The sequence below is a fragment of the Rattus norvegicus genome, chromosome 10 (assembly GCF_036323735.1).
Source record: "Rattus norvegicus strain BN/NHsdMcwi chromosome 10, GRCr8, whole genome shotgun sequence".
NCBI lineage: Eukaryota > Metazoa > Chordata > Mammalia > Rodentia > Muridae > Rattus > Rattus norvegicus.
The window spans coordinates 49432384-49504472 of NC_086028.1; positions in this window are offsets into that span (position 1 = coordinate 49432384).

A 72089-nucleotide genomic window follows, 5' to 3' on the forward strand; every position below is an offset into this window, starting at 1 on the left:
GACACTCTTCACCACCAGGAGATGCTGGCTGGATTTTCACAACTCTTAGATGAGGGGTAAATAGTTGGGGGATAGTACCTTTCGACTCCTTATCTGTTCCACAGATAAACTCTGACCACATTTAGTGATGTCATTTCAATCCTGACTAAACCTGTAGGTGCCCTGAGTCCTCCAGACATCCTTGGTGGAACCTTACTGCTTGAATCCTCTTGAATGAGGATTAGCAGACAGGAGCTCCTATTCCTTTATTCCCAGAAGAATGAATAAGACTTTTAGTGTTCCAGAAAGGGGGACAATGAGAGGCTCAAACTGGCAAGTGGATTATTGGCTTGGGATTACTCATTTGCTCAACAATGGAATGGTGTGAAGAGGAGTTTGAAGAGGTCCCTGGGCTGCCAGGGTCTCCCTGGGCTGCAGGAATTTGTCTCAGTTTTCATGAATTGGGAATGAGAGCAGAGAAGCAATTGAACCCAATGAGCTGAGGAAGCTCTGCAAGACTGAGCGCTTCCCATCCTGTGTGTCCTTTAACTGCCTCAGAAGAGGAGGAAAGATGGGATGCTTTTGTTTGCTTGTGTTGACTCATTAGTACTTCTATCTCCGTTTCCATATAAAGGACTTTGGATAGCTCTTGTCCTAATATGCCAGCCTAATCTTCCTTAATCGCACCTTTATTGCGATCACTTTCCTGCTCAAATCTCCTGAATGGCTCCTGACTTCCCTCTGTAAATTCCTCTCATTTACAGAATTGTCATGATCTCTGTGGTGTTTCCTCTTGTGTCCACTGTATCCCCATTTAAGCTCTGAAGTACCCAGAGTCCCCTGGCTAAGCTGTCCTGAATGAGGTGTTATTTTTAACAATCTGCCATGGGCATGTGGCATTTCATGATCCTGTTGCCATACTTTTAGCAGGGGTAGCCTGATGACCACCCATTTCAGCTCTTTCCTAAGTGACCTGGTCATAGTTACATTTTCATGACCTTGCAGATGCCCTCCTATGTTCTCAGGGATCTTTCCTTATGTAACTCCCTGCCTATTAGCCAGAAGGGTTTATTTGTTTGGTTGACTTGGGTTTGGGTTTGTATTTTTGTCCATGACTGGGGCTTCAATTGTGGGTTTCTAGTAAAGCCTCGCATCTGGGAAGATTGGATTGGCTTTTGCAAAGAACTAAACAGCTTGTGTTTTGTCAACATCAATTCCCAGTTTCCATTAGAATCATTAGTGACAAACAAGTGCTATTTGGCTGAGCAGCATGGTGGTGATTAAGGCAGTAAACAAGGGCGACTGTGACTCTGTCCAAGGTTTCACGGATGATGAGATGGAGACTTGTCATGGGGACTTTTGAAGTAGACAATAATGTGCTCCCAATTGTATAGCCCCCTCTCACTGTTAGCAGTCCAGTGCATTTACCAAAGGACGTAGAAAGATCAGGAAGGTAGGTGAGCACCCGAAACAGGACAGCCTTCTGTGGAGGTGGCCCAACACAAGGAGAAGGCAACAGGAGTGAGTCACAATTGTTCTAGTTTAGGAAATTGGGGTTTCCTGTGAACTGGTGCTGTGCTCTTCAGAAAACATCAGGCTCCCTGCCTTGAGGCATGTGATGTGAATGCCCACCAAGGACAATTCCAGGCCACCACAGTGGGCTTGTGAGAGGATGCACAGGTTGCCTCTTGTGCACTGCCGAATCAGTGCCATCCCGCCACTGTGTATTAGGGGAAGTCGGTGTCAGCAGTGGCTTGGGAGCAGGCCCTAAGCTGGGTGTGTAGGAATGAGTGAGGGCATGGTAGACCCTGAAGAGATGATGCTGTGATTCCTGTTAACTGTCAACATCACAGCTTCTAGAACCATCAACATTGCTAAGGCAGATATGTTTCTTCTCTAACGCCAGTTCTACGCTCCAAGGCTCTTTAAACCAGGCACGTTGGACCCTGTAAGGAAGGAATGTAGAGAGGCCAGGGAGGAGAGGTAAGTAGATTAGGAAAGATGTTCCCAGTACAAAAATAGTGTTGTGGAATGAATGTAGACCTACCCCAGACACCACCTTATTGAGGGCTAAATTATTTTCTAATCTTCAATCTGATGGCCTTTAGAGATGGGGCCTTTGGGACCTCATTAGGTCTAGATGAGGCATCCAGATAAAAGCCCCCAAAGTAGGGATCAAGCTCTTACAAGAGGATGAACCGCTGCAGTGCTCTTTCTCCCACATGAAGACACGGTTGAAGGATGCCTTCTCCATGGACTGGATTTCTGAAGGAGAGATGGAGCATGCAGTTGAACTTCTGCGGTCATCCCCAAAGGTCCGTGCAACAAGAGCTTTTCATCAAAGCCCAGTCCTGCAGGGGACCACTCTGACCTAGGATTTCCAGACTCTGGAATGGTTATAATACAAATGCCTGCTAAATGCAGGGCATACCAGCAGTGCGTTGGGAACCACCTGAACTCAGCTCTTAGCATCTTCTTGCTCAGGTCTCATTTTCAGCGGCTCCCATGATTATAGAAGTGGACAAGTAGAGACCCCAGGATGGTCCCAGCCACAGAATGGTTTCCAGGCTTCAGACGCAGCAGACTCCATGTTTTGATTTTCCTGGAGAGGCTGATGTCCAACTCTACGCTGCCATACTAGGGAACTTGCTCCTATGCATCCCTTGTGTTCAGTGCAGATTTGTTATTGATTAGATGACATTCTCCCTCATCAAGGAGCAAACTCTGCTTTACCTCAGATTCAAATGCTAATCACACTCAGAAATGCCCCCAAAAGAGGCATCCAAAATAATTTCGATCTAAGTCTTGGTAGCCAGTCAAGTTCAAGTCAATCAAGTTCTCATGTTTTCTTTAAAGTCTAGGATTGAACGCTGCTTCTTCCCAGAAATTCTGCTTGCCCTGACCCAGGATTACACTGGGGCTCCTGTTATATGTTCCCTCAGCATCCTGTGAAGTATGGTCCTTGCCCAGTGTAGGAATCATAGCTTAGGGTAAGCAAAGGAGAAACCATTGTCAATCACCCTAGCCTATTTTCTTTAACAAGGAAATGACTGTCACCCAAAAGGCTGGAGTGGATGTTGTCTGATAACCTAGTGATCTTTGTGCTTTCTGTGGAGCCAGTTTTCCTGAATCTCCCCAAATCCTGGACATTGTTTGGGCTCTAATCCTGAGCCTTGTCTCTCAGTGAATAGAGCCCACCCATGTCAAAGAGTTCACCGTGACTTTGCATCCTTCACCAATAGAATCTGTCTTTCTGCTTATTATAAATCCTTCCTCTCTAGGCCTTAGCCCTGTGCTTGTGCATCAGTCAATAGTGTATCATTCTTATTGTAAAGGTCTCAGGTGCCTTATTACTTTGCTAGGGAGTTTCTGTGAAGCTATGCCTAAAGCTTTATTATGGTTTTTGTCACATTGAAACCTTTCCCCCAAAATTGTACTGTGTTTAAAAGTGTAAGAAGAGTAAACCATGACATAAGACTCTAGAAGTCTTGATCCAGTCTGATTGGCTGCACCCCATTTTCTTTCTCACCTCTTTGCTGCAGGGACCCCACAACATCCCAGGCTCTTCTGTACACTATGTCCATTTGTTTATTTAGTTGACTGAACTATGCCCTTAGTCCCTTAAAGCCTGAGCTCAATTGTTACCCGATCACAGAGGCCTTTCTTGACCTCCATTTCTAAAGTGTCACCGTGCCCTGTCACTCTGTGCCTTGGCTCATTGCACTTCATCTGACGTATGAAAGTGTCTTTGTTATTATCTGTGTCTTCTCATGTGTGAGCTCCAAGACAGCAGGGACCCTTGTCTACTTTGCAGATCACAGCATACCCTTCTCCTAGTTCTAGAAGGGCACCTGGGTTATTGTGAGCATCTAACTAACATGCGGTTAATAAGGTCAAGGAATGATTGAAAAACAGTGCTTTACCAGTAGGTAGGTAAAATCTGTTATGAATGCTAGGAACAGTTTAAAACCAAACAGCATATTCAATTCTCTAGATTATTTACCATAAAGTTACAATGTACTCATGTGATTAATATGTAAGATTTTAAAGTGGATGATCCTGATTGGTGGAAATTAGGGACTCAGCAGTAGCAGCTTATGTCATCATTTGGCCATGTCAGGTGTGACTGCATAAAAGACCCTGTTCCCCTCATTCCTTCTGTCTTGTTCACTCTGTCTGTCTGTCTGTCTGTCTGTCTGTCTGTCTGTCTCTTATGTTCCCACTCTAAGACAGCCTTTCACTCTCTCCCTCCCCTAATAAACCTCTTGCCCCAGATCTGTTGTGTGGCATAACCTCTTAGTGGCACAGCTTGGCACTAGCTTGCCAAAGCTACCCACTCCCTCACCACCACTCTATCTTGACAGGGATAAGCTAAAAGAAATTGCTGAAGGCAAATAAGACAAAATAAAATAACAAGTTCACCCCCAAAACCCTATTGAAATTCAGGGATTTTTGTCTTTAAAATAACAAAGAAAGCAATCTCAAAAAAAAATCTTAGTAAATGTGAACATTAAAAGTCATTCCAAGTAACATTACAAAACAGGAAACAGAAATTGATATTAATTAGTAAAAGGAAATGGAGAAAATGACCACTATTTTATTACCATTCATTTTAAAATAAAATTTAAAATCAATACCTCTTCCTCTCTATCTCCCTCTCTCTTCTTCCCTCCCCCCTTTCTCTCTCTGTCTGTGTGTATGATGTGTGTGTGTATACCCACAGTGTGCATGTGGAGGTCAGAGGACAACCTGTAAAACTCTGTTTTTCCCTTCCAGCACGTGGATTCCAGGGATTGAAGTCAACCGGCTTGGACCTTTGGCACCTTTCCCTACTGAGGCATCTCACTGACCATAGTACTATTAGTTTTTGACATATGAAACTTTAAATTTCCATTCAAAGGCTCTATTGAAAGCTGTTCTAACTGCTGGTGGGGACCCACCAGGTGATCAGCTGTACGATAACTAAGAAGTCTTGTTCTGTGGCTGTGGAAACCTGCCTTCCAAGTGCTTGGAAAGACTGTTGATATTCTCTGCAGAAGGGTCGGCTAGGGTGGTCATGCAATGTATCCAGTAAGTGTGAGTTCTCTAGCACTCACAAATGGACCCTTCTTCTGGGGAATGCTAAGAGTGGGAGACACTATTCTTGTGGAACATGGGCATAATAAGGTAGATCTCCTGACCCTCCATGCAGTTTTGCTTGTGAGTCAAATAAACAGCAAAACAAACAAACAAAACCCCCAAATGTAACACTCGTGAATATATCTGTAACTTGTGAAAGGCCCATCATATCTTCCCTAGGTTTACTAAGAAAATCTAAGTCTGTTCTTTATTGCTTTGTGGGAGAATGGTCTTTACCCCCCCTTAAGAATCTGAGATTATTTCTTATAAAGTATTAATAGATCATCATTTTTCTTAGCATAATAACCAGTGTGAATCCAACAATTATTAGATTCACTGAAGCTAGAATAAATCAGATTTACAATGCTGTAACAGGTTTAGAATCTCAAAGAGAAGTATAATAAAAATGCTATGTAAGAAACTCCATGATGACAATGCCTTTCCCCTCATGTGATGTGCATGTTATTGCTGAAAGATTCATCCCAAAATGATGGAGTCTTATTCGCATAGCTTCAATAGGAAATAAAATTTGGAAGTGAAAGTCTTAGAGACAGAGGGACGCTGACTTAGATATACCCTTGCCTTACTTGCAGTTTTCGATTCAGTTTCTCAGGAGAAACTTTAGTGAACATCAAAGAAAATCGGATAATGAACAAAGAACAAATTGGAAGTCACCCTAGCAGCAGAGAAGGCTGCTGAAGCCACGTTGGTCAGAGAGATGAAATCCTGAGGGTTTTGCTCAAGTTGCAAAGGATGGCAGAACAGTGAAAACAGGCAGCCATTACAACGGGGCCAATACGTGCAGGACTTCTTTACAATTAAGAGTGTAAGCCATCATCTTGTAGGTTGAAGGGAAAATAAAATGGGAAAGGGGCTGAACATGGCAGCACTGAGACAAGTGGGTAAGAACTAACTTGTCAGGGTAATGGGTAAGAACTAATAAGAAGCCTGCAGACATCAATGTGGTCTGAGTTAAAATGGCCGATGGTATCCTCAGGCCAAACACCAGGACTTCATTAAAGCCAGGGCCATCAATGAATGGCAAAGGATAGACAAGCCAGAAAACTAGCAAATAAATGCTGGCTAATGATGGCATGATCAGAAAAGGCACCAATCCTAGATATCTTGTCTCAGATTTTTTTTTTTAAATTGAAGTTATGTTTGGATTCCTTAAAGGCACATGTGGTTTTAAAAAATCTTCAGTCCTCTGCTTGGCACTGTTGGGAAATGTTAGAACCTTCAAGAGTTGGAGCCTCATGGGATGTCTTCTGGTCACTGGGAATGTGTCCTTGAAGGGTCAATTGGTCCCAGATTCTCCACTTCCTTCAGTCTGCATCCTGTTCATGAAACTGATTGTCTGCTCATCACATGCTTACCCCAGGATGTGAGGCCTCAGTAAAGGCCAGAAGCAAGGGGGACAACCAGTCAGAAGCTGTAGTGTGCAGAACGGAGCCAAGAACACCTGACTCCTCTCAAGTTGCCAGATATAGTGTTGGGAAGCTGACTAACAGAAAAGGAGCAGCAGAACACTTAGGGTCTGGCCATTGATGGAGAAGTCAGTTGACATGAGACAGAGGGACAGGGGAAAAGCACAGGAAACTTCTTGATATAAGTGTCTTGTGGTCTGAGAGGCGTCAAAGAAACAGGGACTATAGGAAGCAGTGGCTAAACACATACTATAGAACTCATATAAAGGATAGCAAATTGGGAATATGTAGCTGGCAAAGCAAGGGGTCTTGGCCAGGTATTTGACTGAGCAGATATGATTGGGAAGAAGAGGGTTCAGTTACTAAGGTTTGTTTCTACTTAATTCTTTGCTGTCAACTTTCTTGCCCTTGATAAGCATGCCACTTTCTCCCCCTAGTTTAATGAGAGCATCTTTCATATGGAAATGTCCTCATCTTTCAGGAAAGAGAATGAAGGCAGAGTGACACCTTTTCATCTGCTGTTTTTCAAGTCTTTAAAATTTATAGAACAAGCGGAGACGTGTTTTTTGGTTTTTTTTTTTAACCCCTTTGGTAGTTAATTTGAGGACATAGTTCATAGTCAATTTCAGAAGTACTCTCAATCTTTTGTATTGGTGAATTGTATCTGATTCAGGAGTAAGTTTAAATATAAAGTACATATGGAAAAGTGTGTTTGCATGCACATAGTTTGAGGATGACCTAATGCACACCCGAGTGACCCCTGGACCATCATCAACACTGTCCAACATACCGCCCTGTTCAGTTGCTCCCTTCTTTTTCCTCTCCATCATGATCGATGGGTCCTGTTTTTTGTTTGTTTGTTTGTTCGTTTGTTTTCTACTTGGGTAGAGCCATCTAGTACAGATTAATCGTCTTCTTTTACTTACCACTGTGAAAGTCATCAGTCAGTTCATGTAGAAGTGAATCATCTGTTCTCACAGTCATGTGTCTTCTCTTCAGATATAGGAAGAACAATATACCTTTCTAGATTATGGCATAGGAAGCTCGGTAGGGTAGAAGTGAGTCTAACTTCTGATGAGAAAGAAGACTTGTTCAGTCATGAATCATACACATGTTCGTTTTAGAAGCAAAAGCTAAAGGATTTTCTCAAACACTTGCCCTAACTTTGGTTTATTCCGTAAACATGATTGTCTATTCACATTACTATTAGAGTTTGGTTGTGTTAATCTTTTATGGCAGGTGTCTTGTGGACTCTTATAATTTTAATTTCCTGAATGAAAAATTCTATTAAGCACCTTTGTTGATGTGAATTGGCTACTGAATTTCCCTTGTTAAATTCTTCCTGAAGTTTTTTTGTTCCTTTGGTTTTCTGTCTGTTCTTACTGTTCTGCAAGAATCCTTTCTGTATTTCGGGCATAACCCCCTCTTTACCACCTACATGATGTTCTCCAGTTCTTTCCTTTTGCTGGTTTTTAAAAAATTTTTATTGCTCATTGTGTAGCTGACTTTTCTATTCTCCCAGAGTGTCACATTTAACTCTGCGAAATCCTAGTTATTATTTCTTTTCTAATTCGTTCCATATCGTCTTTCTGAAGGACATTTCTACTCAGTGATGCTGAAAGCAATATCTGATGTTTCTAGGTGATCCATTCTTGAATGCTTTACATTTAGAGCTTACATTTAACCTGAAGTTGACTGGAATGTGCGATGTGACATGGGAAATCCAGGTTTTACCTTCCAAATTGGCCATTTTATTTTTAATAGGAGGATATATCTCAGACGACTCAGTATGGTAAAGAGAGTGGCTATCTTTGAGTGTGTCTCAGCTTTCTGTTTAACTCACTCAAAATACTAAGAATCATTTTGGTGTCAGTAGAAATTTTGCTCCCTAAACTTAAAAGACCAAAAATAATCAAGACACCATTGAAGAAGAACAATGTAGGAACTGTGTTCTATTAGATATTAAGATTATTATAAAACATAAATAAAATAAGATCAGACAGGAAGGGGACACACACACATACACACACAAACATACACACACACACAGATAGATAGATAGATAGATAGATAGATAGATAGATAGATAGATAGATAGATAGAGAGTTCATGTGATATAGTTACGGTGCAAAACAGTAGAAAAGGGCATTAAAATACTTTTAATTAAGTACAGTAACAAAAGTAGGTTTGTAGTCAGATATATCAGGTGACAGCTTCTGGTGTTCAGCAATAGTTAAAAATAATGGTAAGATACGTTTGCATTAGGTGAAGGCATGCTATGCCGATTTAGACATACTTGGAACATCTGCCTCATGACGGATGCTGCAACCTCATTAGAACATCATTCCGTGTGCTCCCTTGTTTTGCTTTAAGTCTTAACTAGAACTCATGGACTCCAACCTCCCTCGTGTTAGGACACACGCTTGGCTTAGTATTAGTAACTATTTTTTTGATCATTGGTAAATGGCTTACCAACCAACCAAGTACTTTATTCTAGACCTCAAAGCTAACACTGAGTGAACATGGTGGGGATATCAAAGATGTAAAGGCTGTGTATCCTTCTGAGAACCATAGAAGCGATATGAGATGAGCCACCCAAACACAGCAGGTGGGGAAAACGTGGGTGCTAGGATGTGATCACATCAATGCATGCGTGCTGAGTGCCGGAAGCCGTAGGGCACTGGAGGAAAGGTCTCAGGCTGGATCTAGTATCTCCAAAGCAGTTTCTGGGGAAGGTGGATGTGCGCGTGCGCAGACAGCTGAGATCTGGGTAAGATTTAAAGAAGTAGATGGAAGGAGAGAGATTTGTCATAAGGTAGTCACTTGGAAATGAAGGGGTGACTGTGGACAGTGCTGGCTTCTCGTTCAGATGTGCCAGCATGTATCTCTAAAGTGAATAGGCTAGCATGTGTGCACAAGTGGGAAGAGGCAGTTTGAGTTCATGGATTTGGTCCACATTATGGAAGCACATACAAACCATTTAAAAACTCACATCAGCATAAGCTATAACAGAGCACAGGCTGAGGTGTTCCCCTACTCTCCTAGTGCAGAGCAGAGTGCCTGACCCAAGCCATAATTCATGCACAACAGGCATTTGTTGTAAATTAGTGGAAAAATAGGATCCCAAAAGGGACAGGTACTGCTTTGAGACAAAGGAGACCTCCTAATAAAGCAAACATCTTCTTCTACCTGAGTTGTCCCCAGGACGGTAGTGGCTACTGCTATAGTTATGAACAATTTTAAACATCCACCAAAGCATTGTGTACTCCATAGAGAAATGTTTTCATAAGCAAATACTGGCCATTATTTCCCTTTCTGCAAAGAGAAGCCTCATTTCTGGGTCTTCCATTCTTGCTCTGGTTGTGTTTCCATGGGTTCAGGAGATTTCCACCTGTTCCTTTGTTTGTTTTAGAGATGGGAAGAAGTAACAAAAAGTTCCTTGTACCTCAAAGTTTTAGATTTCTGCATCTCTTCACATCCAAGGTTAAGCTGATAACACGTTGGTGGAGACGTAAGACCCCATCTGTTCATTCTTCTGCAGAGAATGACGAAGGAAATATGTCGCCCTGCAGGTGTCACCTGATCAAACCCTGCTAATCACTATTTCCTGGTGGCTGCCACCTGTCCTGGCTCCAACTCAAAGACCCAGAGGAAACCTTCAGGAAAAGGTGAACTCCTTCATTAGAGCCTCCATAGAGGGTGGTCTTGGGATTGTTCCATTTTTATCGATGTGACATAAAACTAGAGTCACTAAGAAAGCAGAAACCACAACTGAGGAGTAGGCTCTACCAAATTGGCCGGTAGGCATGTTTGAGGGGAGAGTGGTTTTGCTTGACTAATGATTGATGTAAGAGGGTCCAGTCTGGCTAATAATGCCACCCCTGGGCTGACAGTCCTGGGTTTTAGAAGAAAACAGACTGGCCAAGCTAACCATGAAGAGCAAGCCAGTAAGCAGGATCCTTCCATGGCTTCTGGTTTAGTTCCTGCGTCCAGGTTCCTGCCCTGCCTTCCCTGTAACTTGTAAGGCAAATAAACCCCTTCCTGCCCAAGTTGTTTTGTGTCATAGTGTTTACCAGAGCAACAGGAAAAAAACCATGTGATGTGGTTCTTCTCCTTTACCCCTTACATGAGGTTTTCCTGGGGGTTGAATGGAATGTATCAAGTCTGGTGAGGGGGCAAATGGTACCTTTTCATCCTTGTTTAGACATCCCATGAGGCCCCAGCTATGCATGGAGTCTCACAGGCTAAATAACCACAAAGACATGGCCTAATCCTAACAGTTCTCAGTGGAAGAAGCTAAGTTTGACAATGAACTACACATAGATTTGCAGGTCTCTGAGAGACTATAGCACGAACAGTTCTAAGTCCCTCCCTCTACTGTCCTTGTGTGTCACCAACCTGCCTCATTTTCCTATCTGACTGTGGCCTGTGCCTCGTTTTCAAATCACACTTGTCATAAAAGAAGTCTACACGGCCAATTACTGCCAAGTTACGTATAGAATATAGTCCATGTCTGAATGAATCAAAGGTGGAATGGCCTGAGATTTGAGAGAGCTTCCTTAAAAGGAATCTTCTCCAAAATGTGTGGCTTCTGATGAAGTTTACACTGAAGGTTGAAATTCAGTGTTTCTTGCCTCTACAATACATTGCCAGTTTCTGCGAGTTTACCAAAAGACCTCTCAAGCTTACAGACTATCAGAGCTGTGGGCTGTTTTGCAGGGAGCGAGACCCAGCATCTGGGGAAGCAAAGAGCAGGAAATGTTCATACCTGAATGGTTACCCCTTGATCTGTGGGGAATTCACCTTATGTTGCCCAATATTTGATGGGCCATTGAATCTGGAAAGGACAGATCATCTGCCTCTCCCCTCCCCCACTGCCCTCTCAGGTAAATCACCCAAGGACAGGGTAGGCGACTTTTAGTCCTTTAATGGGGACTGATATCTGACTCCTGATACAATACTCTTCTTTTTCCCCTTGAATTTATGTTTAAAATACAAGCTTATAAAGGTGACGTTGGCTGGCTCACATAAATATGAAAACTTTAATACTCTTTCAAGGAAAATGCTGACGTTTTCCCCTAGGCACAGTGTGGCTGATGGAAATGAATCCCCCGAAGAAAGCCCAAACATACATGAGGCTCTCCAAGAAGCTCCTGGGCAGTTTCCTGCTTGCCTCAAACTTCAAATGAAAGAAACAGCAAAGAGGTAAGCCCTCAGGGGTGGGGAAGGAGGTGGGGGGAGGAACTATAGAAAGTACCAGAGACCCAGGAAGTGAGAGACTCTCAGGACTCAATGGGGGTCCCAATATCCAACAACAGGGAGAGTGAACTCGAAAAGCCCAACTCCAGTAGATAGACAGGGCCTCAAGTGGAGGGACTGGGTTACCACAGTCAAAGTTTCTGACTCAGAATTGTTCCTGTCTAAAAGAACTGCAGGGACCAAAATGGAGAAAAGACTGAAGGAAAGGTAATCCAATGACTGGCCCAACTTGGAATTCATCTCATGGTGGGGCACCAAGGCCTGACACTATTACTGATGCTATGATGCTTATAGATGGGAGCCCTCTAAGATGGCTGCCCTCTAAGAGGCTCTATCGGCAGCTGACTGAGACAGATGCAGATACTTACAACTCACCATTGGACTAAAGTAAGTGATTGTTGGTATCAGGAATTGTCTTTAGCAGTGACACCAGTCAGTCACTGTTGCCATGGCAATGACCATACATTCCCAGAAGACCTTTTGGCTCAATTTGCACCTCCACCTGGGGAACTTTATGTCAGGCATTCCAAATAAAAGACAGATTCCCTGCGCCCTCGTTCTCTTTTCTCTTCTTTCTCTTTTCCCTTCCCCTTGTCTTGTTCCCCCATTAAAATCTCACCATGTGGAACTGTGTTGGTGTTGGTTTGGTGTGCTCTTTCCCCACGGGTGCAGCCAATATCTGATATTATTAACAACTGATATCTGATATTAATAACAACAGCGATCCCTATGGTAGAATTAGGGGAAGGGTTGAAGAAGCTGAAGGGGAGGGTGATCCCAGAGGAAGACCAGCAGTCTCAACTAACCTGAACCACAGGGAGCTCCCAGAGACTGAACCATCAACCAGGCTGCTTACACGGGCTGGTCTGAGGCCTTGGGACCTACATAGCACAGGACTGCCTGATCTGCCTACAGTGGGAGAAAATGTGCCTAATCCTAGAGAGACTTGAGGCCACTGGCAAAGGGAGGTCTGGTGTGGGGGAGCATCCTCTCGGAAGCAAGGGGGGGAGGAATGGGATGAGGAACTGTGGGTGGGAAGGATCAGAATGGGAGGCAACGCTGGGAGGCAAAACCACTGCACAGGGCTCTTCAAGAAGCTCCTGGGATGTTTCCCCTGCTTGCCTCAAACTTCAAATGAAAATAGAAGCAACAAGGTAAGGCCACTGAATGGCATCCTGGGGAATAAGCAGCAAGTGCTTAGGCATTGGTCAGAAAAATGGGAGAAAAAAGAAACAATCCAACATTCCACCCCACAGGACTGTATCCACAGAGGTCTGAAAGGCAGCGGTAAAATCCAACAGTCTCTTTCTCTCTGTAACTTTGTTTACTTACTAGATCAAAGGATTTCCACTTCCCAAATCTGGGATTTCTGCTCCCCTCGCTGTAAAGCCCAAACCAAACCCTTGTCATCCTAGAGTCTCTTCTCTATGTTTTCACCTTGACCTGGGCTGAGGGCAGAGTCTAGACAGAGCCTCCATGGCTGCCTGCGTCTATGCCCTTCTCTGTTGTTCAATCCACTTATCACCCTCTAACATAGCTTGGCTATATCCACTCCTCTCCCTTCTCCTACCCCTGCCCCCTTTAGCCTGCGACCCAACCATCTTTGGAGAATCTACCAATCAGTGTCTCTGCTTTCATTCATAAGCTGCATTGTGTTCTTCACAGAGCATCCATAGGGGTCCCTTAGAGACAGACCTTAGATCTTGTCTCACTTCTGGTTAAACACGCTCAAGGGCACCTCACGGTACCGGAGACAAGGACTGCTCAGCCTTGGCTCCTTTTACTTTGTATTTCTCGGTTCTGCATCTGACCAGCCCCTTCAATCCCTGTGTCTTTCCTCCGAAGAAGCTCTCCTAAGACAGTGAGTGATATTTCCACTCCCATTCTTGTATGTTCTACAATTTCTAACGTTTCCTAGATATCTCGTAGCATAATATGTAACCCTCGCAGTTATTAAATTGCTCTTTCTTCTCCCACTACAGCTCCCCAGTACCTAGCTTAGTCGCACATAGGCATATAAAGAGATTTTAACACATTTACTGGATATTGGCTCCAACCAAGCATTTCCTGTATAGTATTTACAGGAAGACATAATCATAACACTTCCATCCTCACAGTAACCCTACGAGACAGGCACCATGATTTCCCTTATTATAGACATTAAAATAGATACACAGAAGATTAAATAACTTGACCAAGTAACTTAGAAATGACACAGATGTACTATTTGCTGCAGACTCTGGATCATCCCCCTGCAGTCCAGTTGACTCAGCTATGCCGAAAGAATGGCTGACATTCAGGTAGGTTCTTCTGACCCAATTTGTGTTTCTAGAGTGGAGAACAAGAGAGTTACCAGAGACTCTGCGGAAGGAGGGGTGTTGCTGTTGGGATATTATAGGGACTCCCTCCAGGAGGTTTCCTCACCATCTTCTAGTTCTGTAGTTCCCCAGCTAGGGTCTGCTTCCTGGTATGCTCTCTACTTTCCAGGCAATGTTCTCCCTTCAGGCGTGCTCTCTTTATAGGAAGAATAGACGAAGGGAGGGATAAGGAGAGGGCCTGCTGTCAGCCACAAAGAATCCCGGGTCTCATTGTCTTCCTCTGTAAAAGGTTCACTCTGTTTACAGGGTTACTGCTCAGGTGATGTTTTAAGTAGACCCTGACCTTGGCTGAGGGTCTTCCCAGTCATTTCCTGATTATTTTCTCTGTCCACTTCCCCATTACAGAGGAAGCTTAGAAGAACAGCATAAACAGACCAGATGGATTCTTGCAATTCAAGGGCACTTTGGCAGAGCTGGGCTGGACACTGTCATAGTCATTCCCTTTAGGAATTTTTAAAGGTGTTCATGCATCCAGATGTTTAATTTAGAAATAAAGAGGGTGGTCCCTCTAAGTGTCAACCATGTGGTCAAATGTTGGGTGTACATGGCATTGGGAGATAAATCTAAATGGGAAAAGTAGTCGGGGCTTTCACAAAAAAAGTTAACTAAAAGTCAAAGGATAATTAGGAGTTTTCTAGACAGGGACTGTCTACAGTGTGCTAGGCAGCAAGAATGGCAGGGGTTGTGTAGTGTACTCCAAGACCCAGAGATCAATTCAAGTGTTACAGAGTGGGTAAATGTCTATACAGTTTATCATATGTATGTGAGGGCATTGCCTGGGAAGAAAGACCTTTAAAGTCAAGGACAGCCATTCATCTCTTCTGTTCAACTGTACTGGGGAGATCTCTTTGGAATCAACAAGAAAGTCTCTATCAGCTGTCCACTGCACTGGGTCTGGACATGGGAAACCCAGGAAAGAGCTTGCCAGCGTCCACCCCTTGGCTGGCAGTGCTGCCAAAGATGGCAGTGTGTGCCCTGGAGTCTATCCTAATGCCAATTATCCAGATGAAGATGTCCAGAGTGACTAGAAAGCATTTGCTGGAGAAAAAGAGAACCAGTCAGGATCAGAAGCCAGGAGGCACTGGCTGCCAACTGTGCTGAGCGAGAAGTGGAAGCTCCTTTTCTTCCTTAGAAGTAACGCTGTTGACAGAGGCTGCCATTCCAGAATACAGTTTCAAAACGACTGCTGGGAGTGATTCGAAAGAATGGTAAAAGTCTATTCTCCACCTCCATTCTATATGGCTCAAACTGGGTCAGTGATCCAAAGGTTTTCTTCTCTTTAGTCCTAGAGTGGAAACTCTGCCAGGTACAAGGAGGGGAGGCAAGGCTTTAACCGAAATCTTTGTGGATGCTAAATGGTCCTCAACCTCCCAGCAAGCTCCCTGCTGTACAAACTCCCCTGGGGCAGAGGAGTTAAGAGCTGAGGGGACTTCTCAGCAGAAAAGGGCCAGTCTTTACCTCTATTGCTGCAAAAGCTCAGATGTAAGGCGGGCCAGCTCATTCGTAAAATGTGACTGTTAGCGCGTTAAATAAACATTTACAAAAAACGGAACCTGTTGGACAGTTAAGAGTCTGGCATGTGTATTTCCCCCTTCACTCAAAGAGCTCAAAATTGCCTTAAGTGGAGTTTAATTGAAAAAGTTCACCTCAAGAGTGTGATTAAGCCTGGAAAATATTAGCCAACAGGGGAATTCTTCATAAAGTTATGACTGAGTGGAAATACTGTGATAATGGAAGCCTGTGTGTAATGGGCACCATTAAAATTATATATGTGCATCTCTGGACATCAACAGGTAAGTTAGTTACTGGGTTACAGTTCCGTGGCTCGTTCCTAGTGATATTAGAAACCACAGACACATAGCACTAGTAATCCAAATTCCTAGACAGAATTACAGAGATGTGAGACTATCCCTGTCATAATTATCCACCAGGCATGGTCGCTCTGTGAACAGGCTGTGCCTGCATAACTGTGGGTAACCTGATTGACACGTCATAAACCCGTGGATTATCCAAATAAGAAAAGAATTCTAATTTTTTAGTTTGCCCTCTCCACTAAACTCATAAAGACAAACAAACAGAATAAGGAGCAATTCTGAAAATCCTCACTGCCAGACTCCTTAGGTGATTTCAGATTTGAAAGATGTGATGGTGTTCAGATGCTATGACAAAATACCCGAAAAATTCAATTTATAAGGAGGACAGATTTATAGTTTTGTTTATTGTTTAGGATATTTCAGGCCTGTTTCATGGCTGAATTCTTTGAACGGTGCCAAATCAACTTTATGGTGGGAAATATGTCATGGATGCAAAGCTTATTCTCTCAAAATGAGAGAGTAGAGAGGAGGCAGGACCAGGGTCCCACTGTCCCCTCCGAAGACATATCCATGGTGATCTCTCATCCTTCTACAAGAACCTATCTCCTAAGGCGTCGACTACGTCAGCGGAGACCAGACCTCCAAAACAGGGCCTGGGGAACCTCCATGATGCAAAGGGTTCTGGGAAGGTTAAGACGCAGGCATCATATTCAGATGTTGGCTTACTTTGGTCTTCTCCTCACTCGGCTTCTAGACTTGGGTTTCATAGAGGACTTCAGAATTATTTTGAAGTAGAGAAGAGCATGGGGGTGGGTCGGTAGTAAATCGGTTGTATCTTGGGAGATGGGAGAGAGGAAACGCTTTGTAAATTTTACTGTGGATCAGGAGGACTTCATGGTGCAGATCTTATGATGTTAGTTCAGCGGTATTAAAAGCCTGCAGACCATGCTGAGGTGACTGCCCTCAGAGATCCTTTTGAGTAGGGAGGAGCAATGGAGGACTTGTCTTAGAGTGAGATCTGCATGCAGATGCTGAGAGTTACTGTGATTCTAACGCAATGCAACTGATTACATGAAACGTCTTTGTCATGACTGATAGAATTTGGGGATAACAGTGGCAACTCTTTCAACCAACTGTCTTCCGGTTTGGAAGCAGGGTCTTTGGGAGGTAATTAGAATCGGAAGAGGTCACGAAAGTGATGACGTGCAAAACTTGTAAGATAAGGAAGACCAAGACAACTTATAAAACAAAGGGTTTAATTTGGGGATCACAGTTCCATAGGGTTAGAGCCCATGACCGCCATGGTGAGGAACATGGCAGCAGGCAGGTAGGCCTAGCAGTGGAGCAATAGCTGAGACCTTACATCTTCAACTGCCAGCATTAGGCAGAGAGAGCTGACTGGGGATGCTGTAGGCTTCTGAAACCTCAAAGCCCACTCTCTAGTAACACATCCCTTCCAACAAGGCCACACTTCCTAATCCTTCTCAAATAATCCCATCACCAGGGGACCAAGTATCCACACCTATGAGACTACGGAGGGGGGAGGGAGAGGGGGGAAGGGGATTCTCATTCAACCCACCATAGCTGATAAATTTGTTCTGTCTCTCCACAGGATGCATCAAAAGCAAACACTAGCACTGTGCTCTTGGAATACCCAGTTCCCTGGCCACAAGCCATGTAATCGTTTGCTCTTCATAAATTAGCCAGCCTCAAGGGTTTTGTTATAAAACCAGAAATGGACAGCAGAAGCTCTGATCTATTGGAATGCTTATGATAATTAAACCAAATTCTGTCATCAATCCTTGGTCTCCTCTGGGATGTCTCAGAATGTAAGGGTCGCCGGTACATCTTTGTGAAAGCTCTACACAGAGGGTGGGTGTCTTTCTTTAACTCTTAGGTGTCACTTGTCAAATCTGAGTTTTCAGCAACTATCTTCTCAAGCGCTTTTCTCCTTCTCATCCATGTTGGTGACAAGTGGTCACAACATGTCATGGTCCCACAGAACACTGATGCTTTTTTTTCCCCCTGGAATAATCTTTACTGTTTTGTTCACTGTTCTGTCTTCTAGTTCACAGATTCTTTGCTCTGTTTTCTTGTTAAGCTCTCTTGCTGGGCGTTTGTTTTGTTTTGTCTTCTTATGTTTGTATTTGATGCACTTGGCAGTTTTTAACTTCCTTTTGGGATCTGCCTTTGCTCTGTCTCTCACTCTTTGCTCACTGTCTTAGGCAGATTTGTTGTTGTTTGTTCAAGAGTGTTTTCTTACAATTGCTTTAACAATGTATGTTGTCACCTTAAGGTTAGTGTTTCCTTCCCCCACTGGTTTGAAACTTTTGCTTCTTGGTGGGATAAGTGTTTTCCTTGTGGCTGTGGTGGTTGTTGTTGTTACTGAATCCTGGACACATTTGTGTTTTGAAATGAGGCCTTGAGCCTCATCTCAATCTGCAGTACTCAGTTTGCATTGGATTCTGATTCTGCTTCATTGTGAAAAGAGAGCTGTGCGTTCGTTTTACTCAGAGGGAAACACAGGTCTGATTGCCAACTTGGCCTCCAGTGAGGAGTAGGATTTTGGGCTCCTCCTGACTGTTGTCGGGCAGAAGTTCCAGCTCCATGTGTGGTCTCCACAAAGACTGGCTGGCCAGCAGAAATGATGTCCTATTACTTATCTGGACTTTTTGTATAGCCTCACTGAGAGAGAATGTCTAGGTCCCCCCTCAGTCCCCACTGCTGCCCATGGGAACACATTGCTTCCTATGTTTTCTGGTTGACATAGAACAGTTACTGCCCTAAAGGTTTCCCTCCTGTTCTTTGCCCCTCCTTTTAAGTGGCTGTGCTGTGTGAGCTTCTCAGAGAGGCCGTTTTTGTTTCAGGCAGTTGGTGTTTTCTGGCTTTGAGCCTCACTCTATATAAAGCTAAAAAAGCCAGGGCACAACTCATGAGCATGCCACTTTTCAAGCCCCAAGATGCCTGGGCAATTGGTCTTTGCTTCACCTGTCAGTTTTACACCCAGTGCTCAGGGCCTCTTTTTTGCATCTGAATGCAGTGTGTGTGGTGTCTTTGTGGTGCTGGTGCTGATCGATCTATCAACAGGCAACTGCTCTTTTCACTTAGCATGGTGATTCTCAGAGCCATCCCTGTCGGTAGGCTGAAGACTTGGGTTCTAGCTTGCTTTGAAGAGACTTCTCAGTCATCTTGTTAGCACTTGTCCGGTAAATTTTCTACGGACTCTTTCAAAGGAAGGGCCATCTCAAATGGCAGAGACAGACACTTATTTTTTTTAAATACCACAAGACAAGAAACTCAGAGCACCATTCATTCTGTTGCTCAGCAGCGGCACTGAGATGCAAGCCTTGGCATATTTTGCTCCTTTCTTCAAGATAACTGCAGTAGCTCCAGGCTCCACACATAGAAGAGGGAGTCTCACCCCCCACCCCTGTGCGTGTGTGTGTGTGTGTGTGTGTGTGTGTGCGAGCGCGACTGTGTGCGAAGCTCCCCTATGCCATGTACACTAGAACTACACTATACTCTAAAGACAGTGCAGCACGAAATGGTGACATCTTTCAATCCTCAATTCTTAGACATTTTAAGACAATGGCAGACAGTAAATGGGCATGAAGATCATCTAAGCAGCATCCTGTGCACATCATACACACACATGCCCATGAAGCTGGCCTTATGCACGATTCTGGAAGGAGGACAAAGTATCTTTCAAGCCCCAGGTGGAATGCTTTCCCTGAACACTGCAGTCCAGTTCTCTCAGAAGTTGGTACTTTTTGACTAAAGCTACTTTGAGGCAATGGCAGTAGGATGTTTGTACATCTCTAAAAGAAGCTAACTTCATGTGTCTTTGCCTGGAAAGTGAGACTCATCCTCCTGAGTACATAACATCCATGATTCTAATGTGCCCTGACCTGCCTGTGCTTCCTCTCTCCCCCCTCAGAGGGAAACCTTCTCTGAGTTGATTTTCTTAGTGAGAAAATGTGATTCCCTAACAAGGTCCTCTGCTATTGGATAACACTGTAACTTGCAGAAGTGTGGTAAAGATTGTGTGGGAACATAGACAAAGCGCAAACCACAGCTTTTGGATCTTACAGATGCTCATGTAAGCTTAAGCTACGCTTAATAGGTTAAGGGGTGTGAGTACTTACTTGCTTTCTTGTTCTAATTTGTATTAACTCTTAGTCTGCCTTTTAGCTGTAATTCATGGAAAGGGGTGGTAGACACACAGACACACGCAGACACACACACACACACACACACACACACACTCAGAATAATAAAATATTTTTCCCGTCAACTGCAGAATTGAGATGGAATGTTTGTTTAAGCATTTCATAAATTGTCCTAGTTAGGTTTGTTGCTGTCCTTTGTTGTGGTGAAACACTGTAACCAAAGCAACTTGGGGAGGAAAGGGTTTATTCGGCTTTTGCTTCCACATCATCATGCACCCTAGAGGGAAGTCAGGACAAGAGCATAAACAGAGGAGAAACCTGGAGACAGGAGCTCATGCACAGGACAAGGAGGGGTGCTGCTTCCTGGCTTGCTCTGGATGACTGTAGAAGCCAGGACCACCAGCCCGGGATAGCCACACCCATAATGGGCTGCCCCTCCCCCTATCAACTACTCATTAAGAAAAATGCTCTACAGGCTTGTCTACAGCCCCACCTATAGAGGCATTCTCTCAGTTGAGGCCCCCTCCTCTCTTATGTCAAGTTGACATAAAATTAGTCGGCACACAAGTATCATCTGAAATTGTAGATATGTTAATATGCTGCTAAAACGCGAAATAATTTGAGTAAAATGATTGATGTTGGACCAACAGGAAATGATGAGTGAGGTCATGGGGAACAGGTGGCACAGCCATGAGGAAGGAAGAATGCATTTGGCTGAGAAGGATAGTCACGTTGGGGTAGGAAGTATGAGAGGATTTTAAGGTGGAAAAGCGTATATCAGAAGCCCTTCATTTTCCTCTAGGTAGTCAGAGGTCTCCTCATGGCATATTGCAGAAGGGAGCTTGAGAATGCTCTCTACCCAGCAGAATGCCTTGTGTTGGTTTTGTTGGTATAAGATAGCAGCAACAAACCTGTCTCAGCTGGTTCTTCTGCCTTGTGTCCTGAAAGGGTAGAGCTGAGGTACCAGCTGGGATGGATTTTCACTGAAGACCTGAGTGGGGAAGAGGCTACTTTGAAGCCCCCAGGTTGCAATCCCCTTCATTTGTTTGTGGTTAGGGGCTGAAGGCTTCATCTTTTCACTTGATTAGCAGTTATTCAGATCCTGGAAATTACCTGTGTTTTAGAATCCACTGTGGGTTGTAGGTGACACTATAGCCTATGCCATGTGGCTTTTCCAGCCTGAATGCCCTCTCTTAGGTAGTAAGCAGGGCCTCTCTAGTGTCTCTAAACTCTAGTGTGGTGTAATAGTTTCCTCTGTGATTGGAACATTCCATTCTGTAGGGAAGCTCCTTAAGCAGGAAGGTAAACAACTTAAAAACAGGTTCAGGAAGTCCCTGGAACCGATCAGAACCACTAGGCCCCTCCCTGCTGGAGTTCGATGGAAGCTGAGAGTCCCTCAAAGACTAACTGAACTAAGTTTCGAAGACTTCTGAGAGCATTCCAGATTCCTGGAAGAAGCAGAAACCAGCTGAGAGGCATGGAAGACATTTAGACCAGCTGAGTCACTTAAAAAGGGCACTCTCTAATCAGTTGTGATGTCTATAGGCAACACAGTGTTCTTTGTGAGAAGTCACCATGCTGGAGCGGACTTTAGTTATAAAGCTGACTTGTAAGTAACTTCTCAGCTATATTGCCATAAGTAACTCCCATAAAACTCACTGATTCATCAAGTTGGACTTTGGTGGTATCTGTACTGTATGTACTTTGAAGGCTTCCTATTTGAGTAAGATGGGTGCGTAGCATATCCCCAGGGAAAGTTTGTTGCAGAACATTTAGTTACAGAACTAACATCTATTAACTTTGCTTCACTCCCTTGGCTAGCAGTATGTTATAGCTCTTGTCCACACAGGAGGAGAGAATGACACAAAAAGTATGAATATCAGGAAGTACAAATCCAGAGGGAACTCTTCAGACTCTACCTGTCATAATTTTGACATGTGAGCACAAGGTCCACCTTGTGTGTGCTTCTGCTGACTGCGGAGGTGTTCCTTCTCAAAGCCACTCTTTTCCAAGCATCTCTTTCATTGCAGGTCTCTAAGTCAGGAGTTCATTTCCAGATTAGGTCTTTTTTTTTTTTAATTTCAAAATGCAGAGACATCATGGCAATTAAGCAAGAATATTGCTGAGTCCTGTGAGGGTCATTTTAATCAGACTTTCCCACCACTGCCTCACCAACATGAGTCTGTTCTCTTCGGTTTCAGCACATCTGAGGACAATGCATCACCAGTCTCTCAGGAAAGCGGGAGGGGTGTAGGATCAGCGGAGAGCAGCCAACAGCAAGGCAACAGAACGACAGGAGAAGAACACAACGGCTTTCTTGCCTGACAGGTTTTGGCTAATTGAGCAAAATAAAAATCTGTTTGGAAATGAGAAGCTGCTCAAATGCCAGTTAGAAAGTGAATTTTATAAATAAACACCGGAAAGGAACTGAACCAAGTCACTGTTTTGATTACATGTTTTGAAAACAGAAAATTCAATTTAAAATTTTCTTTGCCCGACACCTCACACCATGTGAAATTTTGAAGGGGATCAGAACGCATGCGTTTTCCCTGGTATCCATGTCTTCTATCCTTTCTCAAATTACCTTCACAATGGCGTATCTGTACATCCAAACAAACAGACAAGGGGAGAGATTAATGAGATGACCTTTAACCTTTTGAGTCTTTATTTCAGAGCTCAGGGGAAATGCATTTCTGGGCCAATGAAAATCCTAAAACTGTCTTTGATAATTTGGTATTAAAGATAGCTCCATCAAATGCTTCTTGAGGCATTGTAAGCCTCGGCCTTCTCCTGACCCCAAGCTCCTTAGTACTCACCTCCCTCTCTACCCATTAAAGTTCTCAGACTCTGATCACACATACTCTGAATGTGCTTCTACTCCATACTCAAGGATATTAACTGGCGTTTATTAAGCAACTACTACATCAAAGCCTGGAGTTAGCTGTCAGAAGCCATCACCACCATCGAACGTTCTTGAATGTTCTTACAAGAATGCCCATGCGACTTCACAAACCCCCCACACAATTATTCTATTACCCTTACAAACCACGTGTGTAAAATACTCAGTTGTGGTTGGTCTGAGAGCAGTGGTGTTTACAACTAATTGATCACAGTTACAGATTTCTTTTAAAAAATATTCAGTTGTTCATTTGTGCAAGGAATGATAACTGAAGATGAAATCTGGATATAACTTTGATAGTCAAAACAAATGGATCTTGGACATTTTCTATATTATATTTTTCCTTATTGTAAAGGAACAGTTGTTGAAAGAACAGGAATCATTGGGGTTCAAAGTGAAAAGCTAAGAGGGATAGAGTCATCTTCTCTGACACTGATGCCTATTTGGTGTGTGTGTGTGTGTGTGTGTGTGTGTGTGTGTGTGTGTTTCAAATAGTTACATGGATATGTAATTGCATTGGGCCAGTCTTCTTCCCATCCATTGCTCTAATAATATGACAAGAATTTGAGTAAGAATGGTATAAATATTGATCTTGAGTATAGAAGATACCTAGAACAGTATAGTGTGGTGTTGATGGACAAGTCCTTTATGGTTGCCACTGTCCAAAGATGGCACTATTTCCTGTGTCAAGAAGAGCTTGAATATAGAGTGGCTTTGGAACCAACAGAAAGATGGGGATCTTTGCTGGAAGACATCCCTAGAGGAGAACCAAGGCCCTCCACCTGCAGCTTGTGGAGTTTGCATCTGACAGTGAGCTGTATGGATGCATCCATTCTAGTTCTGCAGTCAGCACAGAAGAAGCAGAATTGCATCCAAACACAGGTGAGGAATGACATGCTGCAGTTGCTTTAATGCACTACATTCTAGGTGGCTTGCTGGGCTGCCGTGCGCAACTCGTGCTAGATTGTCTTCCTGTTCCTTTTTTTCTGAATTCATCCCTGAGAAGCATCAGGGTTAATCCAAGACTGCCTGTGGGGGTCTCAGGTCCAGGTTCCCTTCATCTCTATGGCAGAGGACCATCTCAGGGTGAGAGTGAGGCTCAGAGGAAACCAGCAGCCATCCAGTGGACCAGAACTTCAGTTTTTAGAGAGAGGACTTTCTTTACTTCAGTTTTGATGGTCTGTCTCTTGTCAACAGCAAAGTGATTCAGTTTGGGGACCACAATTAATTATGGACCCCAATAAGACACCCAAGGAGGTTGCTTTTGCAAATGTCCATGGCTGGCAGTCAGTGGTACCAGGAACTGTCCAATAGGGCTGCCACGGTTTCCTAGGTTGTGCTTTCTCCCCACAAACTCCATTTATGGTGTAGCAGGCGTATCTCACTGCTTTTTTGGAGTCCAGGGACTGTGACACACCACAAGGACAGTTACATATCATTTGATTCCATGTCATGATTATGCCACCATGGTGTTAATTTATATAGTCTAGATTATATTTTAACGGTCTGGTTTTCAATCTCTCTCCTCCTTTTCTGCTTGATAAAATTTTGAAAGGACATCTGTTGTGCAAAGGATGCCTTTTCCCCGAGGATACTATCACATCAGAATGTGCGATAGTAATTTTTCTTAGGAAATAACCTCCCTATCTTGTCAAGCCAGGCTTGACTGAGGAAGAGCTCTTTTAATTCAGCTGTTGTTTTCCTTGCCGTTTGTTTGCTGGCTGGATGAATAAGGCCATCTCCCAGCTCATCCTCATTCCTTACACATTTATCTTCCATTCTGAAGGAAGAAGTCTGGAGTCTGGGGCCGGGCCAGAGTCTACTGAGGAATTCTAAAGCGGTTTTTACAAGGTTTTGACGATGAGCATGCTTCCATCATCCCCAGTGACAAAGATTTAAGGACTTTCACTCCTGCCTCCAGAGTCCTGCAGTGTCCAGTTGATGTTTTCCAACTGGTATTCATTTTGCAACTTCCCACTTCCCAATCTCCAGAGGCATCTCAGAGTGGCATGAGGGGGAATACTACTGTCACCTAATGGATAGGGACCAGGGATTCAATCAGACACACATAGGGGAGGGCTCTTTAGTAAAGTGTCCCTTCCCGGTGTCAGCAGTTTTGAAGTCAACAAGCCCTGATCTGTGGGTACACAGTTTCCCATTCTTCATGAATCAGAAGCAGAGGAAAGGGAAGTAGAGTGGGAGCACAGACACATCATGCCATCAGCCACAGAGAATCAGCCAGGTCTGCCAGCCCCACATGGTATGCCACTAAGCTAAGTATACCCATGACAGGGAAAGACACTTACCATGGGACAAAGTGTCCTCTTCTAAAGGTATAGAGAGAAAAGAAAAGGGGGTGTGGCCCTCCTCAGCATTTGTGACTGAGACCTCCTTTCTCTGTGTCTCTCATTTGAACTTTCTTCCTAGAGGTGCCCTCTCCTAAGCCACAGCCTTCAAGGCTGTCTTCCAGATGACGACTCCCATTTTTCTATCCACCCTAGTCCTTTCTTCAGACCCTTGAAGTACATACACAAATGGGTGAGTGTATGTTTCCAAGTGCTTGTCTCAAATTGAATCTGACCAAAACAGAGCATTTTATTTTCTCTCTCAAGCATGCGCCCCTCCCCTCACCAAGTCCTTCTTCTAGTGAATGAGAACGGTTATAACAACTGTTTATGCTACAACCTGATTCTTCTCATTTTCTAAGTACCTACATCCAACCTATTATAGTTTGTGGGCACCTTGGTTTAAATCTCCAAACCTCTTTCTTCACTTGTTTCCCTTCAGTTCTCAGGTTAAGTCATTGTGACGGGTAGGCCCCAAAGACAGCTTCCCGAGTGAGTGGCCATGATCTTTCCCTAGTTGCCTCTTCCCATCCTTCTCTATTTACCACCTACACTTGCTTTTGATGATGTCACTCCATGGTGGTGAATCTTTCAGTATCATCCCTTGCTCTTGCATTGTGGTCTGATGCACATCGACTAGTTCATCTGTTGACTGCTAGTTTTGTTCCAAAAAGTGCAGTGCACAGATCCATGAGGGAAAAAATGGCCCATATGAGGAGAGAGGCAGAGAAGAGGATAAAAGTACACTGGGAATTGGCAGCAAACCTCAGATGGCAGAAAAGGCGATGAAGTGTTGTCTCTGTATTTCTAGCCATGCTGGCCCTTGGACTTTGGACTATGAGGCTCCAGAACTCAACTGGCTGTACCTCAGCATTTCTAATGGACTCAGCCTTGTCACGTGGTCTGTGGTACTTTGCTAGGACCATTCTAGTAAACTCTCATGTCCTTACTCTCAGGTACTCAGCCTCCTTCCTCCTTCTTATTCAGTCAGCTGACTATTAGGGCCTGGTATTAGCCACACCCTTTCTTTAGAATAGTGTGCTGTCCTTTGTGTCAGTCAAATGGTTGTTTAAATGTAGCCTCTTCAGAGAGGAATTCTCTAGTGGGAGTCCAATTTAGCCATCCTTTCCTGTCTTTCCCACATCTCCCTGAATCCTGACTCTCCACTTAGGATCTGATGCTACATGAAATTGATGCCACATGGAAATTTCCTCACTCATTTCTTACTGCCATCGACCACACCATGGAAACCCATATCACACAATACATTTCTCTCTTCTACTTAGCATAATATCTGAGATTAGTAGATAATCCATGAGCGTTTTTGGAGCAAGTAGAGCTATTTAAGAAATTTGGTTGCTGTCAAGGTGAAACTCGTTTTAACTGGGTCCTTGGCAGAGAGAAGGTAAGGCTTTCAGTGAAGGGAGCTAGAATTCTTCAAGGAAGCTTGTCTTCCTCTGGAGAGAGCCTGGGCAGCCCCTGTTCAATGCCAAACCTTTGGTGGAAGGGGTAATGCTTGGTTGTGCTACATCAAGCCCACGGTGTTTTCCTCTGTAAATATTTACACTGTATAAGCTCCTCCTCTCTCAGGCCTAGTGGGAGCCTGGGAGAGCCACATGCTAGCGCTGGGTCTAATGGAGACATTGCAGCACCATTAGCACAGATGGTTGTCATATGTATGCAAATGAGAAACAAATTGAATTTGGTGTCCTTTCTCACCAGCTGTCCTATCAAGGAAGGCTCCCAGAGCAGTGGGAAAAAAAAAAAAAAAAGAAAAAAAGCTGCCACCACACCACTAATCTGTCACCACAGATTAATTACGACGAGCACATTAGCCACCATTTGTTTTTAGTACAAAGGGAAATATCTTGTTTTTCAAGCACATCCTGTTAAAGGAAGGTGTTCGGCCTTGTAGAAACAAGGCCCCACAGGGGCACGAGGCTTCATTAGTTAAGGACAAGGAGTATAAAGAGCCAGAGCTCTGGCTACAGCCCTCCATCAGAGCTGACTGCTGTGTGCATGCGGGCAGCGGAGGATAGCCAGCCACTTCAGATATAGAGACCATCAGGCTTCTCAGATTCCTCTGACCTGCTGAATTCTCAGTGAGATAGGAAATAATTGTATCAGACGATGGGCCAGAGTTCCTGTTATTATTATCCATAGAAGTGCAATGAGTAGGCGGTACAAACTGGGAATCCAAGATTTTCCTTCTGAATCTGGACCTCATTGCTACCTACCAGTCTTGTTAGATTGGTTGTTTGAGTTGCTAAGGTTCTTCCTTACCTTCTTGTTCTGTTGTTATTATTATTTTTGTTGTTGAATAGATTGAGCCCCAGGGCCTTGTCCACAGAAACCAAGCTCTGTACCACTAGACTACATCCCAATCTAGACCAGTGGGTTAATACTTTTTTCAGTCAGGAAGCCCTTGAAGTTTCAGATAATGTGACGGACTGTATGCCTATAAGTTGCAAATGGTGGCAGTATGCTATATTCGGCCACATTAGACTTTTTGCTTCATGGAAGTTTTTCTAGACATTAGAAAATTTAACAGATAGGATTGATTCCCTCCTACTTCTTCTATGCCCAATTATGATGCCAGTCATGCACATGCCCTTTTTTACTTGGATTCTCAGTTTTAGCCACTTGATTGTTGACTCTTCCCTTCATTGTTTCTTGGGCACCACACTTGGTGATGGGCAGTTAATGAGGACAGAAAGGGACATTTCTGGTTTTCCCTAAACATACTCCGGGAAGAGGCAAGCTTAGAAAGGTGAGGGTCTAGTTGAAAGTAATGCCTCCAACGGAGATCCATGTGGTACTAGGAGAGCAGCCAGCAGGGTGATTCCCCTCGTCTAGAGTAGAGGATGCTTCTCTGAAGAGGTAACAGTTGTATCAGGAACTGAAACAGGAGTAGTGTATGGCTAACCTAGCAAAGAGAAATGATAGAACCTTCTCTTGTAAGGAGGCAAATCAGCCTTAGGAAACTTCAGGGATATGGTGGTGACTGATGTATCGGACAGGAGAACTATTGGAGGCCCCTGCAGGGAAGACTGTCTATTCCCACAGCAACGAACAATGCTGCTGGGCTTCACCTGGAAAGGAAACATCATCAGATTTATATTTTAAAGAGACCCCTGATCCTCAACATTAGAAACAGCTCTTGAGTTTTGTAGTGGTCTAGACAGTGGAGGGCTCTAGATCAAGAGCCAATCATCCCATGGCGTGCACAAGACACTGTACACCAGGCATCGTCCTTCTGCAGAATTTTTGGTGTTTGGGATCAGGGAGAATTCAGTGATTGAGTGCCATGCCAAGAGCTAAGGTTTTTGTTTTGTTTTGTTTTTTGTTTTTCCCCTACAGAAGGGAGCCAAGAGCACTTGAATCAAGTTTGGCACAAGTGTATCTTTAAAGGGCTCAAGACTGGTCTTTGAGAGTCAAGAGGTTCACAAGTGAGGCTAACAATAACAGACAGAGGGCTGAGGGGAACAAGACATGTGTGTGTTGAGACACTTGTGCTGTGAATGAACCATAGATAGGAATTTAAGCTAGAATGGTTTTCAGCTTCTAGTGTCCTCCCAAACCTCCAAGCCTAGCCAAAGAGCTCACTGTTGGCAGTTGCACTGGCAGAGAAATGAGAAGCTTCCTTTCAAAGCACGTAATTAATATAAATTTCACATGAAGGACAACCAATTACTTAATATGCTTTGAGAATGTAATATATTAAAGGAGGCCCATTAGAACAAAGTTGTACCAAAGGCAAGCATTTTGCCTAGCATACGGCGCTGGAAGAAAGGGCCAATTCTAGCCCTGGCTTTCTAGAAAGCAAACTTCTGGTTGTGTGAGACAAAATAAAAGTATTTGATAAAAATGAAAGTGGATGAATAATTGTGGTGGCTGATTTTATCCCCACAGTTTGAGCAGGCTGCGGGATGCCCAGCTGTGCTGGTCAGTTTTTGTTGACTTAAAACATACTACAGTCATTGGGAGAGGGGACCTCAACTGAGGGGGTGCCTTCATCAGACTGCCATGTGGGTATATGAAAGGTTAATACCTTATTAATGATCGGCGTGGGAGAGTGCGGACTGTATAAGAAAACATGCTGAGCAATCTCTGGAGACAAAGCCAGCAAGCAGCATTTCCTCATGGCCTTTGCTTCAGTTCCTGCCTTGAGCTCCTGTCTTGGTGTTCCTTAATGATGGATACATCATTGTTTCTGGATATTTCTGAAGATATTTGGGTAAGTGGACTGAAGAATGAAAACCCATCCTCACCAGTGAGCCAGGTTCACCCAGCCTCTTGAGCTCAAAAGAGAGCCAACGGGCAGAAGAGGAAAACTCATCCTTTCTCTCTGGCCTGTGTGACCTTGGCCAACAGGGAAAATTTCCCCCAGCCTCTAACTCTGGGACTTATACCAGGGTCCTCTCTGTCCTCAGATTCACCAAGTCCCTTGATTGTTAGCTCTCAGAGTTAATGGCACCACCAAATTCCCTGTTATTCCAGCCTTTAGAAAATCATGGGACAGTTCATTTCCACAATCACATAAATTCATTCTTACAATACATTTTCCACTTCTCACTCTTTCTCTAATTGGTTCTACTTCTTTGGAGAACCCAAAGCATATATTAAGGAACAATGGTTTTTATAAAAATCTCACATTTGTAAGTTTATATTTACAAAGTTAAGAAGAAAGGCATGTAAGAGATATTTACTAGATATTTACAAGATAGGTTAGAGAGATGGGTCAGTGGATAAGAGCACTGACTACTCTTCGAGAGAGCCCGAGTTCAATTCCCAGCAACCACATGGTGGCTCCCAACCATGTCTAACGGGATCTAATACCCTCTTCTGCTATGTCTGAAAAGAACTATAGTGTACTTATAAATAAATATTTATAAAAATTTACCAACAAAAATGTAGGGAAAAATCTATGTTAACTCCCAAGAAATATTGATTAAATAAATAGTTGCATGATATAGAAAGAATACTACATACATGTAGAGGGGATGACTGTGATGTATGCTTATTATATGAAAATAGGTCCATGACAGTAGGATGAGCAAGTCTTCAAGATAAAATTTTTTCTATGATACCAAGGATAAAAATAGTTATAGTAGTCACTAGATGGAAACTCTGTCATCTTTCTACCCATAAATTTAAAAGCAGTCTTATATAACTTACATATATTTTCTATATAATATCTATATTTTCAATCTACTTTTGAATGAAGAGGGGTCCTTGCTTTCACTGAAGGCTCACAGTGCTACTCACTGTCTAACTCCATCTCCTCTTGCTTTGAAAGGGACATCCCGCTGCAGGTACCACAACTTTCTTGTTTGTCACAGAATGCTCTCTCTTTAGCTGAATTCCCCTTAGTACATGAAAAAGATCACATTCTCTACACATCCAGTGACAGACACTGCTTCTTTGACATATACCTATTCATCACACAATACAAAGTAGTCCGCCCACAATGCCTACTTCCACTCCATCTCCATTCGACCCCATCTCTGTCTCTACTGTCTGACAAAAGCCGTGTCAAGGTTCTAAGCCGCCTTTGTGTGCTTGTTGTTTCTCCTCTGATTTGCTGAGTGGCATTTGATACCATTGACCTTGCTGCCTCTCTAAGTCCTTTGTCTCTGGCCTTCCTTTTCTCCCCTGGGCGCTGCCAGAAGCAGTGTCTAATAGGGAATACTTTAAGCGTTGGCCTGGATTCTTCTTTCCCCTTCAGATGGACGGTTTCCAACTTTGCCCGCTGCTGGAATCAGTTTAGGGTACTGCCTTACAATACAGTCATGTCTGAGCTTGTGGCAGGGAGATTAGAATCTCCAGATGTACAGCTCTGATCAATAGGTCTTGAATGTCTCAAGGGTGACCTTTATGTCATTCAGAGTAGAGAACCACTTTCTCAGGTGATGACTCAGCAGTTTTGGAAACTGTTGTCGGAATGCTTCAGTAAATTTAGACCTCCAGTCCCATGTTGATGGTTCTCCTGGGAGGAACTAGGAAAGACTGTTCTAAAGGGACTCTGGGTCAGTTTGATCCCACTGACCTTGCCTGCTCTGGAGGTGGGATCAGCACCACTATATCAGGAGTCTTGCGCTGGGCTCATGCAATGTCCTGTGAGGTGTGCCTCACACAGGCACTGACAGAGTAGAATGCCCTGTTTAGATTTTTTTTTTTGTAATTACAATTTTTATTTACATTTTAAATGTTATCCCATTTCCCAGTTTCCCCTCTAGAAATCTGCTATCCCACCCCACCCACCCCCACTTCTATGAGGGTGCTTCCTCACCCACCCACCCACTCCCTCCCACTTCCCAACTCTGACATTCCCCTACACTGGGGCATTGAGCCTTGGCAGGACCAAGGGCCTCTCCTCCCACTGATGCCCAATAAGGCCATCCTAGGCTACACATACTGATGGAGCCATAAGTCCATCCCTGTGTTCTCTGGGATGGTGGTTTAATCCCTGGGAGTTCTGGGGGTCTGGTTGGTTGATATTGTTGTCCTCCTTATGGGGTTGCAAACCCCTTCAGTCTGAGGCCAGTCTGTGTGTTCCAAGCTTTCTAAGGCCATGGAGTAAGACTCTATCTCAAAAAACAATCAAGCAAGAAAAGATTTTCTTTTTTAATCAAAAAGTAAAAACATGACGAGTATTCTGGTACACACCTGTAATCCCAACACTTGAGAGGCTGAGACAGGGGACTGAAAGTTCGAGGCCAGTGTGGGCTGCACACTTCAAAGCACGTTCCCAAGTGGAGAAGGACACAATTCTTAATAGAAAACAGGTCACAGAACCAAGAACACGCTTTCTTAGACAGCCGAGTTGCCCCAGCTCTTTTAAACCAAGGAAGCAAAACATCTGGCTCACAACACAAACCCCGATTTTGCTGAACAAAGAAAACAAGTAAAAAGCAAAATTTGGAGACTAAAGAGATGGCTCAGTGATCAAGGGGAGAAGGCTACCCTTTCAGAGGCCCTGGGATCCTAACTAAACCCTTAGCCCTTTTAAGTAGGGATTACAGGCGTCAAAAACCACATCTTGATTGTACAAATTGCTTTCTTTTGTTGTTTGTTTGTTTGTTTTGAGTGCATGTGTATTCTGATAATTTGAAAAATATTGTTACTTGTTTTTACAACTTACCTTTTCAAAAAGATGTGTTTTTATTATTTTTAACTATGTGTAGGTATGGGTGTCTGCACGGGGATATGTGCACATGACTGCAGGCACTCAATGAGGTCAGAGGTGTCAGAAATCCTAGAGTTATAGATCACTGATCTGTTTGCATTGGCATTGCTGAGAATCCAACTTTGGACCTCTGCAAGAGCTACAAGTGCTTTTAACCATTGACCTACCTCTCAAGACCCCGTAAGTTACTTTTTAAAACAGAAAAATTACATGCTCGAAAAATAAATATTCATTTTGATACTTAAATACAGAGACATTGACAATTGCAGTTTCCCCCATGTCTCCTACCCATCATTCAGCAATTTAGTAAATGTTATTATCTGCCAGTGCTCATACATGTTAAGTATGTCTGCCCACAGCTGTCTTCCTTGACCCGCCATCTTTAATTTATTCCTCTCCAACTCCATGGCTACAAGGCCATCCTCCAACCTCTTTTTTCTTTTCCTTTTAAATTTTCTTAGGGATTCCAGTTCTGTGTGTCCTGGGGCTCTCATATTTACACCATAACTGAACTGTTAGCTACTTTTGTTTGCATCCTAGTATATAATTTATTGGTCCTTTCGGGGCCTGTTTTCCCCACTCATTCCCAGTTAAAAATCCATATCTTTTGCTTGTTTCCTTGGGGATTTACTTTCCCATTTCTTCTCTGTTGTTCCCTCTGCCATTTTCCAAATGATTATTTTAAAAAATTGTTTTCCTCATTTTTGTTCTCCACAACACTTAGTCTATTGACCCCAGTGTCTATTCTTCCATATTCTGGATATTGGGGCTGCAGTTACAGATGTTGCTCCTTTTGTCTGATGGTTTCTGATTCATGGTTCATCGTCTCCTGTTATCTCAGTGTCTTCCCAATTGGATTCCTTGTGTTTCTGCCTTTTGTCTTGTTCCGGGTCTTACGGTGTAAACAATAGTCTATTTAAAGACATCATGGTTTTCAACTTGGAGCTTCTGGTTGGTGACTTTGTATTTAAAATGATGTGCTGACTGATGTCTAGTGCTCCTGAGGAAATACACATTTTGATGTGCCCCCGCAGGCAGGACTTAGGACTTAGAACACAGTTGAGTGTTAGCGCAATGTTAATAAGTTATCAATATACATTGAAGAAGTAAAAACATACATAAAAGAAAAGGATGTACAGATTGATTGGCAACAATGATGCTGCAAGAGGCTCTCAAAATCCAGGCTTACCTGTTTGTCAGAAGCAGCTCAGGGCGCGCTATTTCAGCATTTAGAGAGCTTTTACTGAAGGTAGCTATGGCATCTGACCAGCCTGCTATCTTAGGCAGCTTGTGTGTCCCAGTTATGTGACAAACAGGGCTGATGACTTTTGTGACTTTGGGTCTTTTCTTTGGATTTTCTGGGTAAACTCTGAAAAAAAGGACTGTCTTACCATTTTAATACTGTGAATTTGTTTGTAACTAGGGCTTATTTGAAGTTTTTATTCTCCCTTCCCCCCGTTGTCTCTCTTTGTCTCTCTCTGTCTCTCTCTGTCTGTCTCTCTGTCTGTCTGTCTCTGTCTCTGTCTCTGTCTCTCTCTCTCTCTCTGTGTGTGTGTGTGTGTGTGTGTGTGTGTGTGTGTGTGTGTGCGCGCGCGTGTGTGTCTGTTAACACATACATGTATCAAACACACTGTGGAGGTCAGAGGACAACTAGGGTGTTAGTACTTTCCGAATTGTTTGAAACAGAGTCTCTTGTTCTCAGCAGTATGCATTAGGGAAGCAGGCCCCATAAACTTCCAGGGTTTCTCCTATCCTCACCTTCCCCCTCACTGTAGGAGTGCCAGAATTGTAGATGAACTATGGCAGGCCGCTTTTGGTATGGTTTCTGGGAACACAAACTAGAGCCTGCACATTTGCATGGCAAATGTTTACCGGATGAGCTACCTGCCCCCTTGGTCCAGGTTTTACTTCCTTAGGCCAAGTTTCATTGACCCCATTTTGAGGGCTAGGGAGAGCCAAGGAGGATGCTGAGACTCTGACCAGAAAGGGTGAAAGAGAACTAGGAGACAATGTGATTGGGAGGGAACCTGGTCCCGCACTCTGCCTAATGTGAAGGGTGAGGTCCACCAAGTAAGGCCTGGTGTGGGGAACAAGTCCATGGTAGCTTGGTAACTTTTTTTTTTTCCATTGGTTAGTTTGTGATGACTGATGAATCTAGAGCGTGGAGCATTTGGAAAAGAGCATGCGCCAACATTCTGGTTTCTCTCACACGTGTTTACAGTCTGTGCCCAAAAAATAAAATCAATCCTCAGATCACACTTGCTTAATACAGTGAGTGCTATGAGATGGCTTGACCACCGTCCTTTCACTAGGTTGATATTGAATAGATCTTAGTTATTTTTGAAAAATCAAACTGACTCAGAGCCAAAAACAAATGAACAAACAAACAAAAAAGGTGTGGTCTTGGAGAAGGAAGCCATGCTGTGGCCTTTGCGGCTTCCTGGGCTTCAGGAACATCTCCAAAAGACATCCCTGTTTATGTGTAGCTCACAAAACTTCTGGTCACCAACATGCAGGCTGGTGGACTCATCACTCTTTAAATAGCAGCTCAACTTCCTTTACATTAGATGCAATGAATCTCAGCTAGGGAGGCCCAGCCAGTTGGGTTCAGGGCCCTTGAGTGATGATGGCAATTGTGGAGTAAGTAAGTAGGATTTCTCCTAACTGGTGATACAGCAGAAAGAACTGGCTATTTCCTGAAGGTGTCTACTGGGACTTGGCCAGGGGAACTGAGGAATTCTTTTGGGGGGTGTTGATTATTATGCCTAGGACCCCTATGCAAGGCAGCACACTTTTGTGAGTTGGGATGGCTCGGATGGGATGATTATTGAAATCTCTTCCTCAGAGAGGAAGATTTCTGGTAAAATATGTGGTAAACATATATGATAAAATTTGCTAGCATGTTCAATTCTACCTGTCCATCCATTCCAGCCATCCTTTGCACCATTAAACATTCCCAGTTACCTGCATCCTCTGCTTTCTCTTCTCAAGTTTCACAACACAGTATCTCCCTCCCTTTACCCAGACCATGCCTGTGCTCTTTCTCCTTAGATCCTCAGTCTTTTCCTGTTCCTACCTGCTCATACCCTTGTCCAGGCTTCCTTTCCCTCCTTGCCTACCAGTTCTCTGAAAAGTTCCACAGGACAGCAAGCCTGGGGGCTTTTCTTACCAGCTCTTTTCTCTGTAGCAGCATAAGAGGGAAGACTGACTCTTCATCTGGGAAAGCCAGGAGCCCCTGATACAATAGGGAGTTTTTCTTCCTGGTTCCCCACAGAGTACCCTGAGATGCTTTAATGGTCAACAGCAAATTTAATTCAAATCCAGCAGGCATTATTAGAAGGCATGTTGGCTAGCATGTCTTTATTGTCCCCATCTTTAATTATGAAGTATAATAAGGTCACATTTCTGGAAATAGAGCTCAGTAAGATACATTGGTTTAATTTGTAGAAGTAATCTCCCTTCAGACATGATATGTTTCATTCCACTTGAGCTAAAACCCACATCAATAGCAGAAAAATGAAACAGACTTCAATTAGCCCCAGTACTCCTTCTGCACAGTGATGAACAGGGAGAAAAAAAAGAAAAAGAACCTGGTGTGTCGTATCTTCCTCCTGTAAGGCCTTTGATGATAGGAAATAGACCACCTCTGTTTGTTTTCCACCCCATGCTATATCTTCTTCGAAGGCTGTAATATAATAAAAACGGTTTTAATAGAACAGAGATGATGAAGGGGGTTCCTTGGAACCAAGTCAAGAGCAATTGACTAAGAAATAGCAAGAATCCAGGTGACCTTTTGTGAATGGGATGTTGGATCTGCTGGGTAGAAAAATTAGGGGAAAAGCTTCCAAGAATCTAGAATTCTTAGCCTGAGAGAGTTGATGGTTGACACTACTGCATCAGGAATCTTATGTGGAAACTCTTGGAGCACAGCTTGGAAACAGCACCATTTGTAAAAAGTTGTAACTGAAAATGGGATGCAAAATTAAAAGAAAAAAATAGGTAAATGGCCCAGAACATTCAGGGAGAAAATGGTGTAATCAGGGATCCAGACATATATCACAGGAGTGTGAGCTGAGCTCAGGCCCTTCCAAGTCTCCTTTTATTAATCTGTGTAAACATAGTGAGAGCACATCCATGAATTATTTTCTCTTGTTTCCATATTTTTTCATCTGTAAACAAGCCATAATGAGTGGCTCCTGGTTGCAAACTTCATGAAGCCTGCCTATATTTATCTGTAGAGAAAATACAATGCTGTGTATGTGTCTATGAATTTATATGTTCTCATTCACATATCCTCTACATGTCCATGGGAATCAAGGGCTGTTTGGCTATCTGAGGAAGATGGTGCAGGCCCACCCCACTTGAAGAGGAGGAACACTGACACAGATCAACAGTCACCTCCCAAACTGACAGGGATCACTGTGACAAAGATGGTTGGAACCCAGATTCACTGAAACACAGTCATTATCTTCAACCCAATTCTCAATTTGAATATATCAACCCCACTTTATGACAAGCTCTAGTGATAATTATCAATACGTACTTGGTTTTATTTTTTGATTTTTTTATAAGTTGATGCTACTATTCTGAGGTCATGGCAACCAGAATCTATAGTGAGAATTTTGGTGTCTTTAAAAACACGTAAATATAAGAATGTTTTTGTTTTAACCCAAGGTATGAGATGCAGGGCTGTTTCAGATTGTCTACGGAAACTGACTCTGATTTGCCTCGGACTCTAGCAGGGGTATGGTTCTGAGAGCTGCCGAGAGTTTCTGTGAGTGTGTGACTTTTGGAATTCTGGGCCCTCTTCAGAGGGTATATAAACATTACAGCGCTGATAGAAGGGGCTGGTTAGCTGATCGGTGATCGGTTACTGTTGGTTGCAGTTTGTCTTGTTTTTGTCAAGTAGTCATGTGTAGAGACAACAAGAAGAAATTAGATATCCTGCCCTCAAAGATCAAACTTGTCTGTAGGAACTCAACATCCCTAATCAGCAGAAAGGAGTCTAATGACATCACCATCCTCGTTTCCCTTTGTTCTTTTTCTGTCTCCTACCTAGTGTTAGGGGGTTGAAAGGGAAGAAGAGGGCTGGAGAAATAAAAGCAACCCATGAAGTAGCCAAAAGCCCAGCTATGAGAATGCATTGAAACAAGCATAGAGATTCTTCATAAGAGAGAGGCTGTGTGTAAATAACATTTCTTTTCTCCTTAGCCTTTTACTTCATTTTTAATGATGTATATGTGTATGTGTCCTTTTGTGTGGATGCACACTTTAGTACAGGTTCCTGCAGAGGGCAAAAGAGGATGTTGGGCCTGCTGGAACTGGAGTTTGGTCAGCTTTAGGCAGCCTGATGTGGGTATTTTGAACTGAACTCCAGTCCTCTGCTACAGTAGAATGTTCCCTTCATGGTTGGGCCATCTCTCCAGCCCCTCCTTAGTGTTTTGAAGACATTCGAATAAAATATCTACACTAAACTCCAATAGTTCTACACAAAGCATTTCAGGGACTCTCTTGGTACCAGGAGTGTCTTAGCATAGACTTAGGTATCCTCCATAGTCTCTACCTCAAAATACCAAAATGAATACAGAGTGAAAATCAGTCTGCCATTTCCAAGTAGGGGGGATCCTAAGGGGGATTCACTCCTACATAAAAAGTGGCTAGCAATTAACAACCACTGAGAGAGAGGGAGAGAGAGAATGGAGAATGGACAGTCTTCCCCATGGATGAACGATGGAGGCAACAGTGGAGGAATCCAGTGGGTTGCATTTCCATGCCCTTTCATTTATACGCATCTGTAACAACAATGATTACAGAAGAGGAGGCTGTGAATTTGGAGGGGGATGGTCACTTGTCAGATATGGGGAGGACAAGAGGGAAGAGAGGAAGAGGAGAAGTGATGCAATTATGTTTTAATAAATTTTTAAAAAAAGAACCAAAGTGAGTGTACAGTGTACAGCGAGCATGACTATGACTACTTCCTACATTTTCTATCCACCGGCTCCCCTCTGCCCACTTCTCTGTAGAAATCCTCATGTTTCCCCTTTCCGAAAATTAACCAGAATAGTTCCTACTTTGAAGGAAGTCCCCGGAAAGACAGACGTTGGTCCTTCAATAATAGAATACAGACAAAAACCAGGGCTCAGGCTGAGATCCAGACAATGTTCCCTGAGCAAACATAGGGCTGGGATGATGAATCGTGGCAGATGTTAAGCAAGAGTAATGATTTTAAGTGTCAGGTATAAAAAGCCTTGCTCCATCATGCTTGCAATGCTAATCCCAATTCATTCATCATCAACCCTTCCGTACCCTGCCATTTATCATGAGCATAAGGCCAGCTCCACACCGGAAGATCAGTCATCTCCAATTACTCTTTCATTGCGGGCACTCAGGAGTAATCACACCTGTCCATCATGCCCCGTGCTCACCCACTCAGGTGGCAGCGGAGCACCAGTCTTAGAGTGAGGTAGTTCTTAACTGAACCTAAGCTAAAACCTAGGGACAAGGGAGCCTTGTGGTCTTGAAGTCCCATAGGTTCGTACCTCCAGTCTCTAGTGTAAATTCTAATGAAAGAATCACTGAGCGCCTACTCTAGGGAGGTGTTCCCTCTCCACCTACTGGAGGGAAGAGATAGGAAGGTGGTGGGCATGGTGCCTTTCAAGAATGAAAGGACAACGTTCAGTTAAACAAGGACACTAGGGTGAAGATGACTAGAGCAAGAACGGCTAAGATTGGTACACCAGAGATACAGGAAACTCAGAGGGAGGGATGGAATTGAAGACCTCAGGCTGACTCAGATTCCAAAGCCTCTTATAAAATAGGGAGTGAAGGCCTTTTGATCCAGGAGAACATTTCTCCTTCTTCTTGGTGCTTTGATCCACGCTCTGAATTCCCTGACGATTCAATCCTCCCTTTCTACTAAACCCCTTTCAGTGTTAACGATGTACAGGTCTCCTCCATTGTTGTGGGAGAAACTTTGACCAGACAGCCTTGTCTGCCTTTTCTTCCCCCAATGTCATTTGGCTTTGAGCTAGAATTGCACTGAGATGGGAAGTCGCTTAGAGAAATGTTGCCTTGTATTGACTCAGCTGTTCTAGTGAAGTCAGGTGCTGCACTGTAAGATAGGGCTCCACACCCCTTGGTGTCATGTAGGTGTCAATGAGAAAACTTGAATTCAGAGCCTTCGAACTCTGTGTTCCTCCATGGTTTCTGTTTTACTCACTTGGCTGTAAGACCATGGTCAGAGGTCATGCCATGTAGATTAATAAGCAGACCAGCCTTCAGTTTCCTGCCCTAATGCCTGCCTTGATGTCCCTCAATGTTGGACTGAGGCTTGAAAAAGTAAGTCAAGTAAACCCTTTTCTCCATGCAATTGCTTTAGTCAGGATGTTTAACACAGCAACAGAAGGAATACTGTATAACACACACATTCACACACACACACACACACACACACACACACACACACACACACACATACACACACACGCTTTGCTTTTGATCGGTGGGAGGAAGTATGATTTTTTTTTTAAAGCTACTGTTGTTAATGGAGTTCTTTGTTGTATTTAAAAGTTTCTCCCTGATGGGTAAATATTCCACAGAAAAAGCCTTTGGACAAATCACATCAGTCCTCAGTCTCTTCATCTTTGTAATGATGAAAAGACTCTCTTTACTTAGACCCCTAGGAACTTACAAACGCATATGTGAAAGCATTTTGAAAATGTGGTGGGTATATTTAACGGGGCATGTAGTTTTGCAGCCCGCTGCCGTCCAACCATAATGCAATTTGACATGTTCTAATAGTGACTTAAACAAAGAAAAAAGAAACAGATAAAAGTGATTTTTTAAAAAAAAAAGGGGGAAAAATGATTGTACTGGTATATTTTCCTTAGCCAAACATGTTCAACGTGCTCTCATTTTAAACATTCATTTGGCATTAAAATCATTGAGGTATGTTACGTTGTGTGTGTGTGTGTGTGTGTGTGTGTGTGTGTGTGTGTGTGTGTGTGTGTGTGTGTTGAGTCTCCAAATTTCAGTGAACAACTCTACTCTCTTTGGCTAGGTCATGTATGTGTCTATGGGCAGCCACCCAATGCCAGTCCTTGTACTGGGTGGCCTGGTCTTGGCCTGTGCATCTTCCAGCCACTCCAATAACTGTGTTCTTACCAGGGGATACTGGGATATGTTCTGCAAATGAAAGCACATACCAGTTTCCTGGTGTGTGTGTTCTTTGCTTAGTCCCTAGAATGTTTATGACATCATTAAAAATAGGACCTAATATTCATCCAGTCTTAGGCATTGTCCAGACATGGTGCAGACTGTTTATATAACAAACCTCCCAGAAGCCATCAGCCATCTTAGCAGAATTTTACAGGTAAGTAAATGCACCATTGGAAAAACTATATATTTGCTTAAAGTCTCAGAGATTTTTGAGCTGTGGCACCAAATGTTTCAAGATCCTGAACCACAAGTCATCAAGAAACTGCCCACTTTTAGGTTCTATGTGACTTTTATTGCCATTGGGGTAGCTGTGATCATAGCAGCAATTGTTGGGGTGTTCTTTGGAGGCCTAGGTGCAGTCACCTGATCTGACATGGCACAGCTGTTATCAAGGTAAGCAATATATGAAGTCGCACAAGTATACACACACATATATGTATGTAGATATAATGTATGTATACTATATGTGTAACATAAATATTCACAAAAATATGGTCTTGTTCTATCTGCTTCCCTTATTTTTTGGGAAAGACACTGTGTTGCTTCTTTAGGACAAGGTGTTTTAGCATTGTTCTGTTACTGTGAAGAGATACCATGACCAAGGCAACTTATAAATGAAAGCATTTAATTGGAGGCTTCATTATAGTTTCAGAGGGTGAGTCTATGATCATCATGGTGGGGAGTACAGCAGCAGCAGGCAGGCAGGCAGGCAGGCAGGCAGGCAGGAAGGCAGGAAGGCAGGAAGGCAGGAAGGCATGGTGCTAGAACAGTAGATAAGAGCTTACATCTTGACCTTCAGGTGAGTGCTTTTTGTAACCTCAAAGCTCACCTGGAGTGCCATACCTTCTCCTGCCTCCTAAACCTTCCTAAGCAATTCCATCAACTGGGAACCAAATCTCTAAATATATGATTCTGTGAGGGCCATTCTCATTCAGACCACCACACGGGTTGCAGGGCTTTCTATTCACAGATCTGCTCTCACCGTCAGACACAGCTCTGGTGACGAAATTTTTGTTAATTCAGACTTCTGTTCTTCTGTTTGGCTAGAGGGTAACAGAGGACTTGTTCCTCCACTTTATTACGAACTGGTGTAAGTCATCAAAGGAGTAAACAGTTTCATACTCCTTTCTCTTCTCCCCCACCCTCTGGTTTGTTTGTTTGCTTGGCTAGTTGGTTTTTGTTTTGGGTGTGTGTGTATGCACATATGTGAATATAGAGGCTGGTGGTCATATTCAAATGTCTCTCCTGATTCTTCTCCATCTTATATTTTGAGATATGTTTCACTGACCCTGTAGCTCACTGGACTCAGCTATGCTGGCTGACCAGTGAGCTCTAAGGATTACCCTGTCTCTGCACATCATCCCTGCTAACATTGGGATTACAGATGCTGGCCCTTGGCCTGACTTTTATGTGGGTGATGAGGATTCGAACTCAGATCTTCATACTTGTATGACCAACACTTGGCTAAAGGATCCACCTCCCCAGCCCAGCTCCCATTCTTTTTGCAAAACAATATGATATAGATTCTTGTGTTTGTGCTTAAATACATCCTACCATCAGAAGGATATTTTTCTCTTTTTTCTCAATTCTGTCTTTGAAATTAACACTTGATATTTTTATTTTCTAATAACATTTGCTTACATTTTCACATATATTCTTTTTATGTCAGCGTGAGATGATATAAAATTACATAGAGGACACTCCAAAAGTCCATCGGATCTCCGTCTTCCTCAGAGACAATTAAAACTGTGTTTTCCAGAAGTCATTGCTGTCAACAAATTGTATCAAGCTCTTTTAGATTTTCCCTTGTGCATACATATATACATCCATCCTTTAAAATATAATTAGTGTCAGATCATGTGATTTGATTTATTCGTCTGAAACCATAACATAGTGACTTTTCTGATCCATGTTCCTTCTGACGGTTGCACGGTGTTTTGTAGCAAAGATGTAGCATACTTCATTTCATGACTTCTCTATGAATGGATTTCTTTTCATGTTTTGTTTTAAGACCTGTTCTACATAGCTCAGTACAGCTTTGAATTCACTATGTAACTGAAGATGGTCTTGAACTCCTGATCCTGTTGACTCCACCTTCCAAGTACAAGGATTAAAGGTATGCACCACCTCACCTGGCCTAGGACAGGCATCATGTCTATTCTGTGTATTACGGCAATTCTGCAGCAAAGATTCTTGTTGCTCAGAACTTTGGGATTTAGTTTCCTGAATCCCTGTTTATATCACTGTGCACAGATGCCCAACTTCCAAATACAAAATACTATGTAATATTTGCGTTTAACCTATGTGCATCCCTCTGAATACGTCATTTCTAGATTATTTCAATAGTTAATGTAATACATATGTTATGTATTGTAGTTTTATTGTACTTCTTCTTTTAGGAGAAAATGACCATAGAAAATCTGTTCATTGAAAATCTGTCCATTGTTAGCATAAGCACAATTTTCTTTTTCTCAGTCCTTATGTTCTGCAGTTGGATGCATCTGTACAAGTAGGACTCACAGAGAAGACAGGCTAGCTAGCTATGGTTAGCACTCACTCTTAGCTTATTTCCAGTATGTGCAATGTACTTACTAGCAGGCTTTGTGTGTTTACTTGACATAGCTAGAGTTAGCACAGAGAAAGACGTCTCAGTTGAGGAAATGCCGCCATGAGATCCAGCTGTAGGTCATTTTCTCAATTAGTGATCAATGGGGGAGGGTCCAGCCCATTGCAGATGGTGCTATCCCTGGGCTGGAAGTCCTAAGTTCTATAAGAAAGCAGGCTGAGGAAGCCAAGGGAAGCAAGCCAATAATCAACACCCTGTAAGACCTCTGCATCAGCTCTTGCCTCTAGGTTCCTGCCCTGTGTGAGTTCCTGTCCTGACTTCCTTTGCTCATGAAAAGTATTAATGGAAGTATAAGCTGAATAAACTCTTCCTTCCCGACTTGCTTTTTGGTCATGGTTTTTCATTGTAGCAATAGAAACTCTAACCAAGACAGGCAGATAAAACAGATTGCTTTCAAAGTAGTTTTCATCCGTGTGCTGGCAAGTTTTATGTCAACTTGACATGAGTTAGAGTCATTTGGGAGCTGGGAACCTCATCCGAGAAGAATCCCCTACTAGAATGCCCTGTGGATAAGTCTGCAGTACATTTTCTCCATAACTGATAGGGAAGGGTTCCTCTTAGGGTGGGTGGGGCCACCCCTAAGCTGATGGCCCTGTGTACTGTAAGAAAGCACGTTGAGCAAGCCATAAGGAAAGAGCAAGTCGGTAAAGCAGTGTTCCTACATAGCTTCAGCCTCGGTTCTTGCCTTGATGTCCTGCCCTGACTCCCCTCAGTGATGAGCATAGCCTGAGAGTCATAAGCTGAGATAAACAGTTTCCTCCCCATGTTGCATTTGGTCATGTTGTTTTATCATAGCAATAGAACCCCTAACAAAGACGATTGTGACATTTATGGTAGAAGTAGCAATACGGGGAAAACCGAAGGCCTCCATGGTCACCGCTGTTTGCTTCCCATCAAGTTTGGAAATACCTTGCTAATCTTTCAGAAATCTGTCAGAAAATCTATAAGGAAGATACACACTTTCCCTTTAGTTTCCAAAGCATGGGGCCTGTGGCTGGATTCTCTGTCTTCGGGACAGCCCCTGCTACTAAATGGCTGCACAGTCTTGGGCAAAGGCTATCACCTTTGTTTGCCATAGTTCCTTGGCTCTGTGAGGTGGTGACAATAATGTCTTTTTTCCCTAGAGCTGTTTCTTAGTTACTGTTCTACTACTGTGACAACATGGTAGAGGAGGGTCACACAACTTTTTCCTTCCTTCCACTGAAACCCTAAGCAGTAGCTTAGCAGGGAAGAGCATTCCAGAGGTCCCCACAGAGTCAGGCTTTGACCTTTCCTTGTGAGCAGTGAAGAAATCTGACTCTTGCCCTCTAGCTCCATCTGCCTCTGCAGCTGGCCTTTGGTGCCTCACAGGTGGGCAGGCTGTCCCCTGCTTCCTAGATATAAAACATCAAAGTAGAAGTTCTTCCTAAAATAATTGAAAAGAAACAAGGAAATGTGTGTGTGTGTGTGGGTAGGGGGTGGGGGGGCAAAGTCCCTCTGCCTGTTGGGGATTTCATGTAGCAGTGATTCTCACCCTTCCTAATGCCGAGACCCTTTAATAGAGTTCTTCATGTTATAGTGACCCCCAACCGTGAAATTATTTCATTACTACTTCATAAGCATAAATTTGAGACTGTTATGAAGAGCAATGTAAATATTTGTGGTTTTCAAAGGTCTTAGGAGATTCCCGTGAAAAGGTCGTTTAACCTCCCAAAGGGTCGAGGACACAAAGGTTGAGAACTGCTGCCCGACTGCCACTTGGGGACCAGGTTCTCATTTCTTCGTTCACAGTCCTGTGAGCTACCGCCTCCAACCACCCCACAGACCCAGCAGACTTTGCCAGTCTCAGCAAGGGGCACCAGACTCAGGCCCAGGGAGGGCTGGTGTTTTTCCATGCAGTGCGTCAGTGTAGGCAGGCATCGTAGCTGAAAGAAGCCATAAACTAGGCATTGTGAACTTCTCCTGCTGAGAGGCACTAACAGTTTATAAAAGAGAAAAATTGATAAACCCCTGGGTATCATTTTTTGTTTTCATTTCACTCTGGGGCCAGCTGCGAAAGGAAATGACTGTAAACAGCCCATTAGTAAAACTGCTTCAGTCGCTACACCACCAGGGAAAGTCATAAGCCATTGTTGCGTCAGCCAGGGCTCCCCACCTCGCTCTGACAGGCAAAAGAAATAGAAGAATGTCCCAAGGTGTACGTGTCCTGCCCAAACCCAAGCCAAACTCCCCTTCAGGAGTGTCCAGGATACTCCTAATGGATATGATGATGATAGATTTAGGCGTCTCATCCATCAGACCCAATGATACCAGAGCTGCACTAAAATGCTCAACTCCTCTGTTGGATACATTTGTACTGGAAAATTTTTGACTGGCAAAGCATGCTGGGAAAAGGGAATTATTCCCACAGCCATACAGTAGTTGACTATGGCTCATGGTGGCATCCAAAGCCCATGGGTCCTGATACATCTATTAAGGAGAAGAAAGACAACAGTTCGGTTGAACTGAGTTGTCATCTCGGTCTATTTTCTGTCATTGTAACTGAGTGTGGTTTTTGAATAAAAAGTTATTCAATGCTCAGCCCTGGGGGCTGGGGAGTCTCAGAATGTGAGGCCAGTGCCTGGGGAGCACGTGAGTCCAGCACGGTGACAGGGCATCATGTAGAGGGCAAGCATACTGGCTCCAGTCTCTCCCTTCTCTTATATGGCAACTAATGCTATTTTCTTTGTGACCCCATCTTCAGGACATCATCTGCACGTAATCAACCTTGTTTATGCCTCACGTCTAAACACTATTAAGTTTGGACCTTACAAATAAAGTTTTCTACACATGAACTTCTGGGGAACAATTCAAAGCATGGCAGAAGGTAAGGGAAGAAAAGGTGAGGGGCATTGTTTCAGAGCAGGATCCTGGAGTTTGAAGGATAGAGGAAATGTTAATCCACACAGATGGGATTCAGGAATAGAGGTTTCATGGAGAATCGCCCCAGGTCATCAGCTCTAGAAGACTGCAACGGTAAAGTTTAGATGCATACTTGTCTGTGTTTTGCCTTCTTTTCCCTCCATGGGCTCTAGGGAGGATGTGACAGCCTGGAGGACAGGTCCAGGATCTGAAAAAAAGCAGTCAGGACACAACTCTGCACCATGGGGTGCTGCTTTCCCCAGCTGGCCCTGTCCCCTGGTGGTTTCTCCTTTCCAAGGTATAAGTAAATAAAGCTCTCTCCCTTCCCCCAGGGTTGGCTTCTCAGATGGCATTCCAAACCTAAGGTCCCCTGGAGACTCTGGAGAGCATGTGGGGCCAGCCTGATGCTGTATGTCAGACCCAACACCTCAGGTCCTGGGGAGCCTGGCATGACCTCCTGAAGGATTTGTTTATGAGCTGTTCTGTTAAAGTTCCATTCATTTGCTTAAGTAAACAGCTGTGATCCCTGGTGCTGACTCCAGGCTCTCCCTGAGCAGCCCTAAATCAAAGGGAGCTTCTGGGATACTTTTTATGACTGGACTTTGCAAACTTGATTCCAAAGGAGGAGGCAAGTCAAAACCCAGTTGCTCTGTGGCTCAGTAGCAGCAACAAATTTAACTGCAAAACAGAGTTTGCACCTCAAATCCTAGCACCATACCCATTCTGTGAACACCTCCTTTGTTAGAACCATGAGATAGCAGGAGAGAATGCTTAGCATCTACTATAAATAAACATTTTAAAAGCATTTCTGTTGATGTTTGAGTGATGAGGACTGTTGGAGGAGACCATGTTCTAGAACAGAGTCAACTGTGCCCTTCTGTGACAGTGGGCACACACTACATCTTTGACCATCACTCTCTCCTTTCACTGAAATTCAAGAAGTTCTTTATATATAATCATTAAAAATATTTGGTTAAGTGTGTGTTCATGAGTCTGGGTGTGCGTGCATGGGATGACCCAAGGTGAACTTAGAGTGCCATTCCTCAGGTACTGTCTAGTTTGCTTTTTGAGACAGAAGAGACTCTCTCACTGCAACTTGATGCTCATTGATTATGCCAGGCTGGCTGGCCAGTGAGCCCTCGGGATCTGCCTGTCTCTATACCTCCTCCCAGCATTAGATTACAAATGCATGCCACTACACACAGCCTCTTAAAATGAGGATTCTGGGAGCAGAAATCAGATGGCAGCGCTTACAAGGCAATGACTTTCCCAACTGAGCCATCTCCCCCAGCCTGGGAAGTCTGGGATTTCTGAATTTCCAACCTGGTGACTGTCAATTATGATGACGAGCCTGGCAGTGGGAAATGGCCATAGAAAGGGTGACCAGAACCTTGAAAGCAGAAAGGACACCGCTTCATCCAGGGGGTTCTAGGCAGAGGCAGCATCGCACCCAGAAAGGAGGCTGTGAGATGTGACAGAGGGAAGGTGGACAGAGGCATGAACAGCAACTCAGAGAAGGTGGAGACAGGCTAATTCTCAGCTCTTCTGGCTCTCAGCACCAGACAAGAAACAGAACAGGGAGTCAGACTCAGATAATCAAGATGGTTGATTCATTTCAGGTATTGGAAGACTTTATATTTTATTTTAAGAGCTAGATAGACTCTTAAGGAGAAAAATTAACTCTTAATTTCATACTCTAAATTGATAGATGCTCTTATCATGAGACAATACAATGTGAAAATTAAAATACAAGGAAAATAAATCGCAAGCAATTGTTCACAATTCTATCAATTCTAACACCCCAAGAATGTAACTATTTACAGGGTAATAAACACACACACAAGCACACACACACACACACATATATATATATACAGACACAAACATAAAGTCATACATATACACTTATATACATACATATAACACATATATGCACACATAATACATGTATACATACATACATACAACTTCCCTCATAGAAAGTTCTAGTTTTCTGGCACTGCGTAGTTTGGATACAAATTGTCTCGCATGGGTTCCATCCTGTATAGAATGTTTGGTCTGTACTGAATGTAACCCCGCTTGTAACAGGATATTGGGATCTGGTCTGTGTCCTTTTCTTTCTGTGTCATGCCTTTTACAAGGTGAAGTGGCTCCTTCACCACATCCTACGGTGCTAGGGCTTACATGGGCCAGAATCAATGCAGACAAAACCAAAATCTCTGAAGCTGTGTGACAAGCCTTTTGTTACAGCATGAAGAAGACTCACTTGGTTATTGGAATGTATGCTTGAAATAACTTGAAAGGAAGAAAGGGTCACCTCACCTCTTTTGGTCAGAGGTCCCTGTCCACCATCAGTGTCTCTTGCTGTCTGAGCACCACACTATGGAGGGGAGCATGTATTGGCGACACCCATTTTGCAGTAGCTGGGACCCAAAGACAGAGAAAGAATACAGACTAAACTCCTCATTCTCTTTCAAGGGTTTACCCTAACTGCCTTCTACTACCCCTCCATCTCCCAGAGACTCCAGCACCTTGCAGTATGCTCTGGGCTGGTGACCTAGTTGTCAATACTCTTGCCTTGGGGGAGTGTTTCAGTTGGAAAGCCAAGCCTAGAGCTAGAGTCCAACCCTTTCTACCAGTTCAAGACATTTCTTTGACTATCTATACGGGATTAGTCTTGTGTCCCCAGGTCTACCTAGTTGATTGTGTTTCAAGGAGTTCTATAGCAGTGAGTGAATGAGGAACCATTGGGGTCAAGCAGTGGGGACGATTTGACCCACTTTGACCACTTGCCTTATGAACTCTGAAAGACATAGAACAGTCAACACACCTTCATTTTGGGTGTTCTTTACCATCCATTCGGTTTCCTCTTCTGATTCATTGGAATAGCACTGTTTTTCTCTCACGATTACTGTGCTTATTTTTCTAAAATGGTCCTTTCTTCCTAGGTTTTCTACTATTAGACTATAACCTGGGTGATGGGATCTTCAGGCCAAGAGGCCTATGTGACTGAGTCCCTAGTGAGGTGCTATGGGGGGCGTTGTAGAATCTATAAGAGGTGGGACCTAGGGTAGACCATTGGAGTTGTCTTTGAAGGGTGTCTTAGTTAGGCTTTCTATTACTTGTGACTAAAAAGCAAGTTGGGGAGGGGAGGAGGTATTTACCTTATACTTACATACCATTGTTCATCATGAAATGAAGTCAAGACAGGAACTTAAAACAGGGCAGGATCCTGGAGGCAGGAGCAGAGGCAGAGGCCATGAAGGAGTGCTACTACTGGCTTGCTCTCCATGGCTTGCTCAGACTTCTTTCATATAGAATTCTGGATCACCATCCCATGGCTGGCCCCACCCATAATAGGCTGTACCCTCCCCTATCAGTCATGAGTTTAAATAGTGCTTTACAGACAGGTCTTCTGGGAGCATTTTCTTCATCGAGCTTTCCTCCTTTCAGATAGCACTAGCTTGTGTCAAGTTGACATAAGACCATCTGCGACAAAGATGATTATGGGATTTCTGCATACTCCCTTTTCCTTTCTGTCTTTTGCTTGTTAGCCACCAGCAGAGTAGATGAATTCACTCTGTGCCCCTGCCATGATATGTCACAACACACCCAAAGCAACTTCTGATCAAGGGTGGAAACCTCCAACACAGTGAGCCAACAAACCTAAGTTGACTTTCCTGGACATTTTGTTACAGCAATGGATTGGATACTGGTTCAGAAATAGAATAGTGAGATGTGGGTGAGCTTCAGGTCCTGCTTGGCCTGGCTAAGATAATGTCTTTCTTTAGCGAATCTTTTTCTTATCTATGGATAGATGTGACATGAGAACTACTGCCTGGTGAAGTAAACAAACGGGCTTTGAGAAAAAACTTTACTCCTGGTTTTACGGCCATTTCTGGCTTGGGGATTTATATCCAGCTGCTCTGGAAAGGCCAGTTGTAAATTCTATGTGACTTCTTTCCAGGGACTATCCCCACCACACCAGGAAGGAGTGGACCGTTTGTGGGAACCCAGATGTTGAACTGTGTAGACACCTGCAATTCCAGCCACATTGGTGGCTGAGTAGACTCATCATAGTCAAGGATTCCTTTTGTGTCTCCCGGGGTCCCATCTCTTGAAATATTTTAAACCAGACACCTGGATATACTGGAGAAAGAGACAATTCACATTCCAAGGAAATAGTTTGAACATGAAATGACCCCATGTTTTGAAGTTTGATCTTCTGGTGATGATATTGCTTGGGACATCTCTGGTCACTTTGGAAGAAAGCAGTCTAGGTTTAACTGGAAGAAATAGGTTTCTGAGATGGGTTCTTGGGGAAATGTTATCCCAATCACTTCTTGGCTTCCCTTTTCCGTTTTCTGTCCACCATAATGTGAACAGACTCCTCTGGTACATTCTCCTGCTACCACAATGCTCTGCTTACGTGCTTGAGGTCAAATGACTGCAGAGTGAGTTCTCTGAAACCATGAGGCAAAAGAAATCTCTCATTTCTGAATTTGATTCTATCACATATTTTAAGTGCAGAGCAAAACTACTAAAACATTAATGGGGCAGAATGATTGCAATATAATTGTGTAGCTCAGAATGGTGCACATTTAATTTACAACTTAAGATATTTTCAGACTTTGCTGTGGAAATATCTTTGTTTGAGTGTTAGCAACTGAAGCCTTAGAAAGGATATATCAATAATGGGTCCTGTCCAAACCATTTTGCACACAGGAATGGAAAGTGCCCCAAACTAGAAGGGACCCATAATCAGACCTACATTTGGCTGGAATAGCTTTCAGGGATGCTGTGCAAACAGTGACAACAACTAGACTGGACCTCATGGATCAGACAAAGGCTTTTTGCTCCAACTAGCAAGCAACGAAGCAATCTCCCCTGGAAATGTAGTCAGTGTGGAAATGGATGTAAATGGAGATAAATGCCTTTGGTAACAATACTGCCATCTTCGTGTGGGGCCATTCTGAGGAAGAGAAGACCCTTGTCACAGGCTGTCATCAGATTTGAATAGGCTTTTTGGTCACGAGTCAGCCAGGGACATGGAATTAGGGAAACTTTGCACTGAAAATCCCCATGCCCCATTGAATCTGCCCTTGCTCAGTTCTTGTGTGTTGCGATTTTGATGGCTGGTTTTGCCCACTGGGAGTAGGTTTTACAGTTAGGTTTTAAGAGTCTCCTGTCTGTGGCTGTTTGGCTGCCTGAAACATAAACACAATAGCAAGGCCCAGAGAAGTGCAGTAAAACAGTTCTTTAAACCCTGTGCATGCCTTTGTGCCAATGGGGTTTCAGCGTGTCTCCAATTCTACAGGACAAATGTTCCTAGGGATGACTAGACTCTAAAAGTTGAGTAGATCCAGGCTGGCAGCTGTCTGTGGTGCCTATATGGGCGTCATCCAAAAGGAAGATTGATGGAGTCAGCAGAACCTTCATCAAGTGAGTCACACCATTAATAAAAAGTACAGATTGTAAGAGGTGTTTATGTCAGTGCTGATAGAATCCAAGACTCAGTGACCTTGGATCAGAACTGACCTTGGGCCAAATGCAGTGAACTTGGATGGGATTTGAGAACCCAGGCATCATTTCTCTCTAAAGGCAAGCTTGTGCCTAGATGAGGTTATGTTTGCTCTGTCCTGCCAACACATGCTTCTTGGATCCAGCACTTGTTGGCTTCTGGTCCCTCTCCACAGCTGGACACTTGAAGTCTCTTGTTCTGATGATGTGAATCTGGATCAGCCATGCAGCCAGGGGCAAGGCTCTCCTGGGACAATCCCAGGCTGCTATTCTCAAGCCCTGGGAATATAGTTGGTGGATAACTCTCTAAGGCTCGGACTATACAAGCCAGTCTCAGAGTACTGTCTCACATGAAGTCACCCTTGCCCATCTCCTAATGAGGGCACAGTGTTCCAAGATGGTCCATTTTATCAGCGGGAGTAACAATACCACTGGGTGTCATTGAGGAATAGCTGCCACTCACGGAGCTTATGAAGTGTCCTATTAATGTCTCACTGAGATGGGGTGAGTGGAGGCATCACGACCATCAACAGGTGAAGAAACTAGAGGTAAGAAAGCCTGTGCACCCAAGTCATGGAGTTACAAACCGGTATTTACACAAATTGAAATAAGTTCCCATTGCCTTGAGGCCGGTGTTTCCTTGAAGCCTCTTGAAGATTAGGCCTTTGAACAAAAGCCATGCAATGCTGTCTTGTTCTGTTCACTTTCCAGGGAAGGATGATCTCAGGTTTTCCTTCTAGGTCCCACATGTTTGTTCTTTGTCTGCATTCATTTCCATGTCTGTGTGAGCCACCGGGACACACTAATGAAATAGACAAGGTCCTCACCCTGAAAAGACTTACTAGCCAGCGCAGTTAAGTAAGTACCCTGCACTTCGAATGCTGCAGAAGAGAAGTTTCTTATGTCTCAGGTATTTTCAGAGTTAGGATATTTGCCTTGGGATAATGAGCTATCTTGGAGAGGGAAACTGAGTCCAATGACAATGTTCATTCTTGTCTCCTGCATACCTACGTGCACAGCCCAAAAGGAACTTTATAAGCAGTTGAATGCATCTCTAAGGCTTTCTTGATTTATGCTACATATTGAGTATTGAGGGAGGCAAGAACCATGTAAGAATAATATTTGTTCTGCTTAGGACATACTCGGAAATAAACTATTGCCCGTTTGAATGCTGAAGCACAGTGGACTAGACATAATGTGTTAGAGAAGTGAGCAGTGCTATGAGATGACTTGGGTCACAGATTTAGATCATGGGAAGTACATGTTCATTTCATGTCAAAGTAGGCACCAAAAGGAGATGCTCAATTTCCTCATCCAGTTCCTGCAAAAACAGCAGATCCCAGGCAGGCACCATCACCACACTGTGGAAACGGATTTTCTTCATTTGAGTTTCTGTTTCTCTCTCTCTCAAGCTATCACAATGACTCTCAGAAGGCAAAGAGAATACAAAATGACCTTTGCCCTTACCACACAATTCCAGAGAATCTGAATTCTTGCTCTCCCTCAACTTATAGATCTAGTTGCAAATACCAATAGTTCCCACTTACTGCGCCTACTTGTGGGACTTGAGGTTTTGCTTAGACTTAGTCCATGAGATTGAGAGTGTAATTTTCATTTAAGATGTCATGCCTGCATGACAAAGGCTGAGATTTTGGAAGGTTTTGATTTATGTAAGTACACTGTACACTGTCAATGTCTTAAAACACACCAGAAGAGGGCAGAGGGTGTCAGATCCCATTACAGATGGTTGTGAGCCACCATGTGGTTGCTGGGAATTCAACTCAGGACCTCTGGAAGAGCAGTCAGTGCTCTTAACCACTGAGCCATCTCTCTAGCCCGAGTTTGGAGGTTTTGAATGTTGAGTTCTCTGATTCATGATGATCAGCCTGTTTCAATATAGTCAAGGCATCCAGCGTTTGTGCTCTAATGTAATCGTGATATAGTCCATGTGTAGGTTCAGGACTTCATCATCCTCACATAGAGAGTGGGGAGAGATGCCGCCATGACTAGCACTGAATAGGGTCCCACCAATCGTTAGGAGATGAAATGTTTGCCTTCCCTTGTGGAGCTGATGTTGCGCTTAGCTCTGAAGAGGGAATAGGGCATACCCAAGAGATGGTGGAGAAGTGGCTGAGGTCAGCTACAGGATACCGTGCACCCAGGTCACCAGGGAAAATGCATGGCCCCCTGCCCTGAAGACCTTCAGCTTGGGTTGCAGAGCAGGAAAGAGGGAAGTGAGCTGCACTAGGAAGAGGCCTGGGAAAAGGTATGCTGAGATATGTGTACTCTAAAGGCATAACTGTTCCTAAAATGTACATGTGAACAAAGTCTGCCATGTCATAAGTAAAAGCACACTTATACTAATAAGCAAGGACCTTAGTGATTCATTTTATTCATGAGTCTTGGACCATGGCCGGGCTGTGAATAATTCTACTTTAGTATATTTCCTATAAGTTAAAAGTTTGGTAATTATAAAAGTCTTAGCTACACTACTAATAAATATTTATTTTTTAAGATTGATTATTTATTTTTATTTGATGTGTATGTTTTTCCTGAATGTTTGCCTGTGTACCATACGACCTTTATGGAGGCCAGAAGAAGAGGGCAGACCACTTGACTGGAGGTACAGATGGTTTTGTGCAGCTATGTGTGTGCTGGGAGCACACACGTCCTCTGTAAGAGCAGCAAGTGCTCTTAACCACTGAGCCATCTCTCCGGCCCTTGAATAACTAATTTACCCAGGTAGAAGCAGCTAGAAAATATATACAAAAACATTGAAAGATGTATATATCCACATGAGCTCAATATTCTTCTGCACTGCAAACAATGAGATAAATTATAAACAACATGTTAGAAGTCATCGTAACAGAGGCTGGGGAGATGCCTCAATGGGTAAGAGCACAAGCATGAGGACCTGAATTGAAAACACTAGCACTCACATAAAAATGGGTAAACCCCAAAACTGTTACAGGAACACAGAAGGGTGTCCCTGCTCGTTTCCCGATTGCTAATACAGATCCAGGTTCAGTCAAAGATCCTGTTTCTGGGCAATAAGGCAGAAGAGTTACAAAGTCAGACACTCAGTGTGCCCCTCTGGTTTCCACACATACATGGTTTCATATATGTATGTAGCCCTGTCAACACACACACACACACACACACACACACACACACACACACACACACACACACACACACACCAAGTTACCCATGTGGAAGTCAGGGCACAGCTTTTGAGAGTCAGATTTTTCTTGCTCCATGTGAGCCTGGAAGACTGAACTTGGGCGGTGGAGTTTGTGCAAGCGCCTTTCTTTCCACGCTAAGCCATGTTGCCAGCACTGTAAGTAGACTTTTCAAATTTACTACTCACATTGTTCTGTTTCATGTATTTCCTATATCAGTCAGCGATAATGTGGCATAACAAACAGTCCAACAAAGCTTCAACTTTCAGGAATAAGCATTGCTTTTTCATGTTCTCACATCTGTAGACTTTCATAACATTGAACGTCATCTACTTGGAGTGCGCTTTTCAAGAAATTTCCAAGTAAAGAGGCCCAGACAAATGGTGCGAGCACATTTGAATGCTTGGCTCCCTGCCTACAGAGATGCTTGTGTTTTTGTAAGCCAGTGCACTGTGACTGTAGCACTTGTGTAGTCTGTGGGTGAGGAAGACATGGGTGCCTGAGTGCACTACTCCTGCCTCCCACCCCCAAGACAGTCTCTGGTGTGGCAACAGCTGCTTCTCGACATGCACAGTGATGGCTTCCTTCTCTTCTTATGGCTGCCTTAGGGCTTTCTCTTGCCAGGGTAACTTTCTCAGACTGCGGCTGGAGCTGGAATCTGAGGACTGCAGTAGGGGCCAGGGAGTTACAGCTCCTAGCTGCTAGCATCCTTCAACTAACTCATCCTGGAGTGTGAATACAGGGTTGTTCTTTCCTCTTGGGTAGAACAGCTTAAGGGTGCACATCATGTGGTCTCTGAGTAGGCCATCTTGTCGGCCATGGTGGGTGAAATGGTGAGCAGCTTTTTAACACATCCTGAACTGACTTCCTCCTCTTACTCCCTCACTCTCCTGCAGGTCACTCCTGGGATTATTTTCAAAATAAACAATTCCAAGGCAGCCCCCTTCAGCATCTGATTTCAGAGAACTCTGGTTTAAGATAAAATGTTTAGCTGGGCAAGGTGGTACAGGCCTTTAATCCCAGCATCTGGGAAGCAGAGTCAGGAAGATCTCTGTGAGTTCAAGGCTGGCCTGGTCTACAGAATGAGTTCCAGGGCAGCCAGAGCCACACAAAAAAAAATCCTGCCCCTTGTGGGGAGCCGGAAGAACAGGATAAGGAGTCTATCTTAATGATAAAGACAATGTAGAGATTGGGTTTCCTCCTGTGTGCTGTTCAGAAGTCCTTGAATATTCCATATTTTATATAACTGTCAACTGGGAGGAACTGTGGTCACACTGTGAACTTTCTCTGAGTCTTCTTAGGGCCAGGAAAAATGCACAAGCCAGATAAATGAATACACTCTTCTTCCCAACAAACACAGTCTACTCCTCTTTGTTATTTGTAGGCTGAATTGTGATCAGGAAGCTTCACCAAAATAAATTGGGGAGAACCAAGAAAGGGTCTTGGAATGTGGTAAGCTTCCACTGTTTCATCATGTAGGAATGCATGAAGATGTCTCTTAGTCTGAAAACCCACTGTTCTCATGCAGAAGATCTTGTCTATCCCAGGAAGCCCAGGGGCTGTGACGCTGGAACCTCAGGATTTTCATCAAGGGCACCTTTCCCATCTGCCTCTGCCTTCACTGTTCATAGGGCCCAGGAACAAAAAAGGACCACTCACTGGTCTCCAAGTTCATCATTTGTTTCTGCCAGTCAATGGGACATCCTGAGAAAGACACACAGCATTCTAGCAAGGTGCCAGCAGGGAACAGAAAACCAAAGGAGGGGATGAGACTTCTGGCAAGGGGGCGTTCTTTGAGGAGGGTAAGTGCTGAAATTTAACATACATTATGAGGTCTAGAGAGATGACGCCAAGGTTAAGAGCACTTGTTGCTCCGCAGATCCTGGTTTCAGTTCTCAGCACCCACACAGAAGCTAATGACTGCGTACAATTCCAGTTCTAGAGGATCTGGTGTGCTCTGCTGAGGTCACTGGATGAACATGGTTCACAGACATAGATGCAGGCAAACTACAGTTTAAACAAAAATTTTAAAATGTAAATCAGTATCCTAGTCTGATTTCTGTGGCTGTGACAAAATCTTTGAGGCTGGTTAATTTATGAAGGAAAAAGGTGGAAAGTTATGTTGTTGAGGAGGCTGGGAAGTTCAAGGTCATCTGGCAAGGCTTCACACTCCATTGTCAGTGGTTGTGTGACTGAGCCGGCATAAGGATGTGTGAAAGAGCAGTGGTGAGAGGCAGGCTTGCGTTGTAACAGTTCACCCTGCTGATGATTAACCCAGTCCTCAAGAAATAGAGCTCTCTGGTGGGAGAGGCTTTCATTACTTCTATGGATCCAGCCACTGCATAGACTCCTCCACCTCTACACGGTCCCCCTTGGCAATCGAAGTGCTGCATGAGTTTCCGGGGGTTGGTTGAACAGAGGCTCCTCATGAGAACAGAGAAGAGGACAGCTCTGTTGGTTGGAGCTTCACTGGCACTAGGATTGAAGAGTGAGAAGATGTCTAGGAGGAAGTCCAGGGAAGCTATTGGGCCCCAGCAAGAGTGGGAAGACAGAACTTGGGCTAGCCTGAGTTTGCTGAATTAGAGAGGCACCAACCAAAGCCTTGGCAGATGGTACTCTATGAATCAGAAGCTGCATCGTGTCAGGAACACCAAAGAACAACCCAGAAGCGTGTACTAAGACCCTCCGACTTAGAGAATTTAACTTCTCAAGCCAGTGTGGGAGTTGGAAAGGAGCTTAACGCACATGTACTATATGAAGAGTTGGGGAAAACCCCAAGAGAGGAAATTTATCAAGTCTGCTTCAATTAAAACAAAACCAGAGGGGTTGGGGATTTAGCTCAGTGGTAGAGCGCTTGCCTAGGAAGCGCAAGGTCCTGGGTTCGGTCCCCAGCCCTGGAAAAAAAAAAAAAAAAAAAAAAAAAAAAAAAAAAAAAAAAAAAAAAAGTAAAAAAAAACAAAACCAGAAACAGAACAACCATTATCTGTCATTTCAAAGCCTTCCATACTGCTTGACATCTGTGACTTGTGTTGCTTCTGCATTAGCAAATGAATGACAGCTTTCCTAGACTGTGTGTTCTCTAAGTGGGAGGGTCTCTGATTGACCTATGACCTTACCTCCTAAGACCTCTACGGGGCAGGGCGGGGGCCAGAACAGGAAAAGAAGCACATGATCTAAAAACTAAAACCTAAGCGAGGAGCTGTGGCCAAGCCTAATGTCCTGAGTTTATCTCTGGTACTCACACCGTGGAAGGAGAGAACCAAGTTCTAAAAATTGTTCTGTGATCTTCACACAGGCAGACAGACAGACAGACAGACACACACACACACACACAAATAAATAAAATTGTAAAAACAAAAAATAGAGGCAAATATTTGAAGGCAGACTTAGACAAAGAATTCAAGTTATTACAGCACCCCTGAAAATGTGGGGTCCAGTGACAGCTCCTTATATAGAAGAAGTCAGCAACAGACTGGTTTTTTGCTCTAATTAAAGGTGTGTTTCTTGAGTTGTGTCCAACCCAGGTCTTTCTGGCATTTTTAAATCCTAGTCTTGGTTCCAAAACCTTTCACTATTTATCACGTTTTATACCCACCTGTTAGGCAGAAACAAGGCGAGCCTGTGTGAGTTCAGAGCTCGAGTGTGTGCCTGAACCATAGTGGCGTCACTTCCCCCCGGTGATCCAGGAAGAGGCTGTGTGCTGTGAAGTGGCATATCACAGGCACTGGTTTATTGCCATCCGTTTTTTTCGGTAATTCCCAACTGGACCAGATTCAATCCAATAACAAAGGATGAAAGTGTCTAAGTCCATTTAACTACCAGGTGCCTGAATTTGCTCAAATCACTTATTAATTTCCTTTCCTGATCTCACTGCTAAGCTGTCAGAGCTCGATCCGATGTCACAGAGTCAACTGCTTTGGGGTCAATTATGCTGGATTGCATTGGTATTTATTGGATGACAGCCCAGTCTGAAATGGCCCCTCATCTAATCACCCATGTGTCCTCTTTGAAAATAACTCAAAGGACAATGCTGTCTAACTGTCCTAGACATCAGCCTCAAAACCCAGGAAAAGACCATAACAGCTGTTCAGATGCCCCAGCCAGTGAGCTGACCACTGCCCTGGCCCAGGGGGCAAGGATCTGACTTGAATCACTAAGGCAGCTTTGCGTATCCTTTTCCCCCCTCTTAACCTAACGTCATAAACACGATGTTTTATTGCCTCTTGATTTCTCCTCCCTGCCCCCATTTTTTATAACTTACCCACTTCTAGAGAGGAATTTTCTTCCACCTCCCAGAGACCTCCTTCTTTACCAAGTTAAGCCCTGTTCATCTTTAACACCTTTGCAGCACCCTTACTCTCCTGCTCCAGTTTCCTGCTCCTAATGTTCCCCAAAGCTCCCTTTCCTCCTAGACTATTGGACAGGTTCCAGCTGCCCTTTCAGAGGCTCCATCCACGGGATTCATTTTCAGCGAGGAAGAAGTGTGGCATCTTGGAGGAACAATGGAAGGTTCTTCGTAGCTGGGTGTTGGATTTTTTTTTTTTTTGTAGTTCTTAAAAACACCTGGATATATTCTATAATATTCTTGATGCTAAGAAGGTCTCCTTCCAAATATGGATCTAACCCACAGCTGGAAATAACGTGTTCTCCAAATCTCCCTGCCAAAGAGTTAAATGTCTTCCCAGCATTTTAAATCATTTGGAGGCACTTAACTGCTCAAACTCATATGAATTCTCCTCATGCTCACATGGAAAGCATTGAGCAAATGACAAAGAGCATTAGCAAGACTTCATAACTAAATCAGGAAAAAACCACACTAGTGGCGAATACGCTGGAGATTTATGAATGAAAATCTCTTCCTAAACCAACCGAAAGGGTTATTAGGGATGAGTGGATGGTCCTCCTTTGGCCTCATACCCAAGTTGGTGAATGCTCATTTGTTCTGGCTGACACGACACAAACATGACTGTATGACACAAGGAAGTTTCTATAAAATACATCAACATAACCATCACAGGGGCTGATCCAGACAGAGCCTTTGAGACAGGGACTTAAAATAAACCCATAGAAATACCCCAATACTTCACCAGTAGGGAACGAAACCCTTTGTTGTTCTTCAGATCTACCCCAAGCCATTTTCTCCTACTTGGACAACTACAGTAACTACTGATTGAACTTCTGCTTCCCACTTTTCCCACAGTAATCCACTCTCTAACAGGCTTCCCAAACACATCACCTCTCTAATACAATCTTCTGAGAACTTCCTATTGTTCTTGAATAAAGTCGAACCACTTAGCCAAGTCCAACAGAACCATGTGTGACCCAATTCTGGGCCAGCATTGTGTGTTCATCTTAAGCTATCCATGGGTTTGTTTGCTCCATAGCCAACCCTGTGGTCTTCTGTCCTCATTATTCTGACTTTCTTCCAGCTCAGTCCTTTCCTTGGGGCTTGCTATTTCCTCTGTGGTATGTTTCCTAGCAACTTTTCTGATGGTTCTTCTCTTATAGATCCCGGGTCCAATTCTTTCTTGTTGGAGACTTCTTTCTTAGCCTGCCGGGACAGTTAGTGGTAGATCAACCTAACTAACTAACTTACTAACTAACTAACTAACTAACTAACTAACTAACTAACTACCTAAGTAGCTAAGGAAGACCACCATACTTTCAGTGTGTCTGTGTCAGGGCTTCCAGAGACTAGCATGAGTCAAAGTGGAGAACAGCTCCATCCTTGCCATGGCCAGGCCCCACCCAGAGGGCCTGGATGCAGAGACAGAGTGTGCATGGAAAGCAAGTTGGCCACCTTTTTTTGAAGCCTATGAGAGACATTGTTTTCTGCTGTCTTGGACCCCAGAATGCCAGCTCTTCAAACTACTGCCTCAGTGACTTATATCGGCTTCCGTCCTCCTCTCTACTGATGGTTTTTTGGGTTTTGTCCTTTAACCATGTAACACCACTGGCTTCCCCAGTCCTATCACCTTTCAGCTTGGATGTGAAGCATCCAGATACTCTAGCCTGTCGTAACACCTAACTCCCTAACCACTTGAGCCAGCTCCCTGGTAAATGCCTTGCATGTGCTCACATACGTATACTGCTGGTTCAGTATCTCTGGAGACCCCTGACACACCAAGGCAAAGCATGCTACCCTGTACTCTCGGAGAATATTACCACACAACTGCAGCCAGCTACAAGGTGTCTTCAAATGAATAAATAAGTAGTTTAGAGAGCGCATTCTAAAACATAGTGGTCACCATCAAAAAGGTGTTTATTGGTGAATCAAGCACGCTAGGCCCCACTTTGGGTTGCATGAGCTCTGATGGTGGTGAATACTGGGGAGGAGGCAGCCTGAGAAAGGCATCCTCCAGTCTTTGAGGAGATGGTCCTTATTTTCTGGGCTTTTTAGTAATGCCTTGCAAAATCCCCTAACAGTGAGTAACCAGAGGCTGCAGGGAGCACCCCACATCGAAAACCTGGCTGTTGGAGTTAGACATGTGAGCTCAGGATGAAGCCTGAGCATCAGAAAGACCAAAGTACTTGTCTATGATTGGGTAGAGCCTGACCACAGGAGAGGTTTGCAAACTTTGCTCTGCTGTAGGCTTCCAAGGTCCAGGTTGTTCCCTCCATCTCTCAGACCACAACAATGGCTGTTAAACTCCAGCAAGAGTTACTTCGGAGACTCCACGTTCTGCCTTTGGTTGTCTGAGTTGGAGAGCTTTCTCTCTAAAAAACAATAGCATTCCTGAAGTCTGAGTTTGCCAGGGATCATGTTAAAATGTATGTCCTTAAAATGTATGCCCTTATGCAGAAGGCCTCGGCTGGAACTCCAAGTCTAATATTCTCATCAAGCTCCTGGTTCTGAGAGTGCCTGGACCCCTGTGCTCCTCTGAGGAAGAGTTCTAGTGAATCCACAATTGATCCAATTCATGGTGGTATTTGCATATCCACAGCAAAAGAAACCATTAAGATCCTGCAGTGCAGTGATGGGGTTCAGCACATGATACCCCAAAGTGAAACACCCTAGCACACTGAGTACTTGCAACGGTAGCAGATGATGACCCTTCTAGCCTTTTCCCTTCCTCCTGGGCTCTGCCCACCCTTGTTCCTCCAAAGCAAGTCACAGAACTCTTTTTTTCCCCCAAGACAAGTTATAGAAATTGTTCTGTTATAATCCCAAAGCAAGCCACAAAACTACAGAAGGTCTCTTTATCCCTTCTGTCTTCCCTTGAAGACCTTCACTCAGAGTCCCACCCTACACTTGGGGGAGCATGCTACTCAGAAATGCTCAGAAAAGTTTGCACAGCTTTGAATGGGCCTCCACTCAGTCAATCACAACTTGCTTTTACCTGGTTGTCTGTTGTCCTTTCTGCACAATCTGTCCACCTTTCATTACACATACTCATAAATATAACTGCTTCCCTTGAGCCTTTGATCTTTACTTGTGAAGGAACCTATGACAATGTAAAATGTTGATTAAATGCTTTGTTATTATGCTTTTCTCTTGTTCACCTGTCTTTGTTATAGCTTTGTCCCTGACCTTCTGATTATCGAGGAGAGGGGTCACATCTCTTAGTCCCTAGAGTGGGAGCACTGATGTTTATGTGTAAAACTTTTGACCTCGTATCTACCATATTATCCTCCTGCCCACCAAAAATCATACTTTCCTCTACATAAGTTTTCTGCCTGAAGTTTGGGGTGGAGTAATATAGCTTTTTTGTTCACTAGGAAATATATTTGAGGTTCCAGTCCTCTCCGAGTGCTGTTCTGATTAACTATTAATATTAATTCTATAAATAGTAACCTCATACAAAAAAGTGGTCTTTCTGTTCCGGCTGTCATTGTATACTGTGTCTGATCTAAAATATACTTATTTAGAACTCTGTAAAGCTTTGAAACCCACAAGTCACTGAGGTGCATGACAATCTTTTTAAAGTACATTCCTAGGATGTTAGTTGCTTGTAAATACATTTGTGTTTTTAACCTGAGCCTTGGTTCTAGGGTTTGTATAGACCTAGTTACAGGTCAACCTCAGGGCTGGCCATCGGCTGTCATGACAAGGTCTGATTCTAAGCAGAAGCTATGAGTGCAGCAGAGGAAGTTCCCCTTGACTGGCTTTGGTCAAAGGCCAAGTCTTGCTAGTCAATTAGTTAGCCCTTTGGCAGTTTCACCAGTGAGCACTAATAGATCTGATTATCTTCCTAATGACCAACATAGTCCCATCATTTATTGATAGAGCCACACCTTTGAGCTTGGTCATAATGAAAGCTGAGTGGGGGAGACTGATTTCTTCAGCAAAAATTCATCTGTGTCTTCAAATGAGGATTCCTTTGGGAAGGGGGAAAGATTTTTTCCCCCCAGGGTCCATGCCATCAATGGCTGAAGAGTCCTGCACTATTCTCAGTGGATGTAGTTATCAATAGAAGAAGGATCCTCACGGCTGTGTTCTCTGGCCAGGAGACAATACTAAACACTGTACTAATGGCTGAAACAAGGCCAGGGAAACCCACGTGTGCTTCTATGTTCTTGTGGTAAGAGGAGCTGTGTCAGGCTATCGTTAACATGTTTATGAGGGGGGCATTATCACATGGTAGAAATGAAGCCGCCTTCCTGTGCTACCATGAGGCATTAACCAGGCTTCCCCCATGCTTTAGGGTCCATCCAGTTCTCCTGTGTGGGAGTCTTTTCCAGGTTCAGGATTCTGGGACACTCTTGTTTCTGCTGATCTGCTCCTCAGGTGGTGCTCAGCTGAGAAGCCGGGGTTGGCTGGATTCTGGCTGGAAAGCTTTCGTTTTCTGGGAGTCTGTGAAGAGCGACACATTGATTCTGACCTGGGGGTGAGGGTTGGAGCTTGGTTCTGGACTAAAGTGGCAATGTTTGTTTTCAGTACCGGGGTCTGCAGGTATTTTTCACTGGCTACAAATTCACTTAAAATAAGAGGACATATAGTCATGTATGTTTACTCAGCCCCTTGCAACTAACCCTCTTTCAACACGCCGGTCACACTGTGAAAACAGCGAGGCAATTGCCAAGTTCAGTCAGCTTCTCTGATGTCATAAATGGAAAGACCCGTGAATTGCTCCTTTGCTAGGCATGAAGGCTGGGGATGATGTCATTCTTTAAAAATAAATAAGCATAACCTAATGTCTTTTTATTAATAGTCTAATTGCTGCATCAGAAAAAGGAAAGCTTTGTAGAGCAAGTGAGAAACTGCTCTGACATCATACTAACAGCACAAGAGGACTTTCTTCTCTGGGCGCACACATGTGTGTGTGTACATACACACACATGGGTAAGCTGACCTCTTCAGCAATGACCCCCGAGTAAAGCTGCAAGTGTCATAAAGGGGTACGGGCAATGTGACTGGATCAGAGTTGGAGAGAATCAGAGACTAAAGGAAGGCAGATCTGTAAGATGTCACTCTTGAGAAGAACATTGAACCTGGAGAAAGGGCATGAACAGATCTGTCTCAGATAACCTGTGTTCTTGTCAGAGCACACTGTTGTCTCAGGCCCCAAGACTGAACACATTGAACCTATGCCCTAGTTTGTTTGGACAAGCATTCTGCAGCAAGGTCTACACCTTGGTAAACCAAATTTAGGTTGAATGAAGATAGATTGACAAGGGGTGGAGAGGTGACTCAGTGGGTAAAGTCCTTGCTGCTAAGCCTCTGATGATCTAACTTTCATCCTTGAAGCCTAAAGCCTACGTAGTGGAAAGAAAGAACTAGCACACACACACACACACACACACACACACACACACACACACACACACACACACACCACCACACATACATCAGCCCCTCATATCCTATTCCTCAGTAGGAAAATTTAGAAGTTGATGAACCATTGAAATCTAAGTATGGAGAAGAGCGGGCTTGAGAACAGCAGCTGAGAACAGCAATGAAGTCAGAGAGCACTCTGTTGCTTTCACTGAAGAATCCTCCTCAAGTGTGACCCCTTGTGAAGAGGAGAGACTCCTAGACTCCTGCAGCAGCAAATCAAGAATTCTCCAGCAACTCCTGAGCAATCTGTGGTTTAATATCTATTGCCGATAAATTTGATGCAGTACACAGGCCCATGGTCTTAAGTCCTGCAGCCAAGCCAGTTGTGGTTAGACCTTGTGAGTTCAGTTCTCTCTTGGTACCCAGTGCAGGTCACTGCAGCTTCCACACTCCTCTGAGAGCTGCTTTTGGGTACAGCAGGTGTCTGTAAGTGGGAATTAATCGTCTTGAGTTCTTGTACAGCTCAGGGACACAGGGCAGTTCATTTGTTTCTGAGTCTCGGTTTCCTTGTCTCTAGATAGGACACCTTTAAGGCTTTTTGAGAGCTGCTGTCATTTGGTCCCATGAGACATCAGGCTAAATGGAGTTATCCATCACTGCTTTCTGCATGGTACAGAGGCATACAGAAGGATAAGGGGTGTCTGTGTGTGTGTGTGTGTGTGTGTGTGTGTGTGTGTGTGTGTGTGTAAAGACTCCAGGATAGCAGCACAGTATCCACACTATGCAGGGAGGTTATAGATAAGGAGACCCTTAGCTAAAATATGTGCATGATGTCACTCTATGGGAGAGACAATGATGAATAGTGAATACACATGTCTAATTTATCAGTCTGCATTCTTGAGACATGCACTAAAGTTAGTACTAATGCTTGTACTAAGATCACATATATACCAGACACGTAACCCTCAAGTAACTTTCCAGTGATTGAATGGTAAGTCCAGGTGAGCAGGCGTTCTGAACACCATGATAGATTTATTGAGTAATGACACGCAGTGATAAATACAAGAGCAGAATCATTGGAGAACATTCTGGAAGCCAGGTGGTGTGTGCATTAGACAAAGGATGCTGCTCTGGGTTTTATTATTTTATTTGAAAGCCCCTCTACCCTTTAAAGGATTTTTTTTGTATGGAAAATGTAAAACAGATGAGAAGAAATTATGATAACAAACTACTGAACTTTTTGGAGCCAAAGTGTAGGGAAAAGACTGTTTTAGGGGACACAAGAGAAGTGAGGCGCAGTGAAACAGAAGGTGAGACGTTCCTCCCAGGAAGCTTTATCAGTACCTTCCAGTGGGCCGTGTGAGGCTTGTGGTACCATGAGTTGAGAACTGGCTGCATTGGACAGCGTTCCATCGCAAACATTTCTGAGCCAATTCATTGACAGAAAAGTTTTGTTTTGGTTCAGTCCAAGTTTCCAGTATGTGATTGGTCAGTCTGAATGCTATGAAGTTGTGGCAAGGACACGCTTCATGGAGTGAACATGTTGAGGAGCCAATTTTCTGAGAGTGTGGAGGGACTGAGGTCCCATAGTTTCCTTTAAGGACAGAATCTCAATGGCCTAAAGACCTTTCAGTCAGTTCTATCTCTTGTTTTCTTTCTTGGTGTGTGTGTGTGTGTGTGTGTGTGTGTGTGTGTGTGTGTGTGTGTGAGAGAGAGAGAGAGAGAGAGAGAGAGAGAGAGAGAGAGATAGTGGTGGGGGTGGGGGTGGTAGTAGTAGTAGTAGTAGTAGTAGTAGTAGTAGTAGTAGTAGTAGGTGTGTGATACATGCATGTGAAGTTAGAGGTCTGAGGAGGAAGTCTTGTGTCCTGCTCTACCATTCTATTTATCGTTACCTTTTTCACTGAAATGCAAGCTCTCACTGAACCCTGGAAGAGCCTGGCAGTCCGCAAGCTCCAGAGAGCTTCTTGTCCTTGCCCCCTGCATCTTCCAGTGCTGGGTCTATAGGTACACCAGGTCCATAGATGATTCAGAGCAGTGTCCTTTGTCTAATGCGTGCACCACCTGGCTTCTAGAATGTTCTCCAATGATTCTGCTCTTGTATTTATCAGTTGCTTTGTATGTGGGTGCTGGGATCTAATTTCGTCATTCAGGTCTTCATGCCTGCACAACAAATAATTTTACTCACCGAGCCATCCTCACAGTGCTAGAGCACACCTCACCTCTCGAAAGTTTCTCTGTTGCCTACAATGCAAGCTGGGGATCAAGCCTTTAACATGAGCCTCTGGGGCTCTTCAAGATGCAGACTATAGTGTGAAGGTAGCGATGGCATGCTGGGAGTCAAGACTCTTCTAAGGACCTTACCCACATATAATCTTGACACGGCTGCATGGCACAGACACTGGTGGACAGTGGGCTTTGATTCTAGCATTCCAGAAGGCTGGTAATACAAGGCTCAAACTAGGGAAGCTTCTAGAGCTTCTATAAGAACTACTCTAGTGCACCTTTTGCCTTAGAGATATCTCAGTCCAGCAACCCCATTTTCCTTAGGAAGTTCATGTAGGAATCTGGGGCCAGCTGCGTTCTGTGACAGAAGGGGTGACTCTAGACCATCCGTGAAGCTCACTAGGTGATTCTAGCACAAAACCAACTTTGAGAAGCTATTCCATTAGAGAGAACACTGTCATGTCACCCTTCTAAAATTCCGACCCTGTCACTGGGCATCTCTACACCTGTTAGAGGGGAAGGATCTTTTCACTGATCATTGATGGTCTCTGGCACAATCCCAGGTCCCCAAGCACAGTCATTCTTTCCACTATTAGTGGCTGGCATATCCAAAGTTAGAATGATTCATTCTACTTGGCTTGTGCCCCAATAATCTTAGAATACCATATCTCTTTCTGGGCTTTAGGAGCATGTTGGAGTAATGACTAATACTAAAAAAACCTGAGTGTGCTAATTGAGCCTTGTGATCCACTCCAGCTAACCATGCTGAGAACTTTATTGGATGTCATTGTCCTTAGATGTGTACCTATGAATTAAAACGTGCCTGAAAGACTTCAGAATAAGAGCCTATCAAGCCCATATAAGGGAACCACAGAAGAATATAACAGAGAATTTGTCTTTTCCCCAAATCCCCCCTGTGAGATCAGCACAGGATCCTATGGGCAGGCAAGGACCTGAAGAAAGAGGTCTTGAATTTGGTGTGTCAGTTGAGACTGAAGGCAGTAAAAATGAAGAGAAAACAGAGGCAGGAAGGAAAGCCTGCAACCTCAGAGGACAGCTACCTCAGAGGACAGCTACCTCAGAGGACAGCTCTACAGGGATGTCCCTGGGTGTGGAGTACGCGCCATGGCTAGAATAAAACATTAAACCATATTCGACACCCAGGTTCTATCTGGTTCTAAAAGTCCTTTAGAGCCAGGGTGAGAGTTCTCAGTCCATTCTGCACACTCAGAACAGCTTTGAAGTGTTTTAAAGGCAACCTGGCTCCCTGGACAGAAGGGAAACATGGATGTAGCATTTTGTCATTATTACACAAAATAAATGGAAGTGTAAGTGGGGCCTGTCTGTCTTCATCCCGCCATCAGAAAATACAATTAGGAGGAAACATAGAATTTAAATGATAGCCACTAACACATTGAAGATATTAAGATTTTTTCCCCCCGAAACAGTCTAACATCATTTGTCAACAGACATCAAATTAAATTGGGGAAAAAAAGAACACGGCTTGCTTTCGTCTCCCGTAAAGATATTTGAAGTTGTTTATTGAACTGGAATTCAATCTCCATAATTCTGCGGCTCTCTCTTTTCATCCATAATAATTCATCTCTATAATTAAAGCCTAATGAAGCACACAGTTTCCCTCTTCGTAATCAAGTTCAGCTGCAAGTGACCAACATTAAAATAAAAGTCTTTCCAGTAAACGGATTTAGCTCTCCTTCCTTTAGAGAGCTACCTTTTTCTCTTGGATTTACATTTAGTCCCATTAACTGGATTTATTTTCTCAAGAATGCTAGGAGTCATCAAGAGTAGCAACAGGGATTCCAGATGACCGCAGACACAGAGCGAGGCTGTGTTCTTATTGAATTAATTAACTGGTGCTATTGGTCTGTGATCCATGGCGGGCCTCTCCTTTTGTTTCATGTTTTGTCGTTTTAATAAAGGACTGATTCGTGAAAGAGGAGGGATAAGCAGGTAGAAATTGCCATCTTTTGGTTTCCATTTAAATCTGAAATATCCCTTGGAAACCTTAGGCTTTGAACCATTATCAGCTAATGTCTTTGAAACTGATTAGCAGACATCCAGCTGGGACCAACAGAGAGGTAGAAGAGGGGCCTTCCAAAGAAGCCCAGCCAGGAGAGAGGAGAGAGGACTGAGGAGCATGCGATTGTTTCCACAGCCTCAAAAAGCCACTCCAGAGAGTCTGCCCTAAGACCAGATATTGTAGGCCGAAGTCCCTGGCCTTTCCCTAGGAACCCTGTACTGGTGAATCACTGTAATCATATAAATTTAATATTTGTTTATTGGCTTTTGAAATAGGGTTTTGCTGCCTAGCCCACACTGGCTTTGAACATCCTTTTGTTCAGCCTCTGGGGAGCAGGGATTTCAGGGCTATGCCACGTTGAGTGACACTGTGTTGTTTTGATTTATGACTTACGTTACACAGAATAGGATATCAGGATAATTAGCAAAGCCATCGCTCTAAATATCTAGCATTTCGTTGTGGTGAGAACATTCAAAATTCTCTCTTCTTGCTGTTTTCAGATGTGCAATAGATTATTGTTGACTGGCATCACTCCAGGGGCCAAACCCCACTTCTTTATGTAACTATACCTCTTGCCTTGTTGGCCAGTCTCTCTTATCCAACTCTCTTCCAGATTCTCTGCAGCTTTGAGTAACCACCATTTCATCGTCAAGATCCATCAGGTTGGCCTTTGATAGGTTCCATTGTTTAATAATGTACCCTAAGCACAGAACTTTATCTTTTCTATGGCTGAATAGTATACCATTGTGTCTTCACAGAACATCACATTTTCTTCATCTATCCATCCGGCAATAGACACTCTAATTTCTTACCTGGCTGTTACGCACAATACTGCAATAAACATGTGTATTCAGAACCTCACTGCTGAGTCACATAGTAGCCCTGTTGCTGACAGACTGTCATCACCATACTGGTTTCTATAGTGGCTGTACAAAGGGACACTTCTGCCTGCTGCCTTGGGGACTTAATAATGCTCTTCCTTTTAAAGTCTTGGTCCTACCTTCTCTGTGGTCACTGGTTACCACTGTTTTCCCCTTATCACAGTCCTTAACGAGGCTGCTCCAACTTTTAGAAACTGAGTCACAGATAGGCTTTCCAGCTTCTCTTAGGAAATAGATGGGCCTGACAGTCCTAGGGCCAACACAGGTTCTGTGGGCTCTCAGGGATGCGGCTGCTGTTCTCTGTGGTCTTTCTTTCAGGGCCTGGACCCTGAGGCTGTATTGCTTCATACTCTCTTTGTGCTGGAACAGTTTACTTTATTATTATTATTATTATTATTATTATTATTATTATTATTATTAATTCTGCTGGTAAGAAATATTACTTCAGTCTATGTAAGACATGAGAAGTCGCAGCCAGAAGGGCATAGCTAATCTTTTCCATAGCCTGTCCACTTGTTCCTTTCCACTCTCCCAGGCTTGTCACCTGCCCCTGCCTGGAGGTCTTCAGGCCACCTCTCCATCTTTAGCCCGTTTCTCTGAGTCACTGTCATCTTTCCTTGCTTTCCAGTTATTTCCTCTTGTGCCCTTTAACTGATACATTAAACCCTGAATTAGCTCAGCCATGCCTGTCATTCTCTCCCCCTACATTTACAAGCACAAAACCCCTTTGTGTGATTTGTTTCTTCTGACATTTCACCTTTTACCCACTCCCCAGAGGAGAATTTCATTACCAGGGTATAATTTGTCTGCAAATGTTATGAAGGGGCTTTTCAAAAATCTGGATGCTCACTGGGCCCTCACATGGCGACACAGGCCCATCAGTTACCCAGAGGCCACTGCATTTGTCTTCATGATCCCCAAGCCTGACCACAGTGAAGAGAGGAGTCCCTTAGGACATGCCTGCTGAGTGATGATTCCAGGGACCACTTAGATCAGAGGTCTAAAGGTACTTGGCAAACATTGCAGGCAGGGTGGAAGGCAGCTAGCGTATTGCAGCTTACAGCCAAATGTTGCCTAAAGGATACATAGACAGGAGGACATGGCTATGTCCCAAGAAAACACTTTCACAATGAAGTGATGGCCTGCAGGTCTGTGTCTTATATCTTCAGCTCTGGGATTCGGCCATCTGTCATTTGAGAATGTGTGGAGAAAACCACTGGAAGGCAGGAACTGCAATAAGTACCTGTTGGGAGTTGGGGGTGCGGGGAGCTTCTGGAATTTAGATATTTAGTCAGTGCTCACTGTGACCCTAGTCTATTCTAGACTTTGGAGGAGATCAGGAAAGAGATTTCTGAATCAAGTCAAAAGGACAACCTTGTCCTATCCTTTTTTTTTTTTTAAGGTTGTTATTGGGAAGTCTACAAATCAAAGCAACAAAAGGCAGGTGTGCCAGCCGGTGGTGACTCTCCACTTGATGGGATTTAGCATCTCCTGGGAGACTAAACTTCAAGCATTCTGTGAAGGCAATTCCAGCGAGGTTTCAATGAAGTGGGAAGGTCCCAAACTGAGTAGAAAGGAAGTCATAAGCTAGGCACAAGCCAGACTTAGGCATGGGGAGGCAACGTATAATAACTGAATTCCTGGGGCACCTTGGTGTTTAGAACAGTCAGGGATTCCGAGGAAGCTGCTTCCCCAGGTCCTGGCTTCTCAACTGTCTTTGGCCGAGAACAAGCGTCATCTTACTGTCGTCCACGGTTGAGTCACTCTGGAGCCTCATAAGAGACCGGTTAGCTTCCAGGGCTTGGCAGAACAGCCTAGACACAGGTTCATGGTGAGCCATGTGGCACAAGGGATGCTGGCACAATTCCCTAAAAGGATGTGACATCAAGGCTGAAGACTCAGTCAGGGCCAGTGTATGGGAGGGGAAGGTTAGATTCCTAACAGCAGCCCTGGGAGAGTCTCTAGCAAAGAAGCCAGCACAGGAGTTATCACTTTCCAGGGTTCCATTCACAGACAGAGGGGTGGGGAGGCAGAAAGTGCCTGACTTGTTTTCAAGTGGATACAGTTGCTCAGGTGTGTTTGCCTCCATTTTTGCTGAAGAACAAATAATGGTCCTGTGGAGGTAACAGAATGGTGAATGTTGACCTCAGGAGAAGGGACTTATTTTTTAAAAAACGATAAATACATAATACTTTTGTGCATTTCTGGAAAGGTCCTAAGAGAC